The sequence below is a fragment of the Xiphophorus couchianus genome, chromosome 18 (assembly GCF_001444195.1).
Source record: "Xiphophorus couchianus chromosome 18, X_couchianus-1.0, whole genome shotgun sequence".
Taxonomy (NCBI): domain Eukaryota; kingdom Metazoa; phylum Chordata; class Actinopteri; order Cyprinodontiformes; family Poeciliidae; genus Xiphophorus; species Xiphophorus couchianus.
This window is the reverse complement of record NC_040245.1, coordinates 22,170,205-22,241,201: the sequence shown is the minus strand read 5'-3', so window position 1 is coordinate 22,241,201 and position 70,997 is coordinate 22,170,205. Positions and strand designations below refer to the sequence as shown.

The 70,997-nt window shown below is 38.7% G+C and overlaps 5 protein-coding genes across 8 annotated transcripts in view; 3 read left to right on the top strand and 2 right to left on the bottom strand.

Moving 5' to 3' along the window:
* The window catches only part of ptgir (prostaglandin I2 receptor), a 28,913-nt gene extending 7,793 nt beyond the window's left edge, over positions 1-21,120 (top strand). The window contains exon 3 of the mRNA XM_028044621.1: positions 18,965-21,120. Coding sequence (XP_027900422.1) covers positions 18,965-19,204 — 240 coding nt within the window. The 3' untranslated portion in view covers positions 19,205-21,120. The remainder of the gene's footprint in view (positions 1-18,964) is intronic.
* A 1,737-nt stretch (positions 21,121-22,857) lies between these two features.
* On the bottom strand, positions 22,858-30,518 carry LOC114161372 (4F2 cell-surface antigen heavy chain). 2 transcript variants are annotated; one of them, XM_028044615.1, is made up of 10 exons: positions 30,188-30,518; positions 28,957-29,079; positions 28,460-28,836; positions 26,483-26,647; positions 26,312-26,400; positions 26,158-26,235; positions 26,022-26,077; positions 25,747-25,939; positions 23,856-23,963; positions 22,858-23,675 (listed from the first exon to the last, which is right to left on the bottom strand). In XM_028044615.1, exons 2-10 carry the CDS (start codon positions 28,983-28,985, stop codon positions 23,280-23,282), a joined length of 1,491 nt encoding a protein of 496 aa, XP_027900416.1. In that variant the 5' UTR covers positions 28,986-29,079; positions 30,188-30,518; the 3' UTR covers positions 22,858-23,279. The 2 variants fall into 2 exon arrangements, with proteins under 2 accessions (XP_027900416.1, XP_027900417.1); XM_028044616.1 differs by lacking the exon at positions 28,957-29,079 and having other exon boundaries at positions 30,188-30,517.
* Positions 30,519-31,909: 1,391 nt separating this feature from the next.
* On the bottom strand, positions 31,910-37,365 carry ppm1na (protein phosphatase, Mg2+/Mn2+ dependent, 1Na (putative)). Its single transcript, XM_028044620.1, has 6 exons — positions 36,568-37,365; positions 35,524-36,095; positions 32,995-33,112; positions 32,787-32,901; positions 32,620-32,683; positions 31,910-32,324 (listed from the first exon to the last, which is right to left on the bottom strand). Exons 1-6 carry the CDS (start codon positions 36,971-36,973, stop codon positions 32,292-32,294), a joined length of 1,308 nt encoding a protein of 435 aa, XP_027900421.1. The 5' UTR covers positions 36,974-37,365; the 3' UTR covers positions 31,910-32,291.
* Positions 33,292-56,491, top strand: rtn2a (reticulon 2a). Of its 3 annotated transcripts, none has more exons than XM_028044617.1 (10): positions 40,155-40,361; positions 41,819-41,872; positions 42,140-42,715; positions 44,097-44,303; positions 49,630-49,837; positions 50,217-50,355; positions 52,442-52,511; positions 52,600-52,646; positions 52,732-52,790; positions 53,757-56,491. In XM_028044617.1, exons 1-10 carry the CDS (start codon positions 40,331-40,333, stop codon positions 53,830-53,832), a joined length of 1,467 nt encoding a protein of 488 aa, XP_027900418.1. In that variant the 5' UTR covers positions 40,155-40,330; the 3' UTR covers positions 53,833-56,491. The 3 variants fall into 3 exon arrangements, with proteins under 3 accessions (XP_027900420.1, XP_027900418.1, XP_027900419.1); XM_028044618.1 differs by having other exon boundaries at positions 40,182-40,361; positions 44,100-44,303; XM_028044619.1 differs by lacking the exons at positions 40,155-40,361; positions 41,819-41,872; positions 42,140-42,715; positions 44,097-44,303 and adding exons at positions 33,292-33,302; positions 34,117-34,123; positions 45,963-46,015.
* A 1,701-nt stretch (positions 56,492-58,192) lies between these two features.
* On the top strand, positions 58,193-66,376 carry rhoub (ras homolog family member Ub). Its single transcript, XM_028044623.1, has 3 exons — positions 58,193-58,655; positions 61,133-61,191; positions 64,436-66,376. Exons 1-3 carry the CDS (start codon positions 58,433-58,435, stop codon positions 64,889-64,891), a joined length of 738 nt encoding a protein of 245 aa, XP_027900424.1. The 5' UTR covers positions 58,193-58,432; the 3' UTR covers positions 64,892-66,376.
* The last annotated feature ends 4,621 nt before the right edge of the window (positions 66,377-70,997 follow it).

Genomic DNA, 70,997 nt, shown 5'->3' with positions numbered 1-70,997 from the left:
CTTCATAAAAAGTTTCCATTAGTGTATATATACTTAACTTACTTAGCAGACATACTGTATTGATCGCTGCATACGTAAGATAAAATGTCAGGAAGGCTCATATCGATCCATAAACTAAATAACTACTCCACTGGCTGGAAAGGGAAAGTATTACACAGATAAGAATAGCTTTAATGCCTCCATTATGCTGCACTGCTGTTTCAGAATGAGCATTCACTGACAGAGCAACTTCTGAAATACATTACTTCAACTATTTATAGGTTTTACTTGGATCCGAAAATGATCCGTCTTCTAAGCAAAGTCTAGACATGACATCTGCGGATCCTTCTGATCGTGAAAAGGCATCTATGGTGAAGAGATTTATGAGACCTGGAAATGGAAGAATCAATAGAGATTCTCAGGAAGCTTTTCTTATTTGTAACCTAACTAACGTAAATGCAGTTTTTAAGCACATTAGTTTGTTATTCTGTGTTCAGATAGGAAACGATGTGTAGCTTCCTGCTACAGCTCCTTTCACCATTGTTATAATCTATATACTCCAGATGTTAAATATCCTTAATGTAAGCATTGATATATGTTTGAGTTTTACCTTCTAAATAAAGATAAGAAAAAACAAAATCCAGCAAACCAAATCCAATGGCACATGGACCTCTGGGGAAATGTCAATTGAGAACAAGATAAGAAAAACCTGGAGAGTAAAGCTACCTGGGAAAAGAAAAAGCAAGAGATGCAAAGCCCTATCTGCAATTAACAACCTACTTGCTAGAGGTTCTGCTTCTACAGCCAACTTTACTTTGTTTATGCAAATTAGCGTTTGTTTCCTTGTTAACCAGAGCACATATATTCCTCATTACAAAAGGCCATGAGCCACAAAAGTCTGTTAACAGTGACGTCCCCTCCCAAACACAAGTGGGAATAAGTAGAGTCACTGGATGACGGCACCCGCAGCCAGCTGGATCCAGATCAAGTGAAAGAGCGGTGATGGCTAAGAAATCTCTCCAAATCTGCAAAGGTCAAAGATGATTCAAGTCTGAAAACAGGCTGATTCTTGCCAAAAGAGAGTGATAATGACTCAAGTTTCTTTTTATTGCCACAGATGTGGGGAAAAAAATGACTGTGACATTATCAAGTGGGTGATGCAGGGTTTTCTATAGAAAACTTACTAATCAGTGGTGAAGGTGCTGGGGGATCTACCGTGTCTTTGTGTTAAAAAATGTTAGAAGTTGAAGGAAATTTGACAATATGACTACCTCATTCATGCTACACACAATTGGTAGATATTATTGACATTACTGTAACACCAACTATAAAGTCTTCAAAAAGGCAAACACAAAAAAATGTACAACTTAAATAGATAAGAAGAAATTTCATTCACTTCAGTAAAATACTAATTAAGTAATCAACATGTAGATGTTAATACAAACTGTGCAACACTGTTCACATTTAAAAGTAATATAAAATAAATATTAGCTAAAACAGACAATGATGATAATTTTTATGTTTAGCTAAAAATTAAGGTACAAAATTCAAGTATTATTGTATGACATGTTCTTGTGTTTTCCTAAGATCTTCCATTTTGTTAATGTCTGGTAGTTATTTATTCAAGCGAATGCAGTATTTGCAAGGAATACTCTGATTGGCTGGTGGTGCGTTTTTTCTTGGCGCAGACACAGAGTAAAGTGCAACCTGTAAACTAGAGATGGGCAGATCGATCCAAAATATCGATAATATCAATACCATATCTGTTTAATTCCAAAACAAGATCATTTCTTTTTCACAAAGAAATGTGTGCTCAGGTTGGTGGAGAAACATTACATCATATGCAGTAAGTTCCTCTTATAGTCGCACTTTTAGAGTATTGATTATGTGGTTTTGTGGTGTGGCTGAACATTTGACCAGTATTATCCCACAGTGAGGCTGCATGTTGTATGACTTGGTATTTTTGTGTTTTTATGAGGTACAGCACTTTGAACCTCCTTGTGGATGAAATGTGCTATACACCGTGTTCCAAATTATTATGCAAATTGGATTTAAGTGTCATAAAGATTAAATTTTTTGTTGTGCTATTAAATTTATAGATGGTTTTGTGTGTCAGGGCTCTTTGAATCACTATAATTAATTTCAGAGAGCTGGGTTGATTAGTTTGTCTGGTTCAATTAAAGGAAATCTACTTAAGAAGGATGTTCCACATTATTAAGCAGGCCACAGGTTTCAAGCAATATGGGAAAGAGAAAGGATCTCTGCTGACGAAAATCATCAGATAGTGTAGTGCCATATGAGAAGGTATGAAAACATTAGATATTTAACGAAAACTGAAGCGTTATCATACTGTGAAGAGATTTGTGGCTGATTCAGAACAAAGATGGGTTTGTACAGATAAAGGCAAAATGAGGAAGGTTTCTGTTAGACAAATTCATCGGATTAAGAGAGCAGCTGTTAAAATGCCCTTACAAAGCAGCAAACAGTTATTTGAAGCTGCTGGAGCCTCTGGAGCCTCAAGGTGGAGGATCCTCCAGAGGCTTGCGGTGCATCAACCTACTATTGGGCCCCTAACCAGAGCTCACAAGCAGAAACGGTCGCAGTGGACCCACTGTACATGAAGATTCATTTTCAAACAGACTTGTTCACTGATGACCGCTGTGCAACCCTGGATGGTCCAGATGGATGCAGTAGTGGATTGGTGGTGGATGGTCACCACATCCCAACATGGCTGTGACGTCAGCAAGGAGGTGGTGGAGTCATGCTTTGGGCTGAAATCATGGGGAGAGAATCATTGGTCGGCCCCTTCAGAGTCCCTGATGGTGTGAAAATGACCTCAGCAAAGTATATCAAAGGTGATGTCAAGGAAGGTCTCCTATGTTAACATGTAACTTGGTCTGTTAAGATGTTTTTGATTGAAATAGCTTTTGATTTTAGTACATGTGACCACTTAATGCTGCACATTCAAAGAATGGCCGTTTGCAGTTCTTTATAATCCATAAAATGTTTAGAAAATCTGCTGTGCATAATAATTTGGAACATTTTGCATTTTGAGTTTTTTATTTTTGAACAACTACTGTTCTCATTGAGAGCTTTGTTCAGTAAAATTTGATTTATACTGTAATAGTTCATGACTTGAAAATTATACTGACCATCATTTGCATTGACCATTTAGGAAAATCTGAGAAAATGTCACTTGCATAATAATTTGGAACACGGTGTGTACAAATAAACTTGACTGATTGAATGAGCCATCTTTGAGGGATCATATAAATGCCAGTACAGCCAACCCTGCTTACACATTGTCCACTTTGATTGAAAGCTACATAAATTCAGAGATTTCCAATCAGGTGTTGAGACAGCACAATTTTTTAAAATGTCACTTATTAGTCTGTTGTCTTTTAATGCTGCCCATGATGCACATTTAAAATTTTTTAAATGAACTTACCCAGTTGCATATTCCTTTGGAAGGGAGTGTGATTTTTTTTTTTGAGTAACTGTTAACATTAATCTTGAAATTTTGCCCTTACTGTAGAGAATTTTACTCTTATTTTTCATTCTGTTTCACACAAATTACATCCTTGTGCAATTCTATTTTCTTTGATTTCTTGCCACTTTCTTTTCTATTCTATTCTATCCCATAGGATGTTGTCTTTACAGTAGTACGATTTCCTTTAATGGTCCCACAGGACCTGTGGTATATTGGAAGGACTGGAGCATCCTCATTGATGCCAAGCTAATTTTAGCTCCCAGAAAAGGAAGCACAATGGAAATCGAATCCAGTCACAGTGGTGGAGAATATCCCTTGACCATAGATATCGGATGTCTCTGCGCGCCGTGGGAGTGGTGTGGCGTAGATATAGAAAGACACACTCTGTGACTGCTTTGTGTTCCCATCTGGTTTTGTGCTCCAGGTGCTGCTGCTGCTGAGACTTAAGCGCTCCATCCGGACTTCCCAGGAAAGATGATGCTCTGCAATCAGCAGCTTGCTTTGTGAAGGGGAACAATAAGAGTTGTTTTTTTTTTTTAACGGAGAGAGGCACGGTGCCTAAATGTTTGTGTATGTGTTCCCATTCATGCTCAAATGTTTATCGAATGTTTTGGTTGTCGTCAGGTTACAGTCCTGCCAGCTTTGTTGTTCATGATCCATTTAGTTTGATTTGTCTTTTAAGTTTGTTTGTTTGAAGCCATGCATGACAAAATATTTCTTTTTAGCCTGAGTTTAAATATTTTATTTTTCTTTTATTTTTCTCTATTTCTCTCTCAAAAAAAAGTTGCAATGGCTCCTGTAATGTGACTTGATACTGGTGTCAAGTGGCGCCAAAGTTTCAAAAAGTTACAGTTCCACGTTTATTTATCTTTGCTATACCATCCCACTGACTGGGAGTCATTTCAATTAAAAGTCTAAAAGTAAGTGCCAGAGGACAGTGGTTGTGTCTTCCTTTTGACATAAGAGTAATGCAGTGCTGCCCCTCCTCCACTTGTTGCTGACTGAAACAAGGCTACCATGCTTTTTTTTCTTGTTTGCAATGAAGACAAACGAGGTGAAGTGGATGACATTCAGATAATTACGACTCATATTATTTGCTAGCAGCTACCAAGATCCTCCAGGCTGTACCTTTAAGGTCCTGAAATGATACCTTTTTCTTTTTTTTTAAGTTGCCTCTTGTACAAAATGAAAGATGTTTCACAGCAAACCCAAAACATACATAAAAACAAGTGAGGCTGAAACTTTGGAACATGGCGAGTTTAATCATACTTCGCAACTTTGGCTCATTTTCCAGTTTTTGAGTAATTTCTAGTGAAAACACTGATTAGAGTGGAGAGAGCAGGAGGTTGGTTGCTCACCATATTTTTCATTAGTATTCATAGTCCCACGAATAATCTATTTTTTCCCTCCTAAAACAGAGGTTTTCCACATATTCTACTGTTATTGCATCATAAAAGCCTTTGAAAACATATCAATGATCGCAGGAAAGAAAAGAGAGTTTCTTTCCAGAACAAGCCACAAGCCTATTTAATGATCGCACTAAATCTTTATACTCTGATGTTTCTGCTTACATGATGATTCCAAAAAGAAACTTTGTAAAGTGGTGATTTGAGCCAGGCTATTATTGTCTGGTAATAATAAACATTTGAGAAGAAAATTTTGATATTTCAACAACCGAGACAGAGTTTGAAAACTCACACACGGCATAAGTTTATCTTGGTGCTAAATTTGATCTGCGTTTTCTAAAACACCAGTATGGGTTAAGATTTAATGTGGTCCCGTTAAACTCATGTAGTATGCATCATTCTGTGAATATAATGACCATGCTGTCCACCATAAATGTTTTTTGATTATCCTAATACAAATAAGTAAAAAAAACAAACAAAAAAAACAATTTTCCCCAAGAAATACAGTCAGACATTTTGTAAAATAGCTGCTCAGTGTATCAAATTCTGTAATCACTCCTATGATGTATTTTTTGATAATTTATGACACTATTACAGTTCCTTTGGAAACTTCTGTCAAGGTATAACATGAGGATGTCATAATATTTCTGTTTTGGTGCTTATTGTGAGGAAAAGTAGTCACCACATTTTAACGAATCTCGCCTTTAAATAGTTTCTTTCAATTTTATCTCCGAGGTCTCAGATTATTTAGGAGTAGCTGCCTGCTGCTCTTCTGTACAATATTGGTTAGATTTTGGTGTAATGTGTAACAGTGTTTCTGCACAGCTCTTTGGATCAAAGCTTGCCTATTAGGTTTAGCTCTGTGCTTCAACTAGGCCATTTCAGGACCTTGGTACTTCATATTCAGCCGTTTGCTTCAGATTTGCTTCTTGTTTAAACTACAGTTGCACTGATAGCTGGACTTAAGTCAGATTTTTTTTTTTTAAGATCTGGGTAAACAGAGGGATTCATGTCTGACTATAACCTGCTGACAGACCTGTGCTAGGCAAGGCAAGTTTATTCATACAGCACCAATCATACATAAGGCAAAGCGCTTTACAGTGCATCAAAGGAAAGATGGAAAAAAACAGTAAAAACATAAAAGTGTTGCAAGAAAGATGATAGATATTAAAATCCAGACATTAAACTAATAATTAGTCGGATTCTTTGATCAAAAGCTGGTGTAAACAAAATGTTTTCCATTATGAATTAAGGGGACAAACAGTTTCTGCACACAACAAACCAACATTATTCGCTTTTTAAAGTGTATAAAATATATTTACCTCGGAGATGCTTGGTCTGAACACACCGGTGTCCTAATCGAGCAACTGGATAAGATGTAATCATTTTCAGGGTGACGGTTAAGGGGTTAAATTAACTACAGTTTGTTCTGTTACATAAGGAAGACTGCTTGTTTTGTTTGGGTGGTTTTCAAAGCTCATCCGATCTTTGAAACAGATCAGATGTGTGATCGTCCTGGTGTGAAAACACACTTTTGTCAACTTTAGCTTTCAGTTTGACAAAAATGGCTCACAGCGACTGACTGGGGAATCCCCCTAATAGCCCTTTCCAATTACATTTCTGCTTTTGCTTTTAAAATTCTCTTTTAAATTTTAAATGGCGTTATTGTCCTGCATTTCTTTCTTTCTGGTGTGTTGTAAAGCGCTTTGTGCAGCATGAGTTGTTGGAAATGGATTATGTATAAATAAACTTTCCCTTGAACGTCTTCTCCGATGTGTAGACTTTAATTACAAATAAGCACATTATCACTCCTCTGGGCAATTGCAGTGAATTATTTCTCTTAATGAAATGCAGTGCATCAGTTGAAATATAAATGCTTTTATAATTGGTGTGTGCATGTCATAAAGGTCGTTGTAAATAGCCACCCAGTTTTATACTACCTTGGTCTTTGCAGGGTTGTAGCTCATCACTAATAAACACATTCTCAGACTTGAGGGCAATTTAGAGAAACCCATTAAGTTAACAAGCCTTTTTTTTCTTTTTTTAACTGTGGGAGGAAGTCAGAGTAGAGTTGACTCTCTCCTGCATGTGGGAAACAAAGGGAATCCTGCAAAAAGGCAGGGACTCGAACACAGCACCATTTGCAACAAGACAACAGCTGCCCACTGCGTCAGGGTGCAGCTCTAAACAGTTACAGCCAAGGCAGTCAGCAGAAATACGTATATTTTTGCAGTTATCTTCTGCCTTCACCTGCAAGTTATTTGAGGCCCCCTATATCTGTATGTTTGGTTTGCCGTCATGTGTGCCAGATCTTGTTTATCCTGTCATTCAGCAGCTTCCTTGCTTGCACATCATTACATTAATTGCGCTCCACACCCAAGGATAGTGTCTCAGTCCAAGGGCTGCGACCCTTTTGTTGTGTCACTCTGCAGTGAAGGGAAGGAGATCACATTGCACATTCAAAATGCACAGGAGTAATTTAAAGAGCAGAACATTTGAACACCTATGTGTCAACATCGTATTATGTAGTTGGAGATTTTAAATCGTCTACACAATGTTTAATTAAATGTCATAGAATCCCTTCTTCACCTTGACGACATTGTTCGGAGAGTGTTACATGAAATCACAATAGAAATCACACGACAGATTAGGAACAAACAGGATAAAAAACGAGGGGGAACCACTAAATGTCAAGTAGTCCATCTCTTTGAATGTGATGATTTTAAAAAGAATCTCAAAACTGGACAAACACAATACACTGCCAAAAATTACAAAATCTTACCAAGTATTCTTGGTATAGTTTATTGTGCAGAATATCTCAGTACACTTGAAATAAGAAAAACAACTAACAAGTTGCATGAGCTCATTTCAAGCCAAATATATCTTAAAGCTGATGGAAACGTTCTGGTTCCAATAGCAGATTATGACAAAAAATTAATTTTTATAAGTGAAGTAAAATGCCAGTGGGTCTACTGTAGTTCTTTTTTAAAATCAAAAATATTTAATAACGAGGAATGGTTAATTTAAAACAAGCTCCCATAACTCACTGAAAAATTACTTGTAAGTTAGTTTTGCCTTCTTTTAATTGTACCAGAAAATATAAAAAGAAAAATATTTGGTAAGATTTTGTGTTTTTGCGGTCATATCGCTTCGCATCAATATATCCTCGTCATCCCCTGAAAATTGAAAATGAATAGAGGATAAAAATCTGAAACGGTTTTTAAACTGCTGAATGAAAATGTAAGTTTAATCCAGTTAGCCGTCAGCAGTAATTGTTACACCTTTGATATTACATTACAGCTAAATGTGTAATTTAATGCTTGTTTGATGCTCCACCTTAGCAGCAGGAGATTTATGAGCTTATATAACTTGGCTGAGAGACAGCAGTGAAATACAATACCTCACAATAAACACACCATATATGCGGCAGAAGGTGGTGATCGTCTGTCCAGGTGCTGAAGAGCAAATTAAAAGGAAATCAAATGACTCTAAAGAAATGAAACCAAGATATTAAGAGAAAAATCAAAAAGATTTCAGAGATCACACTGTGACTAATTAGGTTTTTTGTGTATGTCTTTAGAAAAAGATGAAAAAAAAGGTCATGGCGTACAGAAAAAGTGGCATCATCTTATCACCAGTTCTTCAGCTGAGGTCTAAAAATAACCGCCGTCTTCTTCTGGTTTCCCGTGAGAAAAGTTTGACTGACGGGCAGAACGGCCCACCAGATCATGTCTGCATGTTTGCCGTTATCAGTAGTCGCTCCACTGTTGCCAACTCCCCGACTTTCTTGCAATCTCTATCCATATTGCAAACAAAACAAAACAAAATCTGTGTCAGCCAAAATCGGAATCCGCAGGTCAGGCTTTTTCAATGATTGCAATCGGCCAGAAAACTGCAATCGGTGCACGCCTTAAAAAAAGATTGCGTACAAGCAGTGTGAGCACAAAGACAGTCATGAGAAACACTGAGAACTGTTATCAGGGGCTCTTTAAAAGATTACAAGAAAGTCTGGGTGTCTGGAAGAAAAAAAGGCTTTTGAAATCGCTTAAAACTTTTACCTTTTTGTTCATTTGTTGACACCAATCATCACATGCTAATGAACAGAGGAGCTTTAGAATAATGTGGAAACGTGCCAGAGTCTCATTTTAAATTGCAACTAAAAGCTATAAGAAGAAGGCAACTGTTTTCCCATTGCTTTGTTCCATAACTTTATATATATCAATGCTCTGTTAGATGAGAGCAACATTATTGCTATTTGGTCTGCTTATTGCTTTTGAGCACAGATGTGTTGCTATTAGAGTAATCCATCTTTGTTATTGTGTGCCGTTTGCTTCTGATGCTGTTTGGTGCTGCTCCCCAGCTGATGCCTCCCCAAATCACTGAGCCTGTGACACAAATCTGTGGATCAGAACATCGAGAAAAACTCAGTTAGACTCTAACCTGAAATCAAACTTCACATTATTGAGTCAAGATGAGTTAAGAAAACAAACAACAAAAAAACAATGAAACGGAACATTTTGAAAAGTTAAATATTATTAAGCTTTTTTTTTAATGTTGTTTCAAATGACATTTTTTCAACACCCAACAAAACCTTCAAATCTACAACATTGATCAGAACCACCAATGAAAGGTCTTAGAAAAGTGTTTACTCTTTCACCTATATCTGTTTTTCTGGTGTGGTGTTATCTCCTTTAAAAAAAAAACAAACAAAGCTACTGGAGCATCATCACCGGTCTGGAGACAACCCCCTTTTGAAGCCGAAAGTTTGACACTTGTTTATTTGACGGCACTTGTGAAGACTGGTGCATCTGCATGAGAGTCTGCAGACGCTACATGCACAGGTTTGTTGTCTACTCTTGGACTTCTCTGCTTGTTTTTGAAGGGAGTGTTGGATCAGAGTGGTAACAACGCTGTGTGTTAGATCACTTTTAAAGTCAATTTCACCACTTTTTGACTCCCACTCAATTTGTAATTTATGAAGTTTTTTTTTATAGTGACAAAAATAATAAATAGAAAGTTTGAAATACAAAAACAGAGCCAAACCATTAGAATAATAAAAACCCTGCACTAGTATTAGTAGAAGTGTCCACTTTTGCAACCAGATTCTTGATACTTTCCACTTCAATATTTTACTTTTGTAAGACACTTAGTTAAATTGTATGAAGGCATGCTAAAACAGAAGTTAAAAATATATTGAGAATATTCAAACACGGGTCAAAAGGCTTTTAATATGCACTGTCCTGAGCCTGGTGAACACAGTGGCATTCTGACTGAAGTCTGGACAACAGCGCAGCAAATGATGTAGAGATTATAGAGCTTTTCTGATCACATCACCCTTTGTCTTGCATGCTGAGCACAAAAATTAGCATATCACATCCTCACAACTCGCCAGCCATCGTCATCTGTGATGGAAATGCTGGATAAATGTACGAAAATAGGAGCAGTGTGCAGCATAATTGCTTCAAGCGCATGTTATTTATTGCCAGTGAAAACAAAGGACGCAGTTTATAATGTTCAAATATGTGCAGCTTTTGGCAAAGAAGAAGACAAGGTCCACACATGGCAGACGTCCAGGTGGCTTTCTGTGGGAATGTGCATCTCAACCTGAAAAGTAATTATTTTTTAGCCATTTCCAGCAGTAATATTAAACAAACAGAACATCCAGCATTAAAGACACATTCTTTTTGCTTGTCAAATAGTCTTGGTTTGTGTTCAAAAAGAAGATTTTCGTTACGCCTGTCACTAATCTTTAAGTTTGAACCCTGCATGAGGACATTTCGGCACAACCCGGGAGGAACACTAACGCTCTTTTGCAAGACATTTCACAACTCGTTCAGCCATTTCTTCTAGCTACATATTGGCTCACACCTCCATCAAAAGTTGGCCATTCGCTCCTTGACATTAGCTTCCCCTTTTTTCTTTTTGTGCAGCTTCTTGTTTTTGTTTTAATTTTCGTCAGCAGTTTTCTTTTTCAGCTGCTCAGCGAGCAGCAACTCCTACGACTTCTAACCCCGGCCGTGTTCACAGAACTAACCATGCTCTACATTCAAAATGAGAACGAAAAGCTACCAATTATAGATTCTACCCAAGAACACAACATTTCCTCTGTTGTTTTTCTTTTTCTTTTTTAGAAATTGATAAAGACTTTGTATAGGCCTGTGAACATAACCCAGAACGGGTTCACTTGTCGTTACGGGCAGTTAATCGGACTGAATGGCCACAAAACTGTAGTTCTCCCTTAAACCCATTTGGTACGTCCTTTGCAAATCGATCTAATAGCCAAAGAACAAACCCACTGCAGACTTGAGCCTGACTTAGAGGTGGAAAGTCGCTAATGGACTTTTAAATGGTGTCATTCCCTTGATGGAACTCGTCTGAAGATAACCACAGACTATCTTTAAAGCATTTGCTCTCCCCTTTTTGTATGCTGCACTCATACATGCAATGTGATAGGTGCAAATGAACAGATAAGGCAATCATGATGGGGAAAAAAAAAGCATCTCAGTAGTGTGGCGACAACACCCACTCGTTCCTCGTCTGTGCGTTTTTTCCCCTCGGCACCTTAAGTATCTCCAACTCTCTTTGTGGTTGTGAAAATTCCCCTCCAGTCATCTTTTCAGTGTTGAAGTATTATGGCTGCACCATCTGCATATAGCCACAAGAAGCTCTGGGGGTGAAAGACATGCTGCAAAAATCTAAAAAGCAAAACAAGGAAAAAAAAAACAATAACGCCTGACCTGTATGTTTTTGGATAGTTGCTTTTCAAGTAAGAATAAAATACAGGATGCCCAGTGAAGTTATTTTTCTTACAGATTTTGCTAAATTAAAATGAGAAAGAGGTGGCTGTAATTGTGCAAACGCTATAGCTATTTAGACGGAAGATCTATTATCAAAGTCTTAAAAATATAAAAAGTATATGTATAACATGCATATATATATGCAGAGTGCAGAAAAGAAAGCAAATATTTTTCCACATGACTCAGCTCGCACGCAAGTATCATCACTGCTGAACTTCCACTGGCGGCTGGTTGCTGTATCTCATGAGGTAAAGGTAACAAAACAACATGAACTTTTAGGCACACAAGCAGCCAGAGTAAAAAATGAGGTTGACCAATTTCTCCACGTTGATAGTTTGGGTTTAAATGTCATTGTTACAAATGTGTTGTTTTAAACTTAACAAATGACAACACTTATTTCCCCACACTACTGTGTGTGAGTGGCTGCAGTCCAGGTTGATATTCTGGAGAAATTTAGCCTTTGCTTTACTGTCAAATGACTTTAAAATTTTTTTTTAAAAAAGCTTCACGTTTTCTCAAAGTTCAAAGATGAATGCATGCATGAAAGTACTTCAGCTGAGGTGATGATAAACTGGTGGCGTGGCTAGTCTGTATGACGTTCAGCAGCAAAAGCTCCATGCATGATGAGCAGCTGAAAGGACGAGGGCTACCGACAGGCCGAAAGAAAAGAAAACGCCTCCGTTTTCTTTTTTTTTGAAGCTCTTAAAAGCTCTCTGTGAAGTCAGACACATTGTCTGTCTGCTACAATTTTCCCTGAACACATGTTGGAGGAAGGTTTTTGTCCCACATTTGATTAATGCAGCCTCTGTTTCAATATGCAACATGTTTCTGCTGCCCATTAGCACGAATAAGCAAACAGTAGCATTGGATTTGTTTGCCCCTACTGAATTCACAATAGTCTTAATTTTTGGCACTGAAACTGCACCATAAATCTACTTAACGAGGCTTTATCGACCCATTTATCACCTTTGTAAGAGTTTACTCCTTAATCTCACTACAAAGCGCATTAAACATGTCTGTAGAGATATGGGACTTCTTCAGATGCTGAGTATTTCTCTCCATTGTCTCTGGCGGGTCAGCTGTCTGCACCCTGCCACGTGTAATGATGTGGCACTGCAACCAAATCAGGGAATCAGTGTAAAAGAGAGAGCGAGAGAGAGAGATGGGTAGGAAGAGTCCACCAGGACTGGTGGATGGAAAATAATGAGTCGCAAAATGTTGACATCCATTATGGGGTCTGTTTCCTGAAGCATGCATGTTGTCTGCGTCTTGAGTGTCTCTGACAGGATGTGCTCATTTACACCAGGCAAAATGGTTTAGGAAGGTAGGGAAATGTTTGCCTTAATAACCAGTTTGGCTTGAAGAGTGGATTCTGCAAATAGATCAGTGATAAAGCTATGACAAATTTCCTGGTTTTCATTCTCTGTAAAGAGCCTAAACCAACTTTGTGGTCATTAACACACAGCACCTCGCAAAAGCATTCATGCTCCTTCAGCCTTTCTTTTATATTCTGTTGTGCTATGACCAACAATCAACGTATTTCATTATTTATTTTTCTGACAAAAAAAACTCAGAAAAGTATGACATGCTTTTTTTCTGCCTCATTAACCCTAACAAGTATGTAAATAAAGTGAGGGCTCAGGGATTTTTTTGAGAATATATTGAATAAACGGCAACATGAGAACCAAGGAAAACGGCGGCTGTGAAGAATTTTAAAGCAGTTATGAGAAAATATCAGTAATTAACCTGAGAAGCATCCAAGGTGGCTACTTACAGAACCATATGTGTTGTGGTAAACAAGTCCTATGAACCAGGCCTACTGTTAAAACGGTGGTGGCTGCATCATGCTGTGCGAATGTGTTTCCTCAGCAGGGACAGGGAAGCTGCTGGAAGATAAATGAAGCTAAATATGGAGTTCTGGAAAAAATTAAGAGACCACTGAAAATCATCAGCTTCTCTGATTTTACCACTCATAGGTTTATGTTTGAGTAAAATGAACTTTGCTCTTTTATTCTACAAACTACTGACAACATGTCTCTGAAATTCTAAGCAAAAATGTAGTATTTACTTGCAGAAAATAAGAAATGGTCAAAATAATAAAAAATGATGCTGTGCTTTCAGACCTCAAATAATGCAAAGAAAACAAGTTTAAATTTATTTAGATAAAACAACACTAACGTTTTAACTCAGGAAGAGTTCAGAAGTCAATATTTGGTGGAATAATCAGGAGGTTTTCAATAATCAGGAGGTTTTCAATAACCAGGAGGTTTTCAATAATCAGGAGGTTTTCAATAATCAGGAGGTTTTCAATAATCAGGAGGTTTTCAGTTAACTCAAAATAATCCGAGAACAATGTCATAATAATATAAAAATGAAGCAGTATTTTTAGGAGAAATCTGATGCGAAAAATAAAAAATTAAATTGAGGAATGTTGAGCATCTTGTGAAGTTACACTTTATATACTTTAAAAAATGAAAATGGGCAGTGGGCTCTTCATTCTTTCCAGAGCTAAAAACGAGACAATGTTGGGTGAAAAATTAATACTTTTGCATCGTGCTGTAACTGTATCATTGGTTCTGCTTCCTTTAACTCCGAGGCCTTTACATGCAAAAAGCTTGCAGAAAGTTTGCAACTATGAACTGTTTACATAGTGTGTGTATGAGCACGTTTGCTTTTGCAGGCCTAATATATCCTTAAGCATGTTCATAATAGGAACATTTAAAGTGCACCTGCATGGCCCCCCGTTTCTTTTCTGCTTCTGCTCTGCTCTCTAAGCGCCCAGTGATACATTATTATGCTCCTGTTTAAGGAGATCCTGACATGTCATCAGTCTCGGCCCCACAGCCCGCAGAAAGAGAGCGGCTCGTGATTTGTTTCCCCTCTCCGTGGGGGCTCAAAGTCCGCCGAGAGCACCATAAGAGGCAGGGTGGCATGCAGGAGCACAAGCCAGAGCCGGGTTGGTAAACGCACCGCGGGGACGAGGGGGCGGCCGCGTGTTTGAAATGTTTTTGGCAAGGCTGCGTGATGAATTAGGCGGGACGATAACTTTGTGTGGAAATAACAAATCGCTGAACCAGAGCAGCTTCTTGATCGGAAGCCAAGGCTGTTAAGGGATTGCTCGCTATTGTTCCCAAAGACGTCTAAGATATTTCATTTCTCTGATGTTATCAGAGGCGGTTTTTTTTTAAAAGTCTTAATCAAATTTTTGCCTCATGCCTTCGTCAGTAAAGGATTTATATAAAACATGTCTTTTTAACCTTTTTACTCTGCTGCTGTAAAGTATCCCATCACTTGACTTTACTCCTTCCTCTTCACTGCACAAACACAAAATCTTACCTGGTATTTTTGGTTTTTAGTGCATCTAAAATAAGACAAAACTAATTTGCAAGTAACCTTCCAGCAAGAGGTAGGAGCTTGTTTTTAAAAAGGACTAGTTCCACTGGCAGATTATTTCATTTATAACGATACATTTTTCTCTTGTTATCAGTGAAATAATCTGCCAGTGGAACTACGGGGTCCTTTTTTAAATTTTTTTTTTGTGGGAATATTAAGGAATTGTTGACTTAAAACAACCTCATATATCTTGCGGAAAAGTTTGTGTTTTTTTGGAAGTAGTTGCACACAGACACATAGCTCTCAGTCATCTTTGAAGGGAGAGCCTGTAGGATCTCATAGCAGCACTCAAAGCAAATCTGGTACAGATTAGTTCTCAGCAAGCAGCCAGAAAAACAACTTTTCTGAAAGGCTTTCATTTTGTATTTTACATAATTTACCAATCTATAGGCGCTAGATCAGTTATTCAGCCACACTTTCACAATGATTAATGATTTTAATCTGCTTGGATTATTCATGTGACAAACCACAGATGCTAACCCAGAGTGACATGATAACTAGCTGGTTGGTTAAATCGACGACTTTACTGCTGTGATAACTTTATTTAACGGGTTTTTCTTGGCCTGTTTTCTGTCTAGAAAGTAATTTACAGAATGATTATATTTTTGAGGAGTGAAACACCTCTGACCTATTGGTACATTGATTATCTTTTATAGGAAAAGGTTATTTGATTTTCAATCATTTCTTTGTGAAACAAAGTGGCATATGTAACATCCACTTCCACTTCTCGCTTCCCTTCGATGCCTCATGAATTAAAGTGAACGTTTGGATCTGATGACAATGAGGAAGTGGGATTGAAACCGTCTAAGTACAGACACCATTTATTGCACTTCTCTACGACCACAAACCAAACTATGTTCTATCTGGCCTTTATGTTAAAGAGCAACACAAATGTGTGCAACAGTCGGGGGTGGAAATGATGCAGATTTTGTTTTACAGCTTTTACTTTGTATTTCTACCAGTTTCAAGCATCGTAGGGAATATTGCCTTGCCCGTCTGGTGTGTTCCAGGAGGCTGAATGCGAAGGCACTCATGTTCATAACGTAAGAATTGGAAAGACATGTACCTTCTGCTTTCCAACTTAAAAAATATGCACCACTCAGTTTGTAATTGTACATCAAAATAACGTAAAACTGAAATTGTTGATTGTAGCAAAAATAATAATAATAATAGTAATTAATAGGAGCCAATTTGTTGAATTTTATTCTGAGTTTCTTTGTTGAGTTCTTTATCAGAATTGACTTTGGCCCTCAGGATAAATGATATTAAAAATTGAAAAAGTGAACTACTTTATTGAATGTCTCAATTTAAATGTGCTAGATTTATGCTTTCTTGCATTCAGTCTTTTATTTCACATTTTTAAGTGGTAAGTTACCTAAATTTTCTTGAAGCTGCAGGAGCTACTTTAATGTGCATGCACCTTTATCGATAACAGACAGCCCAATTTGACAGCACTTTTATGAATCTGAAACTTCCAAATGGAAGAACACACATTTGATTACAATGTAACTTCCTGGATGGCTAAAGCTCATAAAATTCATAGTGGCAAATGCAAGAGGCTTCAGGTAAAACTGGGAGATGCTAACGTGGCTTGTTTATCACAGTTTTCCTTGTACTTAATTTAAAATGGATTCTTGTTGTTTTGCTCTCACTCACACTTCATCTCTCAAGTGTGTTAGGTAATGGCTCTGATGCAATATTGGTTTTGCAACTAGAAAACTTCCAGAGTAATATGTACTAAAAGCAAATCAACAACATCTGGACATTTGGGTTGTTCCACCCTGTGAGCGAACGCTCTTGCTTTTAATCTGAGGTTGTGGCCAAGAAGACTGAATGAACCAAAGCTTTGATTCCAGATGGAGTTTTAGATGAACATACAAAAGAAATTACATCTAAACTGAACCAAGTTCTACTTGCTCTAAAGTCATTTTTGAGATTTTAAATGCTGCGTGAGCAATCCCGCTCACAAACCGACACTAAAAAGGCTTCAAGCGCCATTCCTCCTGCACGATGGTCATTTTAATTCAATCCACGCAGCTTAAATCCGGCCTGATCTCCTGAAGGTGTCTCCACGGGTCAATGCAAACGATCCCCTCTGTGTGAAACTGCGGGGCGGCGAACACAGTCAGGTCTGCGTCTCGTCCCTCCGGTAGTTTCATTTGTCCTCCGTCTGGACTCGCTCATTTGGCCCCTCGCACATTGTCCTGAGCTTATTAGATTTCAATCCAGGCCCTAGCAACAAACACAACATTTACACCAAGGCACAAGGGCTCTCAATCAGCACAGGTCATTAATTAGGCTACTGTTTGTTGGATATTTCATGAAGAAAATGGGAAATTGTTGATGGAGTAGAGAAGCAAGGTGGCGAGCTTCCTGGGCCAGCTGCTGCGTCTCTCTCTCTCTGCCCACGGTGATTCAGCAGCCAGCTGCTGCCTCTTCTGTCTGGGCCGCCTGTCTACAGTCTGTCAAACTTCAAATGTCTGTACAAAAGAAAACCTCGTAGCTAAGTCATGATTGTTCACATTCGGGTCAGTTTGTGGTTGCGAAACAGAATTCTCACAATGTGTATTTATTAGAGAGCCGCCTGCTGATATTTGATAGCGCTTTGTGGCGTCTGAGTTAGATAAACCACAGCGTGAAGCCTGCACTGTATCTCGCTACAGTGCAGGAAATGCTGCACTGTATTTGTTACAGACACATCAGCCTCTGCAAACAACATTGTTGCATTTTTTTAAATCGAAACGTGAGAAAACTGCAAAACAATCAACAGCCTAGATGCATCGTAAAAGTTTTCATACCGTGTCGAACACTCGACCGTCACGAGTTTGAGTCCCGTCCTGTTGACCTTTTGGTCGCATGTCTTCCCCTGCTCTCAAAACCCTCTTTCCTGTCGTTTCACTATCAAGTAAAGGCCAGGAAAGCCAAGATAAGTTAATCAAAAAAACAACAAAAAAAACCTTCACCAAAGCTTTCTCTATGCTTCTACTTGGTTCTCTGTGATGCTTTTTGTTCACAGAACAGCTGTGTTTTTACTTCGATTACATTACATACATAAAGCATTTACTAATTAGATTATAATCTAGATTATTTAGCCTCAGATGGTCAGGTAATCGATATTTACTGAAAAAGACAGATGTCGCCATCTCCTGCGAAACAAAAAAACGATTCCCAAACAGGCGGAAGTAAGTTCTCACACGGTCGCGCCTTTTCAATTTTACTCTCCTGATCCAAAAACACATTGATTTTTGAATTAAATGATCATTTATTCGGCGGGCAGGTCATCAGTCTCTTCAGCTGTTGTTTTGCAGATAAAATGTTTTGTCTGCTAAGAAACAACTAGCACAGTTGTGGTAAAACAAAACCTGCCTGGGGATGTTTGGCTGCAGTGTGTGAAAATGTGACAACCTTTGTTGTGGCTAAATAATCTGAGAAGCCGGCAGCGATCTTCATTGTGAGGCAGACATTAAAGGAGAGTTTTCAGTAAAGAAGTTCGACTATCAGAAGCCATTTCCTTGAGTTGACCTTTTGTACATTGGAGAAAAACACGACTGTCAGTTTCAGTTGTCCTCCCACTGATGGAAACAGTCTTTCAAAAGTGAGGGAAAGCAACACTATTCAGTAGACATGCATTAGCTGATTTTAAATAAGAGTCGTTTGCAGGGTCTTCTGCTTCATCCATTACTGATGGAAAAACCTTTAAGGAGTCATTATGTGTGCGTGAATCATCTTGATTCTTAGGTGTTTGCATATTTCTGATAGTTTAGGTTACATACAGAAGAGATCAAAGCAGCAGGTCGTCAAAAAAAAACAAAAATACATTTATGTTTTATATCTATTTTTTTATTTTTACCCATGAAAAGTAAATTCTGTGTCTAATCATAACCTTCTCTCCTCCTCAGATTGCCGGCTTTATGAATGCCGTTAAGCCGTTCTCTGGAGACAGCGAAAACTTCAGAGCGTTCCGCTTTTACTCTTTAAACGCCATCATGGATCCGTGGGTCTTCATCATTTTCCGCAAGTCGGTGTTTCGTCACCTCTGCTCCCTGCTGTCCTGCCGGTTCGGCAAAGGCGACATGAAGTCGACGGATCACTGCGCCTTGTCTTTCCCACTCGACCACTCCATACACCGCAACCCGTGAACACAGGAGCTGCACTTACTGACAAAACTGACTCTCTACCACAACCCAGAGCAAACTCGTCAGCAGGGAAGGATGAAGTAGTCCAGGCGGAGAGACTGTCTGGTCCGAAGGACGGTTTAACAGACCTCTGGAGTGAGAGGGATCTTGAATGTACAGCTTGTATTCAGAGACAGATGATTCTCTGATTGTGTCTGTCACCGTCATTCCACCTCAACACCGCAAAAGGAGCCGTGCCATAAACCGAAGCCCAACTGCTTCGATCAGAGTGACCAAATATGCACTCTGATAAACTGTTGTGGATATTTAACATGCATTACTGTATGCTATCGCTTTCCTCACAACTATTTTCTGAACACACACACACACACAGTGAAACTTTTGACCTCTACTGTTCACTTGAAGCATTTGACGTCATACTGCAGCCATCGTCAGGGACAGGTGACTTCAGATAAGCATGTCTTATTAAAATGAGTTGTGTGTAGAAACTGGTGGGGACTTATACAGTACGATTGAGAACATGTGCAACAAACTCGAGTGCAGAGAAGTCCTAATACAAAACCACAGCCCGAAGTTGCTTTTGTTCGCCTGCTTTACTTCATATCAAATTCTGCTCAATTCGGTTTGTTTTCGAGGCTCCATCTCACTACACATCAACTCGTATCCAGAAATATACGATGAAATGAATCCAGCCATTTAGGTAGATTCAAATTATGTTAAATACATACTAGTATCACCCTAGTTATGATGGAGAGCAGCCACATTCAGTTTGTAAAACATTTTCTGTCTAAAGGAATCACAACGGGCAGTTTAGAGCAAAACTACTTTATTTCATATATGCTTCTTGTTCAATATTGATATCAGTGTAGGCTGTGGTAACAATATGGAGTCAAGTGTTCATTTTATTTTTCTGGAGGTTCAGGTGGGACTTGTGCTGTTTACAGATACGTGATCAGTAGATTTACTTCTTCCAAGTTTTGATCATGACAGAGGTGACCAAACACCGACTCGCTGATCTAAATGTTTATTGAATGTCTCTGCTCCATGTATCGTAAAAGTTCTATAAAATCCTGTGTAATCATCGTTGTGTTCATCTCAAAAGGTGTGTTCATTGGGCTTCCTTCAGTGTCATTATTTGTGCTTGTGAAAGAAATCTTTATCGTTTCAAAACTTCAATTGTTTTTAAATGACTGACTAACAATGGCTAAAATAGTTATTTAATGTAAAAAAAATGTGGGTTTTTTTCCCATTAGAATTTCTGTAAATTATTCAACTTTGTCATTTTGATGGATATATGACCTGGGTGACATCGGAAGATGCTCTTCCATTCTAATTTGCTGTCAGATTTTCAGGAAACCAAGCTGGTCCAGTTGTGCCCAGTCATATTCATGGCAATATAAGTTAATCAAATATGGTCATGTTCAAGTTCAATAACATGCTAAGCAAACAATTATCAAACAATGTCAGTAAATCAAGCTCTGACTCCTACTAAAACATTGTCCATCTCAGGAAACACAGTACACTCTACATGTGTCCCCTCTTAGACACCGGCCCCTAACCAATCCTGTCCTGTTTTTAGTCATGTTAGTATTTTCACTTCCTGTTTTAATGTTTTGTAATAGCAGGTGTTGACAAGTTGACGCCTGGTAGCCATTTCCTGACAATGACCAGTACACTTTTGCCTCACTTCATCTGGCCTTTTCGATTTTACAGAGTTTCTACAGTAAAACTGTAGCCTCTCAGGCTAAATTAGTCAAATGTGCACATCCTCTTAAAGATAAGTCTGCAAGCTTGTAGAATTTCTCTTGTGAATGTTATGAGGTGTAAAGCCTTATGCCTAATTTTAGACTGGATTTTGAAAAACAAAGTCCTGAATGCCAAACTGACAAGTTTTCTTAAAGTATTGGTTAATTCTTTTTTTTAAAAAAAGTGAACATTTGTTGGTATTTTAGTAAACACTGTTCCACCTGCAGCAAATGATTGTAGTAAGAAAAGTTAAAGAAAATCCGACGTATTATGTTTGAATCTGTTGCCTGAAGGTCCTGGGTTTAAACTATGTGCAGAGTTTGCATGCTCACTTGATGGTTTGGTCAGACCTTAAGCTAACTGAATGTACTAAATTGCCCTTAAGTGTAAGTGTGTGCTTGCATAGATCCATAGTTGTGCCTCAAGTTTCTTGAGCAGGTATATTAAATAAATTATGCTGCTGCGTTTAATTTTCTAGCTTTACTGAATGTAAGATTAAAACCAAACATCGTAGTATTCCTTTAATGTAATCTACAGTCCTTTGTTTTAACAACATTCAAGTATTTCTTTAGACCCACAGTAAAGTAGAAAGATGCCCCAAGATGACATTTTATCACTGTAGTTTAACCCATATAATTATTGTATTAAATGCACATGATTTCACTTTTCCATCTCTCTGTCGCTGATTTCAAAGCTACCTAGAGTGATCTGTGTGAAAGCTTTCCACTTTTGGAAACGTCTGCTGCTTCAACGTGCACTGTGAGAGTAAACTATAGATTTATGATGACTATTTTTTATTTAAGGTCAGTCACTGTGCTCTTTGTTATAAGATCATCTATTTTTGATGGAATGCAACAGGCATGGTGAAGTGTTATGTTATTTTATTTTTTTACATTTTACTGTATGCAGTCACCTTTTGTTTATATGCATGACCAGTGCAATTTGTACACATTTCTTCCTGCACATTTTCTTTGTGAAGTGTAAGTAGTTATTTGAGCTGTAAAAAATGGAGTAATCCAATAAAATATTTCCACCATAAATAAAAATGTGTGAGATCTTCTTTAGCAAGAGGTATAAGCATGAAAATTAGAGTCGGTGGCATTTTCAGCGGAAATCATTTACATTGAGAACGTGATGCTGAGTTTGTCTTTGAGAACACTGGGAATGTCGCAGTATTGCAAGAAGCATTTTTATGTTTACAGGTTTATAAGAGCTGTAAAGCAATATACTATTTCAATCCAAGTACAACAACTTTACGCTTATTTGACAAGATGTCTTCAGGAATTCTTAGAAAGCAAAACGGCAAACACTTCATATGTTGACTGGTGCCAACTTTTCCAAAACTCCACCGAGGTGTAACAGAGAAAAAAAAAAGAAAAAAGTTGATAGCATCTCATTTAAATGTATTGAGTTGTAATGCAGCCCAGGGATCTGCGAGTAAAGCTGTAGCACCACCTAGTGGTAATCAAAAACTAAAACTGAAGAAAGTGAGAGGGTCTCATCTATAATACTGTCCACTGCAAAATGTGTTCATACTTATTGTACTTTCTACATCATAACCACAAACTGCAGTGCATTTTGTTCAATCTGTGTGTAAAAGACTAAAGCATCACATAATTATAAAATAGCTGCAAAAAACCTGTACAATATTTCAAAATCCACCCTGGGATTTTGAAATACCTGGGAACATATTCCCAGGGTGACATGGTGATGGCAGCACCATTCTTCAGCAGGGTCAGGAAGGCTGAAACAGTACAACAATTTTCAGATTAAAAAATAAAGTTCAGATTTTTTCTTTCAGTTGAACCAAGTTTATGGTTGAATCTCAAACTGAATTAAAGGAGTAGGAATATTTGTCCAAGGTACTGCATGTTGCTTTCTACAGACAAAACTGTTAGAAAGAAAAAAAGTTGGCAAATTACCACAAATTTATTTGGTGAACAAACGTCACATGAAGGGCTTGAAGCAAAAATACTTTAGCTACATAAGGAGGATGTGGCTCTTGATTTGTGCTTAAACTATCTGAGTGAAATAACCAAGAGAAATGTGTTTGTTTTATTTCCAAAACGTTCTTTTGGTCTACAGTAATGCAGACTGTGTACCGTATCTGTACAAATACCCCAAGTATCTGAACTGCAATAAATGATTAACTTCTATTTAACTCTGCAGACCATTTTCTGTGACTATATCATCATCCAACAGATTAAACTTGGAGAAGCACAGAAAGCTTGATACTTAAATGTAGCAGGTATTCACAGCACATGTGCCAGATGTTTAAAATCCTGCTACTATGACAACATATCCCGATAATTAAATCAACACAGCTGAATCTCTACGAGTAGCCTCCTGGGTTAAACAGCTTGATGACGATGGCTTCGTAAGGCTGCAGTTGGAGAGAGTACAGATACGTCGAACCCATGTGGTTCATTCCTGTGCTGGCCACAAACACGCCCTTTTCAGGCAGGCCGGGAGCCCAGGCCGGATCCAGGGACAGCGGCTTGGGCCACGTGTTGAGCAGAACGAGGAACTGCACGCAACCCCAGGAGCGCAGGAAGGCCAGGAAGGGACGAGGTGAAACGGAGGAGTTGGAAAACGAACGCGAGGAAAAGTTGTAGGTAGCGTTGAAGGGGAGGTTCGTCAAACTGCCGTAGACGAGAGCTTCTTCTCTGGACTTGGAGTGGCTGAGAGTGGAGAAGAGAGCAGCTTCCGAGTGCTTTGACTCTTTGTCCTAAAAGGTGCAGAGCACGGGAATGAAATACATTTTTAAAAAACAGTTGGCAGCAAATAGTGAGAATAATCCTTAATAAATCTAGTCACACATTTAGTCTGTGGGGAAATAGCGGTTCATTTGTTTACATGAGCCTTTTGGGTTTTAAATCCGATAACGTCTGGACTGCTAAGATTTTACCCATGTGTGGTCGATCTCTTCCCTGTATCTGAAAGCAGGTGATCCTGGCAGAGTCATCATCAGCACCAGGAATAACCTCTTCAGCTCAACAGGCACCTCACCTCCAACCTGCAGATGTTACAAAATATTACTGGAAGACAGTCAACACCACAATTAAAATGAGTTGGGAGCAATCTAAGTTTTCCAAACATAATTTACAACCAAATTTAAGGGGTTGCATTTTTTGTTCATCTCATATGGCAGGGGTCTGCAATCTTTACAAGTCCAAGAGTCAATTTTGCCAACACTCCAGCTAAAGAAACCTTATTTAAAAACCCAGAACCTTGCACAACTGCCCTTCCTCCTAACATAGAGGGCAAATTCGGCATTTAAACTCTGCACTTCTGCCACTTTTTTTTATCTGTATATCTCCATATACTTATATATAAACATATACATTCTCAGTTGTAAAACTTTTTACGCTATATGTCTAGTTATTGTACATCTATTTATTAATTGTTTAGGATAATTTTAGTTAGACTGTGACTTTTATTGTAACTCAATGTTAGTAACGCCCCGTCTTGTATCACTGTGGGATAGTGAGAAACGTAATTTCGATTCCCTTGTATGTCTGGACATGTAAGAGGAATTGACAATAAAGCTGATTGATTGATTAAAGATGAAAATGTTAGATCCCCTTCTAAAAGAAAATAAAAAGATTTTTAAAAATATCTACTATAAGAAATTTTATTTTCTAAGACACAATTTTATTTCTGTTTTCAAGTTTTAAAAAGAAGAAGAAAAACTTTTGAAAAGAGGATGAATGCATTTATTACACGGAATTCTGATACTTGTAAAAAAACAAAAGCAACCCAACGACAAGAAAAATATATAAAATATATAAATATATGACAAGTACTTTTAGAACCAGTCTTTGTGGAAATGTAATAAAAACATATGGCAACTAAATTTCTTTCCAGATTTCAGTTTTAAAGTCTTGTGTGTGAGTGCAAATAAATTTGCATTTTAAAAGGGGAGCATAGTCCTGTGAGAGACGGGAACAGAAATTAAAGGGGATGTATCTGGATCTATAAAACCAGAACAAAGTCAAAACTTGCTTCACTCAAAAAAGTGAAGCCCTTTTAAATGTCCCCAGTTTAAAAGGGGACATGTTGCATTTTTGCAGGACCTGATATAAAGTTGTTATAACATTGTCCTAGCATCCAGGCTTGAAATGAAAGGAAATACCAAAGTTGCAAGTAAATAACTCAAATCTTCCAGCATCCTTAAATATAGCAATTTTATATTTCCATGTTAAACAATTTGCCCTTCAATGAATAAGCTACATTCCAGCTCTTGCCTTAAAAAAGGCCAAACACCATCTAGGTGCTCCTCCTATTTAGTATCTACATAATAAGACTATAAACGCATAAGATTAGTTACCATAAATATGCAGATGATGCACAGCTCTATGTTACAATGTCATCAGACGACCACAAGGCCATTTAAGAACAAATCAGTTCCTGTCCCCCAGTTCTAAAGTCCTTTCACTGGTTTCCTATAGACTGAACATGCCACAAAAAAGAATCATACATCCAAGCAGATTTAAAAAGTTTTATAAAATCCCTACTGTACACTTAAGTTATTTAAAAAACACACACATTTCTAAAGTGGGGGATTAACCCTAGACCTTGAAAGACATTGTTCGGCAACTTTTCGACTCATCCTTTAATGAGTCTGGAGAATCTGTAATTCTCCAAAGTCCCGGAAGGAAGTTATTCATTTCATCCAGATATTGTGGAGGGGAATAATCTAAAAGTCATTGGACAGTAGCTTTCAAGACCTGGAGTTGGAAACCACTGACCTAGACAAACCTAGTTAGATTAAATAAGCTTGCATAAAAATATCTTACTGTCCAGCTGGTCCATACGTCTTCCTGTCGTGTTTGCAGCCGCGTCTTTACAGCTTCAGCTACTTCCTCAGCAGAGAGAGGCTGCTCCGACTTTGGTAAGATGGACCTTATGACCACATTTACCAACGTAAGGTTCTGAGTCGAGGCATTCAGCGGGCGCAGAACATCTGAGGTCTGTTCTACCAACAAAATCCTGCAGGAAAACATGGACTTGCATATTTATTTGCACATCTTACAATGCAAAAAAAAAAAAAAAAACTGACAGTAAGTTGCACCTTTCCTCCTGCTGAGTGCTAAATTCCTCAAAGACTCTCCTCCATTCCAGCAGAGTCTGATACGTTTAATACAAAAAACATGAATTCATGAGAATAGCGCTTGCACCAAGATTAAAGACATCAGTAGCGTATTTACCTCTGCTGAATATGCTGGATCAGAGTCACAGATGGCAAATCCGGCCACACCTTGCTCCAACCAGAACCTTAATGCATCCTGGGGAAAAGAAAATGCCTGTTCATAAGCACATTGGTGTGACAAGCTGTTTCATGACCGTCGTTTTCACTCGTACAGTAGCTGAACGGTTCGACGGTTTGTTTCCGGGCATCTCCTCCTGTCCCAGCAGATTCACTTCACATATGCTCAACACCACCCTTAGATCTGAAAGACCAAATTCCCAAACATGCTGGTGTTTATGCAGGAAAACTCCAATACAAATGGAGCTACAAAACCTTTTACTTACCTGCTTTCTTGCTCTCTGCAAGCAGATGTTGGATCTGAGCCTTTGTTTCCAGGGCCTCAGTGACCTCACTGAGGTTAGCTGGAGTTGCCTTTTTATGAAACACACCCTGCAGGATTAGAGCTCCAACTCCCAAAGACTTGAGGTAGGGAAGGCGCTCACACACCGCTTCAGAGAAAATATTCAAGTTTAAGCAGAGGGTGACTAATTTCTTTAAATACAACAACTTTTCTGTCTAAATGCACCATTACAATCTGAATGATGGGCCAGCATTAGCAGTTGTTGTGAATTGTTGGTAGATAAATAGCCTCAGCCAAAACAAAAACATGCTGTGCGTCATCTTTTCCATCATGTAAGATACAGTCACCTCGTGCACTGCAAAAAGAGACACTTTCTGTACCATTTAATATTTTAAATGTTATGTATCAAACCAAAGCTAAAATGCTGATGAAGAGGAAAGAAACTCCACATTTAGCAGTATCTTGAACTAATCATCTTCTTTGTGTTGACCTTATCGGCCTGCATCGTGTCACTGAACTTTGACCCACTTTTGTAAACAACAATGCTTTGGTTCTGCAAGATGTCTGAACTGTGACGTTTTGCACAGTTCTCACATGGCCCAACTAGCATTTCACTAATTTAGGATGCGATTCTTTACAGTTCTTTTTTTTTTAGCCAGTTTGTTTTAGATTTTCTTTGTTATCCAATCTGACAGCGCAGCTCTGCTGGAATTTACTTGATTTTTTAAAATTTTTTTTACAATTACATAAAACATAATTATGCTGGGTTTTTAGCTATCAAATGCCAAGTTAGGCAGAGCTTGCTAATTTTTAACATTGAGCTCATAGTAGAACAGAAAATTTAGGTAGGGTGCAATTGATATTAGGTTTACTTGGGAAAGACAGCAATTTTCTCAGTTATGTAGATTATCGATTCTGCTAATGCTAAACAGGATTTTGAAATAGATTAAATACGTTTATGTACAATCCACCCTCTATGTTGGTTTGTTATTACATCTCAAAGACAAGTTGGTGCAAAATTTCAACATGATGTCATTCACTCTGACCACTAGATGGTGGAACAAGTGCTTCAAATAAAATAATTGATTTGTTTCAAATATTGGATCAATAGGAATTTGCCTGCATTAAGACTGAACATGATTGGGTGGCATTTCCCAACAATGGACTGAAAGGGAATAATTCACAGCTCACAGTAGGTATGTAACATTTGTAGATATCATTTTAAAAGGCAGTAAAATAACCTAAAAATGACAAAGATTTTCCGTGCAAGTTAGAAATCCATGCAGCCAATTGAAATCCCAAACTATGGATCAGCTCATAGCCCTAAATTTAGATTGAAATGTGTGAAAAGTTGTGACGCAAAACAGAAAATTACTCACAAAAACAGTCATACATTTAAAAAAGAGAGAAGAAAAGACTGCCACGTGACTTTCAGCAAATATCAAACCAGATGATTATGGGGATAAGTAATTGTAAACAGGTCCTTTGGCTGACTTTTATTCATTTACGCAAATCTTGAGATCAATATTGTTTAAAGAGAAAGAAAAGCAACTCAAATGCATAAGGGGACCATGCAGTCAGTGACAGATTCACAACTGTCAAAATGGAGCTAAACCAGCCACAGCAGACCTGCTGAGAGAAAAACTACACAACTCTCCACAACCATGCTCAACAGTTAACGAGGCTTTTGTTTTCCCCCCCAAACATCTCAAGGTTTGACATTGTTCCAGAAGTAGTAGATTGGTATTTAAATTTTTATTTTTTGATTAAACAATTTTATGAAAATGCTGCTACATAAAACTGTACAAACAAATAATAAAAAAAAACCCTTCTCTTTTGACATCCAGTAAATTAGAATAAAAAAGCGTAAAATTTTTTTCTACTCTACTGAGTCATTTTTTTCAGAATTTAACATGTTTCAAAATTACATATTTGCTGTCACATTTCCTCTCATTCTTACCGCTGATGCCCCCTGACCTCTCGTCTTGCCCGTGCGGGCTCGGCTCTGGCTGGACCTGGCAGAACAGACTCCTCTGCCACCATTTCAGCGTCGTCGGAACCGGTTTCGGGCTTATGACAACGATGGCGACGGCAACAGCGAGCACAGTCAACCATGCCAGCCAGAACAGCACCACCAGGTAACGGCGTACGGCCCTCCAGCCCGGACCCCCCGCGGCGGCCTCCAGCTGCTGCCTGTTCATTGGCTGCCACTGATGCACCGGCTCCAGGGCGAGCAGAGGGGCCGTCTCCGAGGCGCCCTCGCCACCCGGCGGCCCGGCGTCCGGCACGCTGCCGTAACAGGCTTCTGCTCCCGCGTTCAGAGACATGTGGACCCGGCTGCAGGTTGGTAAAATACACAACAGCAGAAAAATCACTGAATGTGATTAAAGGTCACAGACAGTGCTGCCCGTCCTCTGGTCACATCAACCCGATGACGCTTCTTTGATCTGCTCCTACCTTTTACACAGGTGATTTAAGCAGTCCATTTACTTATTTTCGCTTGTTGCTGGTCACGTGACTCAGACCAGTCCTGCTGGCCCATTATGGCAACACTCTGTGAACGTTTTCCACGTAGGTTTCCTGCAACATTTTATGTTTCCAAGACAACAACAGAGTCTCATGTATATCACTTTTTAGGTCAGGTATTCCTCTTTTAGGCTTAAAATAGAAGAGGAATTTCCAGTACAAAAATCAATCAAACTTCATATCAAATACTTAAATATAAACAATAAAATTTATGCAATTAATGTATATTTGATAAAAATCTCCATATTAAAAAAACTATGCTATTATATAAATAATTTAAGCTTGCTAAAAGAGCTAGTAATTAAACTATAACAAAGCTTGTGAATATAGAAAGTAAATAAAGGTTGAATAGCATGGTTTTAAAATCATCCAGACTCTCTGAGAACTGTCAGAAATGTGTCACAGCCGTGTTGTGGCCCACATAGTTATGGAAAAGACTGGTAGAGTTGTCTACCTGACTGTCACTGCCAGCCTGTGGTGATATTGTACTTTTGCACATTATTCCAGTATTCCAGTCAGCTTTTCCGCCTCCTTGCTATGCATGCCGACATTCCTGTCTTAGAAAATTTCAGAAACGTTTCACCTCCCAAGGACAGTCCTGTGTTGTTAAAATGTATGCTTTTCATCTTTGTATGTTTTTATTCATTTTCCACCTTTTTGTTAAGCATTGCATCGGATTAATAATTTTTACTTCGGTGTAAATACAATATAGTAGCTTGTTTTTAAAACAGACACCAGTAAGTTATCTTTGGTTATTTTACATGAATGTGTACTGGAAATTATTCATTGACAATTTATCTTCCCTTTGAACTTAATTTCTGCTAAAATTTACCCACTTTACTGGAAAAAACTGACTGGTAGTTTAGAAATATTTGCCAGTACTAAGACAAATAATATAAATCAGAAAATACCACAAACTAGGATAATAGGATCTCTTTCTTAATAAGAAAAATACACATATTGTTATCTGCGGGCATTTCCTGAGAGCATAAGCTGGACTTATTCAGTCTTAGTCTTTAAAAACAGCATCTCAGTCCAGCAGAAGGAAAATTTTATCTCAAATGTCACACTTGCAAGACTCGGAAATATTAACAATTTTGGTGAGCTTCAACATCAACGAGGTCTATATTGTCTTACGTTGGAAAACTCAACCAATACTCACTGTTTTTCCTCCAGAAAGATCCAGTGTTTCCTTTACCTTCCTGCTTTCTGTTGTCCACCAGTGTTTCTAGTATAGCAAAATGTCGGAGTCTAATTATTTTATGATCTGACTTGTACGGATTTTGTTTGGCAAGAGGAAGGACTGTCAAATACAAACTCTGCTCAGTTAATTAATACAGAGGCGTGAATCGCCCCCACACCACTACCACACATTCTGAAAACCCCATGACTGCTAAACATGTCAGCTCCTTGAAGACCATCGTAGCCTGTAGATGGCTTTAAATGGGCACGGTATGTTTTCTAGAGGTAAAATTGGGAAAAAAGCGGATTTTTAAAATAACTTTTTTCCACCATCTGGCTTTCAGCTTTCACAATGTAGTCCAGGCAGTTATATATGTAGTTAATGTTTAGTAGTTGGCCTCGCCGTGGGCAACGACTGTTTTTGGACTTCTAATGATTGAACAGTTCTTCATCAAGGAGGGATGATTACACACCATTACTTTCAGGGAGTGTTAAAGCAAGGCTTGGCTGCACAAGTTTGCTTTTATTGTGGATGTTTTATAATCCGAATAAGGTTATTTATAAAAAAAATAATATATACAACGGTATAAAAAAGTGTTTGGTCCCTTCCTGATTTCCTATTTTCTTTGCATGCTACTCTTACACTTATGTGTTTCAGAACATGAAACCAATTTAAATATTAGTCAAGGACAAGTCCAACAACATGAATGCTACATTAAGTAGTTACTTATACTCAGGTATAAGTGTGTGTTTGTGGATGGTTGTTTATCCTGTGTGACACCCCCCCCCCCTCTCTCGCCCATTGGTTATAGATTGGGAAAAAATGATCACCGACTCAGTATAAGCTGATAAAAATGCAAGCCTAACTAAATCATTCACAGATTAGATTTGACAAACATCACTGAAGGGAGTAAAGGGGCAGCATAATTCCATACAGCATAATTTATGGTAGAACTTGTTTTGCTGAAAGTTGCTGTCTGTTATGGACTTGTTTACACTAAACAAAGAGAGTTCATTGCACATGTTGTGACCTGCTACAGAAATGCTAATTCCTGGAAAGAACCCGCTCTCTTTCTCCTCTTGTGTCTCACTTTCTTCAGTCATGTTTAATGTGTCTCCAACATTTTCTCTCTATTCATTTACGTCTGTTTCCTAAGACTCGAAGAAAACTATTTGTTTCCAGAGATCAAAAGAGTAACCTAATACACAGAAAATGTATATCTGTTTTGCAATCTGGGTTTTTATTCTGTGTGGTTTGAAATTTGACATTTCTCTCCTCATATGAAGAGTTTCTATGCCTGATGGCGGAGAAGTGTGGAGTAATGGGAAGTAGTACATATACAGTGCATTTGGAAAATATTCCCAGTGCTTCACTTTTCCCACATTTTGTAATGTTATTGCCTTATTCCAAATTGTAATATTGCATTTCATAACACTCGAGATTACTTTACAAATAAAGTAAAAACGACTAACATCAAAGAACATTATATAAAATGGTGAATCATATTGAACAGTTGGACTTTAAGTCTGTATATGGCAGCAAGTCTTTAACAATTATGTTGCTGTCAGTTACTTATATTCAGTGTTTCGGTCATGTTCTGTTTGGTGCCAACCATACCCTATGAAATGATGGCCCAAGAAAATCACACAAAAATGGTGAATGAGCAAAAGTGTAGAAAATTGTTCTTGGGCAGCTGAAGTTTATTTGTAGTTAACCAGATTATAATTGATGACAGTATGAACTCGAGATAATTCTGGTACTGAATCACAGATTACATCACAAAACCCTGTGATTTTGAGGTGCGCATAGTTTTGATTGCCGCCCTACTTATTAAGTTGAGTGTTAGCCTGAAAATTAGAAAACCTTTCTTACCATAACAAACTGTTAATACTTTGAATACAGAAAAACACAGCGTCAAAAATCAACCCAGTGAGTGTCTGATCCATGTATTCTTTTAATTGACCAGAAAATAAAAACATGAGGACAAATTCAGGTTATGCATCACAGGAAACATTGTCCTCTTGGTTAGATGCTCAACTAAAATGTAAAACTTGAAGCTAGTGTCGACCCTGTGGTTATGACGTTAGCTTGAGTCCTCCTCTGACCCGCCAATGTCCTGCAAAGTTGCAATTCAATGAGTTAGTCCAGTTGGAACGTCTAAACATTATCAATCATTTCTAAATTGTAAATTGTTCCAATCCTGTAAAACATTCCAATACCATTAGTTGATTTTAATTATTCCTCTAATTCTTGTCAAGGGCAAAAATTCTCACTTTCGATTTTTGGAATTTTTTTCACTCTGCTACTCAATATTTTTCATTTTTGACTGGACAAAAAGATGAACATATTGAAAAGCAGTAATTGTGTTCCAAATAGTAGTGATGACTGAATGAAATGCATGAATGCCTCACCATAGGTTCCTGCGTCCTGAGATTCATGATGTGTTTCTGATAAGCTCCTATGATGCAGTCTCTCCTGCAAAAACAGATGTAAAAGTGGTTCAGTCCACACATTTCTGCTTTGATCTTTTAAAGCTGACAGCGTTATGGATTATTAATCACAATGTTATTTAACTCACTTGCTGGTGATGCCTCCCCCTGGTGGGAGCCCCGGTATCTCCTCTGCAGCCAGGAATTTGATCACATACAGAAGGTCGGGGTCTTCATCTTTGGATCGCATCATCTGAATGATTTCTGCAGAGGCAACAATTTGAGATGACAAATGCATGCAAGACGAAAGCAGTCTGATAAAAGTTAGTGTAAACTTCTGCAAAGCCATCCAATCACCTTCCACTTTCATGTCAATGTGCTGCTCCAGGTCTGCCTCGCGCTGCAGTGCCTCCTGCGACACCTGGGGGGCGCCGGGGAAGCACACGATGATGATGCTGATGTTATCCAAGCTGCCCTGCAGAGGGAAGCAGAGGATTATTAATGCAGGTAAGTCCAACATTATTCATACACCTAGAGGATGTAGAATTAAATTAGCTTCCGTTCAGCAAAAACATTAGTCCCTGAGAGGAATTGAGGCAAAAGATAATAATTAAAATGATGTAAAAGGTGTTGGGATAGGTTTTGAAAAGTTAAAATTTTGAAGAGTTAAATAAACAACATAAAATAAAAATAATAATAACTTTAGCCATTGAACAAAGCATTTTAACACATAAACAAGAAAAGGTTTTTTCTATATTTGGTCTTGCTTTACTATGTTCCTGTGGGATTTGCTTTTTTTTATATATAACTGTGTACAAGTCATTTCTAGGTTTTCTATTCACATTAAGATCTTAATAGCTATATTAAATAGCATTTATATTGTGACTAAGATGCGTACAAAACTAGCTGGCACCTTAATAATAATAATCACAATAATATAAGTTATTATTATTATTATTATTATTATTATTATTATTATTATTATTATTATTAACAGTGGTAAACCTAAAAAAAACCTTAAATAAAATATATCAATAATCTAGTAGCTTTGCTACTCTCTTAATTAAATATTTCCAGCATTATATTTTAATTACATTAATTTTATCATGTGTTTCTGTTCCGTTACTAAGGGCTGAATGATTGATCAAATATTAATTAACCAAATGTGGTAAAAGAATGGATTAATAACTATTTACAAGTAGATGGTCAGATCTGAGTAATTTAGGCTATTGGCTGTAAGGTCATTTGTTGCATTTGCAGTGTTTTAAATCTACAGTAATAACACATAATATAATTGGTGATGTTAATAGGCTACGGCATGTAGCTTTTATAAAATTCAGGTTACATCATGACTGTGTTATAACTGCAGAGCTGTGAGCGCTGAGGGTCAATCTACTGGAACAGGAAGTGTTATAGATACACTAAAGCCTTTCCAGGTGAAATAAATAGCAACACACAGAGGGAAGGATTAAAACTCAGAGGGGGAGTGTCTTCCACTCTCCTGCTGAGCTCTCGCCAACACGCTCACATTCAGTGTTAATCCCAACCATGTGCAGCTTTTCTTGCTCCAACCTAATGTTTAAGGATCTCTTAGTGCATCTATATATAGGTCAGGCAAAGCGCTCATCGGTATTTTTGATCAACCAGGAGTAGAATCCACTTACGTAACAATTAGGTGCGTCACTAAAAGCCTGCTTAGCTCACCTTTTTGTCAGTGTGAGACTACTGATTCATACATCTGCCTGCTGTAGCATTTAGTGAGCCGATAAACAACCACCAGTTGAGTTCTAGTGGAGTCCGTAGAAGTTTTGGTGAGTTGCTGTAAGTTCACTTCAGATTCAGAGCAAAATACTGAAAAACACACCTGATTCTAGACTTGCCTGTTGAAATTATCTGTATTATAGTATTGGACTGAAAATAATAATAAAAGTAAAGTCTTTTATTAGTTTTGACAGTTGCTAAAGGATTGCAATAATCTAATAAAAGGCAGTAAAAGGACAAATGAGTGAAATAATCAAGTCTGTTGTCGTGTGGTTAGGTTGGATATTAGATTTGCGATCTTGAATACTTACTATTTTGCAATTTATTGCTTTGATGTTATGATTAGCATCAGGACAAAGGGAAAAAAAACTAGAATGATATGTGTTTTTAGGTGGCATAAAGTAAACCATATTCCTTTCCTTTTATGTAAAACGTACAAAAACAAATGTCAAAATCATTGGCCTTCTAATCCACAATTGAGTAGATGCGTCAGAGATGCTTACTACACGCCGGACCCATGCAGAGCGGCGATGGAGAAACAAAGTCTGTTTGTGACGAAGCTGGCGGGAGGAGCTGCAATCCTACTGGAGGAGTGAATTACATAACCGATGTTTACTTGTTTATTTTGCAAACAAATCAACTAAAACAAATGTAAACTGTAAATTTTTTTTTACATTCAGAATGTGGAATTTAGGATGTTAATCTTTTTTTTTGTAATTAACTGGCCCAATCCCAAAACACATCACAACACTCTTGCAGATAAATGTTTACATTTATGAAACTGCTAAGCATTTTATTTAGAGGTTCTCTCTGACACTGATTTCAGCTTTTCTTTTATATATGTCCTGTTAATTCTTAATAACACATGACACATGAAGGAAATAAATGTGCTACAGAATATTTGATACAAGAAGCCAGCAGGAAATGAAGGATTTGTTCAATAATTCATATTTATTTCTAGAAGTATTCTACGGTGTGATTCCTAAATTTGTTGATTTTTCTTCCTTTTATCTACTCTTTTAGAAGGTCATACTGAAATATTAAATCTGCATCTTAATCACAAATTAAATATTAATATTGACACCTCTTGGTCCTTGTGTAATTTACGTTGGTCTTACGTCTCACCTTATAGAGGCAGAGGTCAATGACTTGGGTACAGATGTCTCTCAGGTCATCGCACACCTGGAGACGGTTCCGTATGAATGCGCACAGTTCCTCGTTACCGATGGCGTCCCACACGCCGTCGCATGCCAGCACGAGGAACTCATCTTGGGGTGTCCTTTCCAGTTCGTACACTTCTGGCTCTGGTGACACCAGTTGCTCTGTTTGTGGTCTCCAGTCCACCTCCTTAAAGTCAAAGTCTCCCAGTGCTCTGGAAACGGCTAGTGAGCCGTTAATCCTCTGCAGGGTAACCGAGCCGCCGGCGTTCTGGATCCTCTCCTTCTCCCTAGGATTAAACGGCTTGTGGTCCTCTGTGTAGAAGACCACCTGGCCATTGTGGCAGAGGAAGGTGCGTGAGTCCCCGCAGTTGATGAAGTAAATATACCGTGGAGAAATCATAACAGCTGCTGCGGTAGAGCCGCTTCTGTCCCAATTGTCCTTGCGAGCCATTTTGTGCATGTGGCGATCGATGCCCAGGAATCCCTCACGGATTCCCTCCTTCACCTGGTCAGGGTCCTCGTTTGCTTTGATCCCACCTGTTGAAAACAATACTTTGGCATTCAGATAAATGTGTGCGCTGCATATGGGAGCAATGATTAAGTCTAGGGGTCAACAAGACTTTATAATATCCATTAGATTTTAGCTGTCTACATTTTAACTTTTTGCTTGGGACCCACTTGTAGGTTTTAAAATATTGTACTGTGAATCTAATGGTGGGTTTGGCATAAAACAAAGAGTTGATGGAGAAGCACTTGAGGCTCTCTGTTTGGCATAGTGGATGATCTCCTCTATAAGCCTTTTGGGTTAAGATTTATTAAGTCATGGAATTCCCAAAACATGTTTTCAAATTCTTCCAAGATGCCTCAACTCTGTTCTAAACCCTTACTAAGGTCTTGTTTACCTGTTTTGTTGTGTTTCTAGTCCGTAAAAACATGCTGTCCCAGTAAACTGTACGTTTTGCATCAGCATTCAACCATATTGAAGGTATTATCAACATTAGTTGTGTACCTGTTGTGAGGATATGATCCAGTAGGTTTCTGGAGCAGTACTGGGCCACTGTGACACCTGCATGTCCATCAAAAACAGCAAAGTACGCCCAGTCCCCCAGGTCTCCCTTCAGCTGGGTCATGCAGGTGTGGGCATCTTCCATTTGAGCCCTCCAGCCCTGCATGCTGGCCACAGCGTAGTTCAACCCCAAACTAGAACCCCCTTCTGCAACATGTTTCTCCAAGTTGGGGTGGTCCAGGTAGGGGCTTGGCATTGTGTCTTCGTCTTCTAAATTGTCCTCCTCCTCACAGCCCCTTTCTCTTGATCCCCCTTTGAAGAAAAACGTTACCATTTTTTCCGTCTCTTTAACCAGCTGCCGGAGAAAGGAGGGCACCTCCACATTGCTGGCACGCCTGGCCGTCCTCATCACGCAGCGGAGCCTTTGCTCAAGCTTCCTGCTCGACCTGCCGGTGGCCCGTCTACTCCTGGTGCTCCTCTGCCGGCCGTGTGTTTTCCTCAACAGGTCCAGGGCAACACTTAAGCTGTGCCAGCCCTACCAGATAAACTAATTGCTTTTAATACAAAAAATAAAAAACTAACAAAAAATGAGTGTTTTTAATTTATAAACAAGAGTCCCGTTTGCTCATCCTTAAGCTGACTTGTACAATTTCCAGTATCCGAGGTCCTTCGGTATGGGTCACAGTCCATCTTAATCTCACTCCTCTCTCCACCTTGTTCTGACGGTCACTCTTCTATCAGTTAATCTGTTTAGTTATCCATCTTCTCTGCTCCACCCACTCATCTCTCTTTCTTTCCTATGAGACTCTATGGGATAATCACCTGGCCAGTGAGGCACAACAGATGACCTGCGTATGCACACATCCCCTGGATTATTAAGAGTACATTTTACGCAATGAGTCTGATAAAGGAATCCCATTATCAGACTAAGCAGAGGGATTGCATGAGTGATTTGTTTTGTATTTTACTCATTAAGCACCTTGCTGCTCTGTTTAGGGACAGTTTGTTACTTTAAACACGATTCATTTGAAGACGCTTAGGACATTATTGGACGTGTGAAGGTTTTACGGTTTAGCAGATGCAGTAGTTTTGCTTCTACTGTAAACAATAATATCTGAACTCCACAAAAAAATATAAAATATTAAAATATAACATGTTCAACATGAATATGTTTTTGATTTATGATGTCTCTTCCACAATATAAATGATTTGTTGTAGATCTAAAACACAAATGTCTTCCATTTTCCCACTGGCTGTAGTTTAAATACAGACTCTATGCCTCCCGAGGGACTTTGGCCTGCTCTGCTTTTTAGAAACTGTTAACCAAACCCAGGTTTCTTGGCTGCTACTTCACAACTCAGAGTTTTAGCTTCCTTAACAGACTTCTGCAGAATTGAGATCTTGAGTTTGCTGCATCCACTCCTTGACCTTTTTGTGCTCTTTCTTTAGCCACTTACTTGTTGCTCTGCTGATATGTTTGTGGAGTTCATTGTCATGCTATTGTCACAACCCATCTTTAGTGTTCTGACTGAGTGACAAAGGATATTCTTTAAGGTCAGATATGACCCGGTTCTTTGGCTTCTTAATGTAGTGAAGTTATCATTTATCCCACGCAGAAAAACTGCCCCAAAGCATCTTATTTCCACCCCCATGCTAGACCATAAAGAACGTTTTCTTTGGGTCATAATTAGCATTTATCTTCCTCTAAACACAGTGGATCAAGCTGATTCCAAAGATCTTGATTTTGATCATATTTGACCACCACAATTTCTCATGACGTTTTCTGTATAATTTAGATATTATTTTAGGAATTGAAGAAAGGTATGCAGATAAGCCCTGATCTGGTCATTAACAAACTACTGTCATGTACTATAAGCTGATCTGCAATCCCCTTTCCATGATTAGCTTGACCCTATGAGGCAACATGTTGACAGGATAGTTGATGACCATCCTGTATTTCATTCTTATTGAATTAGTCTCAACAACAGTGTCTCCTTCTCCCCAGGTTCTTGTTGTCTATTCCAGCTCTGAGCAGATTTGGTCTGGTCTCTGATGTTCTTTAACAACTGTCTGGCCTTTCCTGTGGTAGGGAAGATGCTATTAAGGAAGAAATTGACATACAGTACACATGAATTGAGCTTGTGGATGGATGGTTGGATGTAGAGGAAATCATTGCTCTGCCATGTTAACAGTAGAAGCATAGCAGTAATAATGCCCCTACTAATTTTGTTTAAAAAATCTTAACCTTAGAAACAAGTTGGTTTTTTTTCGTACCAAATAAATGTACTTCAATAAAAGGTTGGATGTTTCTGAATTGTCATTGTGACTACTGCAGACCTTTTACTCATCTTTACCAGGGCTGTCAAGAAATGTGGAAGGTTCTATGATTAAACGTAATTAAAAAAACAAAACATACATCACAGTCAAATGCTATAAAATGTCATATTTGAAAGCACCTGAATCCAGGAAAGTTTTGTTAAACGACAGTTCTTCATGATATGAATATCACAAACTTTGATATTGTGACAAGAATAAATTTGCATTATAATTTGTAAATCCTTATGGAAGAGTATATTGTAAATTAATTTAAGTTAAAAAGAAAAAAGATTCTGTGAGGTTTAATTGACTTATCTCCTTTCTATGTTTTCTTTTGTGTATTTTCAGCTCCTGATCTGGATAAGGGCTGCTTAAGGGCTGCTACTTTATGTGACACTCTACTCATCCAGGTATAAATACAACTAAACCTTTTATTAACTTACCCTGATCTCTGACTGGAGGTCATCACTTTATTTGTGTTTGTTTGCCTCGAGTAAACACGCACACAGTGATCGCATTTGCACTCTGCTACTATAATCTCAGTCAGATGTTAAATGACCTCTCAGTATCTGTGAAAAAAATAACGCTAGTTTGGTGCTTGATTGCTGTGTGTGGTGATGACAGCAAACCATTAATATAAAGTAAAATAGCCACAAATAGTTATTTGTGAAGAAAATGTAACATAAAATGGTCAATTACATAAAATATAAACAAAGTAAAGTTTGTGGTTGTCTATGAACAGTTCTTTCTTTTAAGTTTTAAAATTCCATTTCACCGTTTAAACTTTCATCTTTGTATAACATAAATATAAAAAAGAAACAAAAGAATTATGAACACTTTTCCCTTTATGGGTTTTTCCTTCCCAACTCTTAAACGTTTCTATCAGGATCAGGTTTATTCTGGTACTTCACTGCCCCATAATTGACATCTTTTTCATAGCTATGCTTTAATTTCTTTAATCATTGCATATCACAGTCTTTAAGATGAATACGTAACTCATTGAAGCAAACTTCCCATGCATGTTTATTTTTGCATTATGATGAAGCCTGCATCATTATCTGTGTGTGTGCTGCATTATTAATGACTTATCCCTCCCTGTCTCCTGCTCCTAAAGCTGGAGCCACGTGATTAGAAACAGATACACATAGACTGGCTGTGAATGAAAATTTGACAACAGGCGTTCACGCTCCTCTCCCTTTCCTGTAGCGTACGTTCCTACGGCTGCAGTCACGCCGACGCAAAATTAGATGACGAGTGGAGGCGGCAGAGGGGAGGATGTTGGAGTGGAGTGAGGCAGGGCGGGGTTGCTGAGTAACAGAGGCAGGGGAGGGAAGAGGCTGCTTTCACAGGAGACGGATGAAGAGCGTGAATCCACACAACGTGAGTGCCGGCAGTGGATGAGGGAGGGGGGCTTCCAGACTGGATGGGCCCAGCAATGCCTTGATGGAGTATGGGCCAGGTTTTAGGATTCTCCCACTGCCGTAAGTCTTGTTTGTGTTTGTTTCTGTGTGTGCTTGCAGAGCGGCGATCTCGTAGATGTGCACAACCCACCTCAGCATCTTTTTCTCACATCATCGTATGTGTTAGCTCATCCCGTCGCCCTCTCTCCTGCTTTTACCTTGAATAAACAATAAATGGATCGCTGCAGTGCAGAGGCACGCTCTTATTGTTTTCATGTCTCAGTTTGCAGGTTGTGTGCAGAAAGCCTTTGCATGGAGTCATGTTCAGATCGTAAATTATTCCTTCCTGAATGCTTCTGTTGTGCTTTGAATTTTTGTCCCCCCCCCCCCAATCTAATCTAAAGCTATGTTACAGTAGCTGAGTATTTTCCTATGCTCACACTACTGCTGCACAGAATATGCTGCATTCAGTGCAATGGCTGCCTGCTTGATTTATACACTGGTGTCATGCTGGCAATCTAATGCAGTGAAAGCCTTTTACTTCTGCCAGAACCACTCAATATTCAATGACCTACAGTATGCATATAGGAGTGATGAACACACTGTGTTCCCTTAGTCTGATATTTTCTATCAGTATTAATATTTGTTAGCCTTAGCAGCATCTTTTCACATGAAATGCAGGCAAGGAAAGAATTATAGTGCATTTACAGTTAGTTCTTGTGTGGTACTGCAGTTTTTATGGGGTTTGTGTGTTTCTGCTCATCTGCAGTACATCTGTGCTGAGCTATATAATGGAACAGTTTATCTTGAGATATTTTTTTATATTTCTCAAGACAAGTTTATTTGTGTAGCACATTTCAGTGGCCAGGCAGTTCAAACTGCTTCACACCAAAAAAAAAACATACTACAGCAACCAATAACGGAACAGCAATTGGTTACATTACAGTTTGTTAATGCTAAATGCTAAAATAAAAATCATCAAGCAAATATATATAAAATGTTGTGATTACAGTGGTAGCGTTATTATGAATCAAAGGCAACTCTATTTTAGGATTTAAAGGCACTCAGTGTTTCGGATGTTTTGTAGCTTGCTGCAAGTTTGTTCCAGGTGAAACTGAATGCTGCTTCTCCATGTTTGGTTCTGGTTCTGGTGATGCAGAGCAGAACCAGAACCAGAAGACCTGAGTGGTCTGGAAGCTTGATACAACAACAGCAGATCTTTAATGCATTTTGGTGCTAAGCTTTCTCAATTTATAAACTAGCAACAGTATTTTAAAGTCTATTCTCTGAGCTACGGGGAGTCAGTGTAGACTTTAGAACTGGGATCATGTTGGTATCTTCCTAGTTTTAGTGAGAACAGGATTTTGCTAGAAATGTTCTTTAAGTGAGAGAAGGCTGACTTTGTAACTGTTTTTATATGTCTCTGGATGTTCAGGTCTGAGTCCACCACTACTCCCAGATTTTGGGTCTGCTATCGAGTTACTAGCTGTAATAACTGAAGCTGCTTGTTGATGTAACATGTAACTGCTTTCTTCCAGAGGAATATGGCTCTGTGGCGTCCACCCCAGACTCAACACCTCCATGCACCGATGGTAAAAAGCTCTCACCTCTCCTCTGTATTTCATTTAGTTTTTATTTACATGTCACAATAACAATGTCGCAATTACCAATTACTTTGATAGCAACATCAAAACAAGTTTCATCTGAAAACCTCATCTATTTCTACCTTTCTTCTGTCAGAAAAAAACCCAGAAATGGCTCTTGCTGATCAAATAAACTGCTTGGTGTTAGGACTAGTGGAAGACATTTTCATCATTGTCTTTGTAAATCAGTGACTGCCTGTCTTGATTTGTATCCAGGCGGCAACGAGGAGTCAGAGATGTGCGATCTGCAAACAGCCAGAGAGTGGTCCGACGATGACGATGAAGAAGTGGAGACAGGAGATCCGGACGACGACGAAGGACAAGCTTCCTCCCCGTCCATCTGGGGGACTCCTCGCCAGCACTCCTTCGAGCTGACCTTCTCTTACATCGCCATCGCAGAGGCCGAAGCGGTTGGGAGCTCACGCCACCATCGTGAGCGACGCAGGGGCGTCCCCCGGCTGGGACGCGCTCCTTTGATTCGAACTGACACGCTGGAAATGCTGTTAGACTCCCCTGATGTGGACTGGGAGCCACAGGGGTTTCTCAATCAAGATGAAGAAGAGACAACATCAGAGGCTAGAGCGCGGGAGTCAGAGGAACCAAGGACAGCAAGCCCTGTGGGAAGAAGGGAAGGGGAACAAAGGGAAACTCTTACAGTGCAGCCCGCTCCTGAAACTCTGGACTCAAAAAGTGAAAGGACAAATGTGGGAGATGGACCAGAAGAGAGCGCAAGTCAGATTGGTCAACGAACTTCTGAGATCCAGCAACACAGTTTCTCACAGATAGCTCGGGGTAAGAAGTAGAAGCCACAAAGACTTGGATGTTTCTTTGATCATCAGATGCATAAATTATTTCCCCAATTCATCTTTCAACCTTTTAAAAATTATTAGATGAAAGATTTTTTTTTGTTTTGTTTTTGTTGTAGTTTTGAGAAACTACAACAAAACATATACAAACATATACAAATGCTGTATATGTTTACTCCTGGCGCTGTCAGTGTTCAGCTCATCCCTCCTGTCTGCAGCCATTAGTATCAAACGTTCATGAACTCCGAGCTAATTATAAAGTCTGACACTCAATGACCTTTTTCTTCAAGGGGTTCTTCATTTCATGTGGCACAGACAAGCAGGGTATGACATCAAGCCAGATGTCAGAAAGCCCTCACATGAATTGAATGCTTGTTATTTTTTACATACCAACACACTCACTGGCCACTTTATTAGGCACACCTTACAAGTACGAGGTTGGACCCCCTGTTTACCTTAAGAACCGTCTTAATGTTTTATGGTATAGATTCAAAAAAGTGTTAGATACCTTAGAGATTTTGGTCCACATTGACATCAACTTCTATCCTGCAAATCTCTTGCTCTGTCTCATCCCAGAGATGCTCTTTTGCATAGAAATTAGTTGACTGAAGAGGCCATTGGTTTTCAGTGACCTTTAAAACATCATGTTTAAAACCATTTAATACCTGCGCTTTATGCCATGAAGCGTTATCCTATTGGAAATAGCCAGGAGAAGATGGGTAGACTGTGGTCGTAAATCGTTAAGTATGTTCAGAAACAACATTCAAGCAGGCTGCTGCATCACGATGAAGTTGAATTGCTACAGAGGAGCCAAAAGTATGCATACACCATTACACTTCCACCTCTACGCTGCACCATTGATACAAGGCAAGGATCAGTGCTTTAGAGTTGCTTACCCCAAATGCGAGAGACCACACCGTCTGATTGTTACACATGAAATCAAAACTCCAATTGTTCAAACAGTTGTTGTCCAATTTTGATAAGCTTGTGTGTATTGTAGCCAAAGTTTCATTCCTCCTTCATAGTCATTCAAATCTCCTTTCTTCCCCGTTCTGGTGCTCGGTTTGAACACAGAGTCGTTTTCACCATGTCTAGATGTCTCAATACATTGAGCCTCTGTCATGTGATATAAGTGTTTAGAATAATTTGAAGACGTGTACCTAATAAAGTGCCCGGTGAGTACATATTGTAAGGCATTACATCATCAGATTTGTGAGATTTTCTCGTTACTGGAGCTGATGTCACACAACAGAAAAAATGATTCTGCAGAGTTTAGGAGACGCAAAGAAAGAGCTGCATTTTTGTAACGGTGCCTGTAATTTATTTACTTTATCACCATGGTGACATCAGCTTCTGTTTCCCGGCAGCAGAGGATTCACCAACCTCAGAGCCTGAGTCTCCCGTCACCTTGGAAACCATTTCTGTCAAGCTGCTCACCTCTGTGCGACCCACAGACCCAGCGCGCTCGTCTGCGGCTTCCATAGGCCACAACTCTCAGGAACAGCTGCTCAGAGATCACTGGTTTTCAGCACCGGACCTAGCAGAGGATCTGACCGTATGCATCCACATAGCAGGTACAGGATTACATCACTACGTTTTACTAACTTTTTTTTTTTCATATCTGCCTCCACAGATCTTCTGTGTTTTACGTTATTTTTGCTCAGATTCTTCCTCGCAGCTCATAAGTCAACGCTTTAGTCAAAGATACGCTCAGATTTCCCTCTCAGCATGTACCTTCAGGGGCAGGCGGGCAAGAGACCCTGGCTGTCCACTGTCTCCATAGTAACCAACTCTCTCGAGGTTTCAGGAATGATGAGCTAATTGCAGAGGAAACATTCCAGGCTTTGGCTGACTTTTTCAGGCAGGCACACCAATGAAACCGCTATCGGTGTGTGTCGTCTGTCTCAGAAACTAGGGCGAGTGTGTGTGTGCAGTTTCTTTGTATGCAGATTCGTTGGCGCAAGTTGGAAGTTCTTGAGTGAGTGAGGCAGAGAAGGGGATCATTAGAGATAAGATTCAGTCATCATGCTTGGTGGGTTTTCAAGTGGACTATTGCAGTGGTCAGACAAAGGCTCTGTCTCATTTAGGTGAGGGAGGGATTTAAAGCCTGCTGATAATTTGGTGGTCAGACAGATAGTGTAGATAGTCTTAAATAAATAGGTCACATGCAGAGTGTCCACATGAGAATTGTCCTTCTTTTTATTCTGTTACTTCAAGTACCAAATATCACATCTGAATATATGTTTGCAACAATTAAAATTTGACACTGCTGAGTGGAAAAAAACAAAATTCTTGAATAATTTAAAAAAATGTTTTGCTAGTTTAAAACTTTATTTTGGTCATAAAGGGTTTTTAATTCTGGTTTGCTAAATATACCATGTATATAAATTTAATTAAGTTAATTTAATTGAGCTTTATTGAGTTGAGTATTAAATAGCATATATGTAAAAATGTAGGTGTTTAGAGCTAATTCCTTATACATCTGCCTTATTTGAATGGGCTTCTGTGTAATTTTAATGCTATATACCAGGAAATTAGGATGTTATGAATTGTTAATTAAAAGCTCATGCTATCAGTATACATGTAATATGCATTCCTAATTACTTCTTCGGGGTCCCTATTCTGAACAATTAAACAAAGTTCAAGTGAAATTTTCTTATTTAACATTTTTTACAGAAAAAAGTCCCAAAGCAATGTACATGAAATGATTCATTCTAAAATTGAGAATAAAAGTAATAAAATAAAATAACTCAAAATAAAAAAACAGCTTGTTAGAAATGTAAGAAGCATCACTACTATTTGCAGCAATCCAGATTCAAAACTGTCTGATTATGAGACTTTCAACAACATATTTTGGAAGATTTCTTTAAAAAAAAGAACAACATGCAAATATGGTGGAAGTCTTTTCAGCTTCTCTTGGATGGGAAGAGAAGCAAACTTTGGCTTTAAAAAAATAACAGAATTAACTCTTCTCTGGTAAATGACAGCTAAATTGCAATTATTATTTCTTCTCATTGGACTTTGCTTTAAAAGCTGATCAATTTCAAAACAGTGACAAAAAAACAACTCTATGTTCTCTGGCAGGGAGGCTTGAATAGTGGAGGGTGATTCTGTGGAGCAGCAGATTATTTTGGGCTGTTAGGCCTTTGCAGGGGTGAGTGAGCATTGGACGGCCAAAAACAGCTCAGGGAGGAGAAGGGAGTTCATTCAGTGGGGGAGACAGAAAGAGGCAGGGGGAGTTAGGAGAGGGAGAGACTGGAACAGCGACCAAACATGGCCAGTAAAGGTGAGACATTTTAAAGAAATTCTAATTTTTTATACCTGTATAGTTAAAGTGCAGGGTTTGAAGTGTTAAGCCAAAATCAGGAGAACAAAATATATTTGATTTAAGTTAATATAAAACAAAAGAAAAGGTAGTTGAAAGAAGCAGAGATCTCTCATCTCCCTTAGATCAGTTTACGGGCCAGTTCCTTTGAAACCGAATAAGACAAGCTACAGGTGTGTTTGACTTTAGGCTGATGAGCTGCTCAGGATAACTAGCTGGAATCTGTATCAGTGGTTTCAATTCAAAATAAATGTTTGCCATTCAAATGAGTTAAAACGGTGCTGTTATGGTGTTAGACAGCTGTTTCCTGGCTGGCTTGATTTTACTGCTTTAGGCTGAACAGCTGGGACATGCGCAGACATTTCAGTGGACTAGTGAACAGGCGGACATGACCTGAGTGAGAATTAGAAAATGAATGGATGGTTGCTTTGAATAGACATTGCCTTGAAGTTTATTTTATTTTCACTCAGAGTTAAAAATAAACCCATTCTTTGTTCTCATTCTTATACTGACTATTCCTTTATTGATTGTTGGTTACAATTATTTTTCCTTATATTTGCTTCCTTCAGGCAAGCAGATACAATTGTATATTTACAGTCATATTAAATAAATTCAAATATTTGTTCCACCGAGGCTTGTATGATCAGATTAAACATTCATTTTAAAATAATAACCTTTAAATAGATTTTAAACATAAGTTTCATTAAGCTCACATTTCTGTGTAAAATGTTATTTTTAATTGGTCTGATGTGATATACTAAATCACATTTGTCATGTTTTCAAATAACCTACATGTCCCTGCTAATCTACTCTCACACTTGTTTTAAAGGACCTACTGCCATAAAATTGCATCTTCCCCTATTACAGATCTCTTCTGATTTCTGTTACGCTTTAGGCCAAACCAAAATTTTCTCTCTTTTTGGGAGTCGTTCAGAGGTGGACTTACCTGCTGGTGTCGCAGATTATTGTCAATCTGCATTATCCAAGTGAACCTGAGCTCTTAGGTCACAAATTGATTGCAGGACATTCTTCTACAGGATTCTCTGGTTCCATCCATTACTCAAGATGTTTTTTAGCCAATGAGATACAAACCTTTGAGTTATTTTTGGTCAGCTTTGTTTTTGTTACTGGGACTTTCCAATCCTGCATCCTTCTTAGGATCATAAATGTTACAGAAGCAAGCAAAGCCTACGGTACCTTAAATATTGTTCTGGGATTTTTGGGATGAGCTGGTAACATGCTTTTTAAATTTTTTGTAGGCTGGCTACCGTTCCATGTTTTCTACGTTTGTGGGTAATGGTTGCCATTGTGGTTCACTGGAGTCCCAAAACCTTAGAAATGACTTGATGTCAGTTACTTTGTCACACATTCATAAGACTGGGGTATAATGTAGTGATTTTTATATCTTTTGGCCTACTTCATGGTGTTGGGCAGGTGCTATTTCAGTTGCCAGATTCAGCAGTAAACCACTGTAAAAGTGAAATAAAAAATTGTGGTTGATCACTGTTATGTCATGCGGATAATTTTTTACATTACATTCGAATAGTCCAGAAAGCACGTATCCCTTTATTGCATGAAAACATATGTAGAAAAGTTCATTTTGTGTTTAGTAAAGTTGTTTCATCTGATGTTAAATATTATCACGTTTGAGCGATAAAAGCAAAAGCATGTAGAAATCTGTGAGGGAGATGCAAACTCAAGCAAGAGTACTTTTGAAAATGGGTGAATATAATGATGAAAACAACCTCTAAAGTTTATAAAAGAGTTTGCACTGAATGTGATGAAGGATTTATAATGTTTCTCTTAATACTACTTCACACCCATGGTTCTCCAGTTTATTCCATCCTCAACTCTCACCTGCAAACAAATCATTTACCCATGTAATTGCTGATATTATTGTCCAGATATTAAAGTGTAGCCTGATGCAACTGATTCTGTCAGGATTTGTTATTAACTGTGGTCATATAACCACATTTCCTTAAAGTAGACTAGCAGTAAATTGTAGAAAAATGCTTTAATTTATTGTCTGTCAATGTAGGTACAAAACATCTCCAAAGTGGTTCCTACTTGGTGTATTATAACAATGAACCATACCTGAGCAAGTGGCTCCCCTTCTTATCTGAGAAAGCTGGGCACAAAATGATCAAAAACTGCCAAAGTATGAAGTTATGAAAGCAAAAAGGGACAAAGAGCCAATAACATGTGATGGTTGGTTGACGGTGGTTCACGATGTATTTTTTAATTATTGTTCTATTGTGCTACTTTGTGATCTTATGGAAAACTTGTTTGCCACAGATATGCTTATTTTTAATTGTGCTGCTTCTTCATTAGTATATGAGATTAGAGATTAAATAGTTCTGCTCGTCGGTGTGTTGAGCATCGCTCAGAATGACAGCTAGCAGGACTATTGCAGGGAAGTTGTGGGAATGAATTGAGGCGTTATAAATAACCCACCCACTGACAATGCTCTCTCTTCAAAGAGGCTTCCATGAGTACTTAGCTTTTCATCCTGTCTGTTTGACAGAGACCCAGAAGTCTGTCTACACAACACACTATCTCATAAAATCCCTGTTATAATTGGTTTTGTGTGTATATGCATATGGAAAAACCCTCAGTATGTAAATTTAAATAGTATGTTTACTAAGTTGCTTAATATTCATGAGTGCATAATCCCTAAACTGCAAGAAAATATTTTAAATTATTTAGTTCAGAGATTGAACAAAAAATCCCCCCTATGGGACAGGAGAAGCAGCTACAGTTCAATGAAAAACTGCAGCAGGTTTTCAGAAAGCCTGAGGAATCATTGATCAAGGTCACTATTAATTGTTAAATTAAAATTTGCCTTACTGGAAGCAAATTATAAAGAAATGAGGCCTGGCTCAAGGCTTTTGCACAGAACATGGATATAATTGTCTCTAGCAGTGTGAGCAGTCCTGGGGGTTCAAATCTCAAACAGGACCCAGTTTGTTATATTTAGCCTCCAAGACTAAAACAAGGCGAAATTGCTTTAATATGAAATAAACAGAGACCAAAAGGTTAACATTAAAACTGTATATACCGTTGGATGTCTGATCCAACGGTTCCTGAAAGACAGTGAAACCATCAGGGTTCAGATTGTCGGGTGCAGACGGCCTGACATCTGACAACAGGTGGTGGGAATTTAAATTCCCTTCAACTGCTGGCTTTTTTTCCCTCTGAAGGCTAAATTCAGCCAAGGCTTGAGCCTGTAGCTGCTGGGTGCTATCTCAAGCTTCATGACAAAAATACCTTTTTTTTCCCCTTAGTGTTTTTCCCTCCTTATTCTTTCTTCTCAATAATATTCCTTTTCCTCCTCCTCTGTCTAAGTACACCCATTTTAAGACAGAGAAATGAAACACTACATAATATTTTGTCATAATTTATAGACAACGTTGGATATTAGAAGTTCTTGGCAATTTATCGAGTACCTGTATTCCTCATAAATAATTTCAAAATGTAATTACACTAAAATGTTTGATTACATTTAGAGCACAGAACCACTTTTGTCTGTCAACTATCATTTCTCTGACCATTGTTTTCATTTACCTGTCTATCAGTGATGGACCTCATCTACTGGAAGGACACAGAGAGAAGTGGCCTGGTGCTCACAGCCTTGGTGGTGGGCTTACTTTCCCTGTTTCAGCTCAGCATCATCTCTGTGGTCTCCACCGTCTCCCTGGCAGTCATGTGCTTCACCATCTCTGTACGCATTTACTACCAGTTTCTCCACATCCTCAGCTGGGGGGACGGAGAACATCCTTTCAAGTAAGATGATTTCCTTGAAACGTTCGTGCAGTTTTAATACTCAGATTATTTCCCTGAGTCCTCCACTGGATCAAATATTGAGACACACAGGAAATACAGATTCCCTGGAGTTGGACACCTTCATGTTTTAAATGTGCCGCTGTATGTAAAACGATGTGCAGAAACTTATTAATGATTTTTTTATTGCATCTAAAACAGGTTGGATATTGCATAATGAATATTTACTGTCTATATTACAACTGAGCTTTGTTAATGAATTATTTTTACAATAATATTGAGTTGACTGAGGACTCTTGAGGCCTATACTGCCTCCTTAACAATTAGCTCAACATATCAGTATTTTAATTATATTTGAGTTAATTTATTGTGTTTGTATCAGGTCATACTTGGATCTTGACATCAGTTTAAGTGGAGAGCAGGCTGACATCTACATGAAAAAAGCCATTTCTCTGGCTCTGTCTGCTGTTGATACCCTGAGGAGGCTGTTTTTTGTAGAAAATCTTTTTGAATCCCTCAAGGTAAGCTAAGCATGCTGATTTAATTACATTCACTCTATTTGTCTACGTAGTTTTGTTTGTATCGGCCGTTGTTTGTGCATGGCTGTTTAGTCTTTTAGTACGAGGAACTATTTTAATGAACCCGTGTTGTTTTGCTTTGCTTAGAACCTCTAGGACTCATTAACCTAAACATCTACATTTTGCTCTTGTTATCAGTCATATTCCATCATTCCAGCTCCGTGGTTCCCTGGTCACAGCATCGTTACTCATACTCAAACAAACACAGCTGCTGTCACCTTTTATGATATAATCATTTTAGAGAACGATCCGGCACAATCAAATTAAACAGTATTAGAAGCACATTATCCGCTACCAATGCTAAGTTATTATTTTTCTGCCAGCGTCATATATTTACTGGGATAGTAAAGTATGGTCTCTTAATCTGACTGCCTCTTATTTAAGCTACTTCAATATGATAAGCTTTGATTATTCTTTTTAGAATAATTTTGAATGACTAGAGTTAATTTTGTTAGCCATTAATATATACTGATTCACGCCTGTTGACTGCATAACAACTAAAAAATGTAAATTATGAACTTGTTTAGGTTCTCATGTTATTCCTAAAGCTTAGTAGTGACTCATGTGTTCCCGTCCCCCTATAAATACTAAATATTTTTAGTGTTTATTTTTTGATTGGTATTGTTTTGCAACAATACCAATCAAATGGATTCAGGTCGCTTGTTTACTGAATCCATTTGTTTCAGCAAGGGAAGCGTGTTGGCGTAACTTCCTTCCTAGTTACTACCTCGTATCTCACCACCTATCCCATACCTGTCAGAATGACAGGTAGCTGAGGTAGCTGGTAGCTGAACTTGTAGCCAAACTTGATTGACAACTTCACTTAAGGACCAGCTAACTACTATTAACAACACAACACTGGAGCAGGAATGATGTAGTGTAGTTACAAACTCACGTCAGGGCTGAGTTTGTAATGTAACGATTTAATAAGACAGGAGAAGTGTTGTCTGAGAGAGACAAGTTGGAAACCTCACTAACCTGCACCCTAAAGTGCTGTAGCCAGGTCCAACTACGCGTGGCCATCGTTATAGATAACCATTTTTGACAAAACGATGCACAATGTCACCATTCTTATTTTTGCTAACTACTTTAGAACGCAAATACCTTATTCTATTGCAGCGAGCTGTACAGTGACTGTAAAACTAAAATCTGATAACATTCTCCATGTAACGTGTTCATGTTTTACACGTACAAAGACACCGCCATTTCACAAAAAGCACGGCAATAAAATGTGTTTTTTTTGTGTGAGAATAGTGTTTTTTATTCACACGTACAGCTTAAAAAAAATTTATATTGTAGAAAAATGTTTTAAAAATGGGTTTTTTTTGCCACATTTCAATAAACTAAAGATCTTTAATATATAGATTTATTTCACAAAGGATGAAGTATTTCAAGCTTTTATTTAATGTAATCTTGATAACTACTTTTTTTAATTTCTGGAAAAAAACAAACAGTTTTTATCTGTACTTGCGTGTTGAGATGTTTTATTGTCCATACATTTTCAGGCATTTTAAGAGTTCTGGCTCTAAAATATGACAAAAATGGTCCCTTTTACATTCACCTTTATTGTGGTAGAAAGTGAACACCTCATTTTCTAATTTTAGTCATTAATTTTGGACAGAATGGAAATATTTATAGCAAATGACAATCCATGAGAGTTGGTTGAGTCCAGAACCTCCTGGCCAACTGTGACCCTGCTGGTATGCTAAATGACACACAGCAGTCAGCACACAGAGACCCCCGGGATAAGATGGAGCCATTTTCCATGTGAGACGGGGGTGTCCCGTATCCGATGAACTGGATCCTGTAACCAAGACTGAGAAACCGACAGCCATTAGATACTGTGAACGTAGCATTATGGAAGATACTGACACAGACTAACCTGGAGAAAGTTGGATGACGTTCTAAAACTAGAAGTCAGTTTAAAAGAATGTTAGCTAAACCTATTTGCATGTCTTTGATGAAAGTACAATAAAATATCTTTATTTTTATTTTTTTTAATTCTGTTTTATCTTTCTTAAATCTCTAGTTCCTGTTTCTGATGTACCTTGTCACATATCTGGGAGGCCTTTGCAATGGCCTTACCATCCTCATCATCAGTAAGAAACTGAAATCCTCACTAGAGACATAAAATGTCTCAGTAAACCCTGTGGCTCACACTTGAACCGTTTCTTCCTTTCCTCTCAGGTGTGATTGCTCTCTTTTCTTTGCCCCTTTTCTATGAAAAACGGCAGGTAATGCATTTTTCATACAACAACATAAATATCAGTTTCAACACAACAGATTCATATTTTTTTTGTGCAAACTGTGATGTTATAGGAGCAAGTGGATGGCTTTATTGGAAAAATTCAGGCCCAAATTGACAGCGTGAAGGACTTGTGAGTATGGCGCCATCTTTTGACACTTAATTGCTTCTAGCACAGCCACACAACTGTTTTCATATGACTGTAGTTCACAGTAAAGCTTAAATGCACACTTGTTTTTCAAATTGGGGAGAGAGGGCAGGATTTCCCACAAAAATACTTAAACTTTAGTTGTTTTGCTTTATTTTATTGAATGTTCGTAAATAAACCATTAAATAGACTTGGTGATATTGTCCATATTTACACAATGTTTGTCATCAGTCCATAGAATACCTTTCCAGAAGTCTGGGTGAATAACAAGGGTTTTTGAGGGAAATGTGAAGACATCTGCGTGCATCTTGATCAGCTGTGCGTCTCATTTGTGGAAATCATTGGATATCATTTTTAAATAGTCTCTAGCTCTAAGCCATGTTTTCTCTGTACCTGTATAATTGCTCTGATCATGTTCACTGGAGTCCCAAACAGCTAGAAACGGCTTTGTAACAATTTCAAAATTGATAGAAATGAATTACGTTATTTCTAATCTTCTTGAATGTCTCCAGATCAGAGGAATGTGTTTCTTTCTTTTTTTTTACGTCCTTTACCCTACTTCATGTTGTCAGACAGGTTCTAGTTAAGTAGTTTCTTGATTCTGGTATTATCCAGACATGTTAGTAAATAACTGAGGTTTTTTTCTCCCCCAAATAGAATTAGGTTAATCACAGCAAATTAATGATTTAACAAATGAAGGATAACTTTTTCTAATATTACCTAATTAAAATTTACCTAATATTCTTGTTTTAAAGCTGTGATTTGTCTTTGCATAGATTATCTTTATCAGATATCACATTTACTTTGATGCTCTTGTAAAGGTAAATGTGACCAGAACAAAGCTATGTAGGGGAACCATTTTTACGTCAGTCTCTAGAGCTAAAGTTGCAGTATTGTGTTTTTTAAGCAGGCTGTAATTGCAGGAGCACTAACCCCTCCTCTCTCTCTCAGTCTGCGAAGACTTGTCCAAGGCGGCGGCCCTCCTCCTGATACAACTCCTGGTGGTGCCAAGCCTAAATCCCAGTAAAATCTCATGGATAACAACTTTAGGAGACGCTACCAGAGTTGCAGATTGCCACTCAATGTCTTACTCAGCAGTCTGTCCCTTAGACCTCCAGCAGATGGCGCTGCAGAAACTGGGAACCTGAAGAAAAGAGCAATGACGTTCTGTGTATTAAGACTGTGTCTCATTTCTAGAGGTTAGAGGATGGCTCTCAGATGCTCTTAAGGTGAAGTAAGAGTTAATGGATTCTGGATGAAAACAATCTGGTAACATCATTTTTGGAAACATAATTTTAGCGTTATAAAGGAGATTCGATGAGCATCTTAGTTAGAGCTGTTGTACTAATGTGCTAAAGAATGTGAGTGGAAATTTCTCACCCCGACTCGGTCAGTCAGGTGATTTAACGTATATGAGAGGACAAAAACAGGGATCATCATTGCAGCATAAAATTACCACATCTACTTCTTCTTCTTTCAGATACATTTTCATCCTCACGACTGTTAATCTGCATGAATGCCAGCGTATTGTTTTGAATGTGTGCGTCTGCTCTGGCAAATTTTACTGAATATGAATCTGTTGGCCCCAATTAAAACAAATTTCTTCTTTATTTTCTAAAATATTATTTTTGTTGTCACCCCAGCTGTCATTCACTTTCCTATACACTCCTTCTGTGACTTTGGTTTTTGCTTCGCCCTTTATAGGTGCAGCGAGAAAGCAGAAGGATAGATGAGATTTGCAATAATTTTGCTTAATGCGATGCACCTGAAGTGGAAGCAAAATCATGTGCTCATAAGTTCTGACGTGATGTTTTAGTTGCTGTGTGTTTAGTGAAAGGTTTAAGATTTTAAACAGTCCTCCTAGTGCTCTTATTGTGCTCTTCTCCAGCTGTTGATGAACTCTGAAAAACCGAGCAAGCAACATACAGCAGGTGCCTTTCTGACTGCAGGTGCATGATATCATCACAGTACTTACAGCGGCCATGTCTCTGACCATCACCTCACACAGAATGCTGTTTTGTGCGATTACCTTATTATACATACCCGTGTACGCGGGATCCTAAACGGAATTGTAACAAAATCAGTTTCAGGAATCTCAAAAGTATTCAGGATGTTCAGCTATATAAATTCACACTTTCTTTCAGCTAATGCTTCAAAGCGCAACATTATTCCTATGCCTTACTGTTACCCAGCTCTTGCATCCTAAAGAGAAACAAAGACGTGTTAGGAGATGTAAACTCCAGTATGATGGCCTGTAAGTCTCAGACATGCTGATGCCTATAAATGACCCTCAGTAGTTGAAAACATATCTCTTCTTTTGTGTTTTTGGCTTAGAGTTAGGATTATTACAGCATTATTCCAAAATGTGCTCAATGTGTTACTCAGCAATGGCGTCTAGATGTATGGTGCCTTGCAAAATCATATATATCCACTGGACCTATTCACATTTTTGCCATGCTGCAATCAGAAACTTCAATGTTTGATTGGGATTTTATGAAATAGACCAACTCAAGCTCAGTTTGATTGGATAGAGTATCTGTGAACATCGGTTTGCTACCGATTCTCCACTGGATTTAGGTTTGAACGTTTTCTGAGCCATCCTAACACATGGCTATTTTTTGATCTGAAACATTTTATTGTGGCTCTAGCTGTATGTTTGGAGTCAGAAGGCGAACATTTTCCCCAGCAGCACAGTGTTTTGCAGTCTAACCTGACATTTACTGAGATTCTTCTGTATTTATCACTGTTATCAACTCTCAGCAACTTCCGTCTTAAGGGGGAAGGTAGCAAGGATAACTTTTCCGTTAACAGATTTTCCCACCAGAGCTGAGGTCCGAAGTTATCACGGCTGCTTCTGATTAATTTTCTCCTTGTCTGACCTGGCAGTGTACCTCCATGTTTTGGTGGCTTTGCAGTCATGCCATTCTCTTTACATTTTTTAGTATTTGAGCTAAATAGTGCATCGTAAGAGAAAAGTGCAAAGCTTATTTTGTAAGCTAAACCTGATTAAAGCTCCTCCTCACCTTTGTCCCTGACCGGCCTTCTGTGCTCCTTGGTCTTTATGATGCTGTTTGTTTTCTTTCACAAATTATAGACTGCTTTGCATTGGTCTGTCACATAAAATCTCAACAAATTACATAAAAAAGTGTAGTTACAATATGATCAAATTCAGCCTATACCATATTGCCCCACTATATGCCTCTTTTGCTAGCTTTTTAGATATTAGCATTAAACATGAAGAATAATTAAGAATTGGTTTTCCACTTTGCCTCAGCATCTTTCCTAACATTTTTCTCTGGACGAATTAATATCAGCTCCTGCGCATAAAATGAGTACAAGCCAAGTTTACTGACAATGACTTTCCTGCGATTATGCCTATAAACATGTTTGTGTTTCTGGAATTAAAATGAGCGTTTCTCCCAAAACAACTCTAATACATCCTGGTTCAGTCACTTGATCTATTCCTACAATTAAAACATTAAAATATTGTCTTCATCTTGTGCTCTGTTATTTACGTTTCACCCAGCGTCTCAACCCCTCTGGATACAGGGTTATAAATCCAAACCTGACAAGACATTTAGTCCTTTTAAAACCAATGACGGTATGCATTGTAGTTGTACACCAATTATTTTGTATTCTGGATCACCAGACTTTTATCCTTTGAAGAATAAACACGTAAAACTCTCTCTTTGTCTGACTTTTTCAGATGTTGCATAAGGGGAAATCCTCAGAAACTGTTAGATGTGTCACATAATTGAACAAACCTGCACTTCAATCAGACCCGTTTTAGCCTAAATACAACAATCTCTCATCACAGTGACAGTTTAAGGTAGATTAAATTTGCTGGTGTAGCACTTTTCTTGGACCTCCCAGCTTTTTTATGTGCAGATACAGAATTCCTGAGGACAAAGGACCAGTGGCAAAGACCACCCAGAACAGAACCACATATCTGATGTTTGCTGTGTATGCTGCATTTTGTACATTTTAGAAAAATCCCAAATACAGATATTTTGATATGCAAGCATCATCTAAACACTGAGCCCTATAATATATGCTCATCCTTACATCCTCCTCCTCTTTATATGTGGGTGCAAAATAAACCCAATCAACCTTGTTCGTCTCCAGTTCTAGTTGAACTTCTCGGATTACAAATTGAGACCGATCGATTTTAAAACCGGCTTTATTTTTGTGAAGTCCCAATTATGTTACAAATGATTTTACTTAAACAAGTTCACACAACACTCCTCAGTCTCTAGAGTCTCACAAGCATTTTGGAGTGATGAATGGGAGGATGCAATGTTTGATTCAGAGCTCTATAACTTTTAATCTGAATGGGAAACTAAAGGATTAGCAGAGGCCTTGATGGTTATTCGACACCACACTGCAGTTTTGTGGCAAATAATCTGACAGAAGAGCTGTAAGCTTTTAAAACAAAAACTGAACAAACGTTTACGTTTGTACTCATTATGAATAAAGACTTAACCATAAGTAGGTTAATCAGTGGCCCGAAAATATTAAATGTGAATTTGAAAACTTCTAAAAGGGCAATGTACACGTTGTACCCACCAGGTGGCAGCAAAGGTCCAAACGTTTCTAAACTCAACCTTGTCTGTTGAGATCTGAGGAGGTGAAATATGATCACCTGAGCTACATGACAGCGTTTGAAACGACCCAATCAGAAGGCCAGTCCGTTTAGATCCGTCTATCAGTCGATAGGCAGTTCTTTTTTATACAGTCTCGGATGCTTTTAAATAGGCCAGGGAGTCTGAGTCAGGATGAGGTTTCAGTTCATATGACATGTTGAAAATTAACATCCAGGTGGTTTGTAGCATGTCGCTGAAGACGAGTCTGGACATGCCCGCTCCAGATAAAACAGTGACCTCACATCAGTTGTGTTGCTAGCTTGTATTTTAACTACTTGAGACAAACTACTCAGGTAAGTTAGGAAAAGTTTTAAAGTGTAAAAGAAGGTAAGGTGGGTAGCAGAGCCTGCCTGTGGTATAAGCAAACTAAACTGCTACTTAGAGCCACCAAGATGACAGGGGGGCTCAAAGCCTACTACATTTTTAAACAGTAATAAGATATAATCATCAGACTGTGTGGGCATAAAATAGTTTCCGGAAACTGTTCCTTTTTTAATTTAATAAATAAAGCCAATATGATTGTCAAACAGTGATGTAGACACTTGTTAGAGGAACTCCAACACAAGTTGTTCATATTGTGCAAAAGGAAAAAAAACAAAAACAAACAGAAACTGGTGACTTGTGGTTAAAAGTGCTAACTGCAGGTGGGCTCCCAAATGAACTTGTGCTTCGGGGCCCCTCTCGCCCTGGGCCCGGCCCTAGTGGGTGGGATTAGTCAAATTACTCGCCACATAAAGAGCACGCGACCCGCCCTGCTGCTGAGAGCTGCGGAGCGTGAGATTGTCGCGGTGATGGTTCGGCGTCCTGCCGTCTCAGTGGCTCATCTGACAGCGCGCTGGAAGACTGGAGAGCTTCTTTTGACGCCCTGAGTCCCGATCAGAAGCGACTCCCGGCTCTGTTATTATTGCGAGGACAGAAATCGGCTCCCATGCTGGGTGTTTTTTGTCTCGAGCTGTGGATGAGATCGCGGTGAATCGACATTGAATGTCACCTGCAGACGCAATGGATTACGGACGGACTATGGCCCCTCCGGTGCCGCCGCACAATCCCCAACCCGCCCGGCCGGGACAGGGGTCGGGACAGGAGCGGCTGCTGAAGTGCGTCCTCCTCGGAGACGGAGCGGTGGGGAAGACCAGCCTGGTGGTCAGCTACACGACCAATGGATACCCGACCAAATACGTCCCGACTGCTTTTGATAACTTTTCGGGTAAGAGAAAGCTTTATGTTCATATTTTTTTTGTCCTGGCTCGACTGAAACAGCAATATACGGCAATATAGAACTGAACTGATGAAACACTTTTAAAATATTTAATTTTACACCTTAGAATAAAGTCTCAGTTTCATTGGCTGCTCTTGTTTGAGTGCACAGATCCTCCCCAACCCCACCCAAGTCCTCCTGTTTCCTCATATTCTTCCTTGGCATGATGGATGTATTTGCTCTTCCTGTTATCTGTCCTCCATCGGAGGTAAAAACTCAAGAGGTATCCTCCCTGATGCGGCCAGGTTTCCATTTGGCACGCCTCCATGTTCCAGGCTGACTGAACTAGCCCCTGCAGGGATTGTTTGTGCTTGGAAACATTTGTCCTACACCTGAAATCAGCGCTGTCATGGAAACAAACTCTTTTTTTTTTTTCCTTATCCTTTTTCTTTCTGACAATCACATCATCAATGTGTGGGACTTGGAAACGTTTTTTATTATTATTATTATAATAAAATGTAACCTTAAAACACTGCAAATTGCAGAGAACACACCGTCTCTGCAGTGAAACATGGTGGTGGCAGTACCATGCTGTGGAGATGCTTTTCTAGTGCTGGGACAGATAGTCTGTGTCGTTGAGATGTATGGAACTAACAGGGCAGTAGTGGAAGGTGGCCTAAAGACGGAGGTTAATTTTCCAGCTGGGTAATGATGACCCTAAACATACAGCCTAGTCAAAGTCCACATTTAAATTCACTTGTATATTCCCAGAAGTTTTCAATTAATCCTGATTTACCTACATGCAAAAGAGACTGTGGGAATTGCTACAGTCTAGATGTGCAAAGCTGGTTGATGCGTACCCCAAAAATATTTGCTGCTGCAGTTGCATTAAAGTAGTACTTAAATTATACACACTGGAATTTGTGTATATAAACTTCATGATATACAGTATATATAGCCTATATATATATATATATATTCTTTTTATTTTTTTGCAGAAATCAGTGACGTTTCTGCAAAACAACTATTCCGAGTACTTTTTTTATTATAATTTTTTTCCTCCCTCCAAACCCAGTTTATTCTCAGAGCGAGGAGATAAATTAACAACTTGGCTCTAGCCAAGCCCATTCAATCACTGAGTGAGAACACACACCGCCCTTAGACAAGTGCTGGCTCAATCCCGCCTCAGAGAACAGAAAGTGTCTCTGGTTCAGGGGTTTCGAATTGCACAACTCTGCCTATTGTTGTCGGCCTTGACCCGTGAGCCCTCTTCTCTACACTGGAATGGGCACATCTGTTGCAATGGCTCTGAGGCAGAGATTGTCTTTCGCCTTTTAACAGACAGAGAGCGATTGTGCTGTCGGAGGGGGGCCTTAGCAGTGATGTCACTCCCCCAGCGCCCGGAATCAGCACGCACGCCGCCTTGGAAAACTGACTTTCTGAGCAGTAACGCAACGCCGCAGGTGGGAGAGACGCAGCGCAAGAGGCTGACGAGGGGGAGTTTTTTTTTGTTTTGTTTTTTTTCTCCAGAAAATAAAGAGTATCATATGTTGGATATTAGAAAATGATTACCCAGTGGGACTCCCTCCCTCGTTTTCCTTCTTTCATGTCCGCCAACTGTTTTCTCTTCACTTCTGTGAAAGCTGCAATAGCTGCCCCGGTGCATTAAATGTTTCAGCAAAACGTTTTTTGATCAAGTGGCATGACCGACCACACATACTGCAGGCGTGCTGGAAACGTTTCCATGTGCCCGCTGCTTTGCTTTGTGTTCAGTCGGCGGAAAAGAACAAAAAGATCCTGTAAGGAAACTGGCTGCGAGGTGACTCATCCACTTCTTTTTTTTTCTTCCAAATCTGAAAATTAGGCCTATTTAAACGGAGAGTTACTAGATAAGCAAAATCTACTTTGTTGTTTTTTGTGCTCAGTCTAAGTTAGTGTACCGTAGAGAGGCTACTGCAAAGAACAAGGCTCACTGGGATTGTTCGCTCTGTTGTGCAAATAATTTCCCCTACTTTTGGCTTTCATTGGACTATCCCCATATAAATCTATTTGAAAATATGATCAAGTGCATGTGTTGTACTGTTAAGGAGTACAGTTCTGCTTCCCAAGTGCCCTGAAGGCTATAATCAGGTATATGTTTGCATTAAGGAGCTCTAACAGTACGGGTTACCAAATATATTGCCAAAAAGACTGATTACATTTTAAATACCGCTACTTTCATCAATCTCCCAATAAGTATCACCAGATATTGTCAAGAAATTTGAACTCCATATTATTGACCCCAGAACAAACTCTTTGTGCATTTAAGGTTGTAATTCTATATGCACTGTGCGTCTTTAGCGTTACGTTTTGTAAACGTAACGCTAAAGACTTTACGTTTTTAGCTTTACGTTAAAAACGTACTTTACGTTAAAAGCTTGACGTTTAGACGTAAAGCTAAACGCCTTTAGCTTTACGTTTTGACATTTGTGTCTTTCCGTCTACAGCTGTGGTTCAGGTGGACGGGAGCCCAGTGAGACTACAGCTGTGTGACACTGCAGGACAGGTGAGAACCCACAGATGCATATGGCATCATCTTTGATGAGGCATAAGTCCACAAGCATTTAAGTGCTACAAATGAAGAGCATATTGTACTAATATTAGTTCTGGAACACTGAAACCACTTATTATGAGCCCAAAACAAAGGACTCGTTATTATTTTTTGTACATGACAAAAAAAAAAAATGCTTAAATTGCTTCCAATTTCCAGCCAATTCCCATTAGGGCCAATCATTCCCAGAGAACATTTCTTGCTTGGAATATTTCCAAAATAATGCGTTTTAAATTCCAATAGGCTCAAGTTTCTTTGGAAAATGGATGTTTTCCTCAAACTCTGATATCGTGAACTTTCATTTGAAGTTTACTACTTTTGATTTTGAACGAGATGTAATGAAGTGCAGTCTAGATTTCTTAGGAAACCGCAATAGCGAGGTGTGTAACCCATACAAACTTCTGCCACTTCCGTATTCTGATATTACGTACTAACCGTTATGATTTTGTCTCTTATTCTGTCGATGTTTCACTTCTCTTCCCAAATCGCAGTTTCGTGGACGTGAAGCATTTTTCAATGCTGACGTAAGAAAGTGTCGTCAGCCAGAATGACGAAAAGTCAGCTAACTGGGTCAATGAAACAACTCAAACAAGAAATGCTTCCTTTCATACTTCAAAATAAAAGCTGCTTACTTCGCTACATGGTGTCAAGTGCCACATCTAAAGTTAATAATAATAGCGTAAGTGGTTGGAGCAACCCGGGGATGATTTGCAAGACAAACTGTTGTCTTTTAGGTGATAAAACTTTCATTTGATTCAACCAAGGGAGACGAAGATACATCAAATGGACAAACAGCTAACTATATCTAGAATTTCTGTTGATGAACAATGTTGACATATTTAATTCCTTTCTCCCTTTAATTAGCTTCAAATTTTATAATTTTTAAAATAAATTTTAAATAAGTTTCCCAGATTTCTGAGCCTTAGTCAAACATGGATTTTAGAGATTCTTTAATGTCTGTGAAACCTACATTGAACCACAAATGGAGAATTTTAGCCTCCAAAAGAGTACTGTGAAATTTTAATCCCGCTTTGGTTTAATCTCCTGAGCTAGGTGTGTATATTAGAATGCATTTTTATTCTCCAAATTTCAAAGCTTCACCTCAAATCTTTGTGATATTTTGACTCCGCACACAAGTGTTCACCGCGGTCTGACACTGATCAAACGGGTCAAAGCTTTGGCATGCAAACAGAGCATCTGGTCTGACAGTGTACGCTGCATTTAGTCTTAATGGATTAAGCTCAATCTGAGAGAAGAGTTTTTGCCTTTTTCAGCTTTCACGTGTCAGGATTTGCTGTTTTAAATCAGACATATTCACGTGTAGCAAAGATGTCATCTTCGTGGATTTCCAGTGGTACTGGAAATTTAACTTTCGCTATTTTCTGTAAACAAAAGCAGCTTTTGTCATATATTTATTGCTGTTGTCCAAATCTCTAACGGACACCATAGGGAAACAATTTGCCAGGCAAATGAATTTATTATGTATGTATTAATCCAGTATTATTTTCATGGTGGATGCTAGGGGGTTACTTTGTAATCCAGCTCAGGAGTGTAGCACCCTGCTGTGGAAGCAGCATGTTTGACATTCAAAAATAGCAACAAAAAAAAAGGCGCCCCCTGGTTCTATCCCGCATCATAAAGGGTTTTGACTTTTGGAACGGCACCTTTCGACAAACCCTAAATATGTGTAAAACCTCACGGCTCGCTGCAAGCTGTACTCCATGTTACCACGTCACACCCATGCGGACAAGCTTGGGCAAACATAGCTAGATAAAAATCGTCTCAACAGTTGCTGAACTGATGCAATAGGGGAGAATGTGCCAGAAAGAACAGAGATGAAAGGGGGAGCCAGGGTGGTGATCATAGCCGCTCCACAGTCTGGGATGTAGATGTTTGAGCAGACTGACCCACATCTTTACCACGTCTTGCTTGTTTGCTGCTTCACTCTGTTCAGCTTTGAAAAGTTGAGATTTTTTTAGATCAGAGAGAGTGCGTTTTTAGACTTTAGAGGTCCAGGAGTTGGTCCAGGGAAGGCGAGGGTTAAACCCCGAAGAAGGAAGCAGTTTTGCTGCAGGTTTCTGCCAACTTTAATCCGCGAGCTCATGGCTGTGGGAGGGCCGTGTCTGTCAAAGCGCCGTGGCTCCAATGTGTTAATGTAAGGGATTTACTGCAGATGAGTTAAATGAATGGGTACGACTTGTCTATACTGTAAATTACCACATTATAAACAGTGTTCAGACAGTCTGTTTTAGCACAGCCTTTGGCACAATTCCTCACTCTCTGTACTGTGTGTTTTAATCACAGCTGTGTGTGGTCAGAATAGGGGAGGCAAAAAAACTTCAGTCATAGGTATTTTAATTCTCTCTGTAAAACTTTTATCTAACCCTTTCAAATATATTTTTTATACAAAATCCTTAAAGAAAATTGGTACTTGTAGTAACAAAACAAACTGTGAAATTCTGTCTGTTTGCAGGCGAGAGGGTTTGATGTAGTGTCACTGTGGATTTAGTTGCATTTTAACCACAGCGTATGCAGTACAAGCGAGTTTGAAACCGGAAATAGGCCTTTAGTCCGACCACAATTGGAAGGTGCAAAGCAAATGCTAGCTTTAGACCCGGTAGCGGCTGGTGACCGCTTTCTAACACCCTTTTCCCTCGCTTTGTCACAGTGAGAACCCAAAATGCTGTCGGACAAATAATATAAAAGTGGTGAATCTTTTTAGTTTCACAAATGAAGGTGTTATAAATATGTAATCAGTTTAGTCAGTCTATGTCTGACTGGTCCGTAAATTAGTTTTGTTGATCTAAGGTGGTGGTTTTTATTTGTACAAATGGAGTGAATGTTTCATGAGTTTCTGTTTTTAACAAATCCAAAACAGTGCTTTTTTTTTTTTTTTTTTAATTATGAAAGCAAATGCTAACATTAGCTTCATTAGCGGTTCACGATTAGCTAGTTACACTAGCAAGAACTACTTCCTTTCTTTCTTAAAATGAGAGCAAATAAAGCGTGTGACACTTTAAGCACTCACCTTCATAATCTGGGTCCTGCAGTGTAGCTTAGATTCATTTCACCAGACTAAGTTGCATGTTTATTGCACATGTGGACCTTTTGCTCTGACAAGAAATATTTTTATTTCACCTTGAGATCTCGTTACTCATTACTCATTTCCTCTTTCTCTCTCTCTCTGTGTGTCCAACAGGATGAGTTTGACAAACTCCGCCACTTCTGTTACAGTCGCACCGACGCCCTGCTCCTCTGCTTCAGCGTGGTCAGCCCTGCTTCCTTCCAGAACGTCTGGGAGAAGTGGGTCCCCGAAATCCGCCGCCGTTGCCCCCTGACCCCGATCCTCCTCGTAGGCACGCAGTGTGACCTGCGGCAGGACGTCAAGGTGCTGATCGAGCTGGCGCGGCGGAGAGAGAGGCCCGTGGCGGAAGAGGACGCCAGAGCGCTCGCAGAAAAAATGGGCGCCGTCACGTACGTGGAGTGCTCGGCGCTGACTCAGAAGAACCTAAAGGAGGTGTTCGACGCGGCGATCTCCGTGGGGCTGCGGCACTCCGACAGGAGGGCACGCCGGGAGAGGAAGGTCCGCAGCACCGCCGATAAAATGAAGATGCTGTCCAAGTCGTGGTGGAAGAAGTACGTGTGCGTCCAGTAGGAAGGGCGAGTGATGGAGTTTATTTTTTTTTTTTTATATATTTTTTGACACAAAACTGGATCTGCTGTGGTTCCTAGAGAGAGACTGTTGAATGTAAGGACGATCCGGACGCATTCGAGTGGTCCGAAGGACAGGAGGAGACGGTGCTGAGCTGAACTCTGTAGGTTGCGGATGGTTTCATTTCGCCCAGAACAAAAACCAAACTAAAAATTACCAGCAGTCAACCAAAAGTAACAGTGCCAACATCACATGGAGTTTGTATACTGGACTTATTCAAAGAAATGTGACTTGGAGGGAAGCTAATGATAAGGTGACGATGATAATTATGCTCCTCGTTTTCTTCTTTTTTGTTTTTCTTTAATTTGGTTCCTTTTTTTGTGAGATTATTTGTGTTTTTACGTGTTGTCCACCCTGTTTCAGACACTGTGGCTTTTTATGGGATGATTTCCAAATGACCATAAAACAAGAAGTTAAATGGGTCAATGTGAACTGTTCAGCTAATGGAACCAAGTTTAAAATGCAATTATTTAGTCTGGTAAATCACAAACAAGTCGGTTTGTTGTTTTCCTTCAAATATACAGAGAGCTAATGTGTATCAGATTACAATCGAACTTATTATTAGTCTACATTTTATAAAAATTGACAGATTTTTTAAAATTCATTTTATACTATGAAATTTAACATAGACAGTCATAGTTTAAGATGTTGATGCAGACATCATGCCTTTTTTTTTAAGAGATCTGTAGCGTAAACTTTGTACCTTAATGCCTCAAGAACTCAAAATTACAACTTTATTTAAAATCTAACCAATGACGGTTATCCAGGCAACGTGCAACAGATGAGACTCATTTTAGATCTTTGAAAGCTTCAGTTCTGTAATCTGACTGAAAAAGTTTATTGACCTTTTTTTTAATGTACTTCGTTCCTGTTACACGGCCGCAGAAATGTATTGGTAATTTGCACTTGTATGCAATTCACAAAGATGACCGGCATCTGGCCACGCAGTGGTCTGGAGACCAGCCGTTGGATGCAATTTCAAGAACGGAGTCATGTCCACTGCAAAGCAAGCCTGATTTAGAAGATCACTGCGTGTTTTCATTGTAAGCTAAATCTCAGAAAGATCAGTGTGAAGCTGTTTCCTCTTTCGAAACCGAATAAATGAGGTAAAATGACCAAAGAGACTGATTCTTGGTTTGCTTCTTATTTTTCAGAAGCCCATCCGATCTGTTGTGTCTATTTATCCGTTCCCTCCAGGCTTATACAACAACTGAACAACCTCTACACACGAAAAACGTACATCCTTGAGAATGCTGCGTAGAAAGTATTTGCCATGTGTGTAACGCCATCGTGATAAATCTGTGTGGATGTAGACAGTAAGTGACTCGTTCGCAGGCTGTGCTGTACGACTCTAAATGGAACGAGTTCCTGTCTGATACTAGAGAGGTTAAAGCTGAATGAGTGGAACTAAATAAAATGTGAAATATATCACCTTGTTGTTTTTTTTTCCTTAATTTCTTTTTGCTTCCTTATTGGAAGTGTCATTGCGGGAGTTGATGGGTGGGCGTATGCTCGCTGCTAAAGTAAATGTTTGTAGAAGGTTAAATGAATAGATGTTTATGCCGATGTTTTAAGGTCGCCGTGGCAACTTGCGGTGCAGAACCTGCTCAAGGTCACGTTATGTTTGAAACGTGTGTGTAAAGGTAAACTAATAAATTATTTAGAAATGAGACTACAAACCTCGGTGGGTAAGTATTGACATCTTGTCTCTGACAAACATGAGTAAGATGAACTGCGTGTGCTAATCAGAAAAACACTAGTGCGTGTTCTTTTGCTAGAAAAGGTGACCGAATACACACTCTATTTTATTTTTGTATAGATTAATGGTAATGCTTCAGACACCACCAGCATACGCCTGAAACGTGTGTTTATCACAACGCTCTGCTGTACTCCCAAAAGAGGAAGACATCCTCCATTGTTCACTGGATAGTGTTATTGAATGTTTTGCCAGAAGAAATTCTCGATCTCAATGGTGACTTCCTGGTGAAATAAAATAAAAATAAAAAGACATGAGGTGTAAGAGCCTTACTTCTCATTAAGCTGGGGCATTTGTGCTGCTTTTATATTGTGTTCCTTGCATTTTACTGGATTACAGTCCCCCCGCCCCATTGGACAACAAACAAAAAAACTTTAAATCCAGCCAGTGCAAACGCTGACCCATTTCCATAGACAGTCTCACAGGCTTCAACTTTAACTTCAGAAGCCTCGCTGCATTCCTGCCTGACCTGGATTTAATGTGTTTGTAAAGCCATGTAGCACAAAGACATCTGGATTATTTTGGTCTTGCCGATTTACATCCATGCTGGAAATGTGGTTTATTAGTAACCAGATAACTTGCAGAAACAGGCAGGAACGCATCAAAAACAAAGAAATTGTCTTCTGCACTAAGTTATGACAAACCTATTTAGCACACAGTGCAGTTTTACTACACAAGAGAAAAACAATGAGATCAGCTCCTACCTTGGGCAGAAAACACAACCATTAAAATGGGCAGCACAACTCAAAGTAGCATTCATCCTCAACTCCCTCACCATGATGTAAAGTAGTAACAATAATGTGTTCTTTCTTTGTGTTTGGGAATAGCTTTGGGTCAAAGGTCGTTGTACAATCTGAAAGTGCAAGTTTGCAGAGTTTTCCTGGACGTCAGCTGCTAGTCGGGGCGGAGTCTGCCAGGAATGTGGGAACTGTGGCGGCAACAAGGTCCTAATATTATCCTCCAGTGGCTGTCATGACAGCTCCTGTAGTCAATGATTACCTCTGATGTGTTTTTAATGAACGACCGAGTCCCATTTGTCTTTAACCGATGGATCAGCACTGGAGTGGGACTCATTTTCAGGAAACAAGAGTTTCGATTCAAATTAGATACTGGCCTATTATTATTCAATTATGTAATTATAATCTTTCAGGTTGAGTCTAAAGTAACTCGCTTTCTGTAAAGGCTTTTTAATTTGCCGTATTTTTCTGAAATATCTCCAATTCAGAGCAGGTATGGGTTGCTTCACAGTGTTGATGTAGTTCATGTTGAGAGCACGTCTATAACAATAATCTCTACAACGCAACCTTTTCAACAATATCAGGATATGTGTTTCATTCAATTAAGTGTTCAGAGATATCCAGACCATGCAAATGAAATAAAAGAGTGAATGACAGTATCAAATATGAAATAAATAGCAAATAAATTAAAAATGCTGCATTTTCTTATAACGGCATGATCTCTTTTTCCTCTCCAAGGAAACGGTTCCAACACAACTTCGTTTTCACAAATATGAGAACATGAATTAAAGGGCAAATCTTCTGTGCAGCATCAACTTTTTAGACATCATGAACACATTTAGCCAAAATAAAGCCTCAAAACAATAAATTAATCTCTCAAAGTAATGAAAGTTCATGGTCATTGAGGAGAACGGAGGGGTACACCATGGACACTTTAGAGAACACCTTTTAAAATTTGCATGATTTAATTTGGCATCATTTTGATTTTTTTGGCATCGTCTGGTTTTGTCTGGGGCGTAGCATGAGCTCTGCTTGCTTTGATAGTATTTGGTTATAACTTATTTCCAAATTGACCTTTTCACAGCAGTGGAAAGCTGTACTTCTAATCTCAGATAAGTGTTGAGAACTGATTTGTGACTCCTTCCCGATAAGTCTTTGGTAATTTGGTCGAGATTACACATTTTAACACAGACATTAAAAAGCTGTAAAAGCGGACATATCCATAATTCGCAATCACTGGTCAATGAAATGATCTGAGGCACAAAAAGAGTAATGCTGTTCACTATTGCTGCTAAGTTCACAATAGTGTAGGGTGTAAGTGAAATGTTTTCTCTTAAGAACTGTATACATTTACATTTGATCAAACTTATCTGACTTCAAAGATTTAACCTCAGGTATTTCGGTGGCATCAAGACCTCTAACTATGCCAATTCAGATGATTATAACTCCCTAAAATAGACATTTTCTTCTTTTCATAGCTGTGTGTCTCCACCACAATATACAACAATTTCCAGAGAATGACAGTCGGCTCTTGCTCCTGTTTATAAGTCCAAATCATAGGTTAGACAACCAAAGGAGAGCTTTCGTCTGGCGGGCTGCAGATGAGTACTTTGTCCAGCTTCAAAGTAGATAAAACTAAGGTAGGAGTATTGCCAAGTGGTTTAATTATTATAGTCTGGATGGCTCCACTTTCCAGCAATATTTTAGCAAGAAGCCCCCATTGTTGTGTCTTGACGAAGCTGCCATCTGTGAAGCATCCTGCGGTTTAACATTACGGCTTCTGTGATCGACTGTAATTCCTGCCTGTCTGCTGGAAGGTTATTGTCTGTTAAAAAAAAAATCTCTATCAGTCAGCCATAGAGGCAACAAACAGGAAACCTGTGAAAAAGAAACATTAAGAAAATGTTTCATATTTTTACACAACATTATTTATTTGACTTCTCTCTGTTTCTCGGCTTTGTCTGAACACCTAAACTTATTCCTGAGACATAAAAGTTTGTTTTTTAGTCTGTCGTACAAAGTAAAATACGTAAAACTAAGATGGCACCACAAAGCAAAGCTGGAAGGATTATTTTCTTAATAAAATATTATCCAAGTCTAAGTTGACTTTGTTTTGGAGCTGTTAGGATTACTTGTTAACCAAAAAGGCATTCAAATCACCTCAGAGCTTTGATCTGATAGTTATATGTGTGTTTAGTCCAGAAGGTTCTGCCTCAAGTTGTTTCCTTCTCATTGGCTTAATCTCTTGTCACCCCAAAGAGTATTACTGCAACTGTGAAAGTGATCTGAACCATATTTGTGCAGAGATCAGGGGTCCAAATGGCAAAACAAAATGTTTTTTCCGCTCCCAATCAGTAAAATAGCCTCCAAAGAGTGACAGAGCAAACAAAATGTTTTTTATATTTGCAATTGTCATTTTGGAAGAATATGCTGTGATATTCCTCTGAGATGCAACAAGATTCAAAACTGTATAAAGCACGGAAAAATGCCCATTTAACATAAAAAAAACATTTGTATTTTCCATCATCAGACATTGTGAATTTGCGATTCAACCAAAGCAGGTCTAGGAAAAATAGAAACACAACATATTGAATCAAAACAACATGTTAAATGTATGATTGTGAAGAGTCCTTGAAAGAAATTTGAACCCAATGTTGACTCAGATCCCTGATTTGACTTTGGTACATAATTAACAGGTTGCACAGACCTGCTGAATAGGTAATATGAGAGTAAAATATGTTCAAAAAGTTTACTGTAAGAGTGATCAGATTCAGTTCTGTTTAAAGACAGACTCAAATATATTATGTCCCGTTGGATATACTGGCAAAAGTGTACTAAACTGGTGTATATTTGGGGTTTATATCAATCCAAGCTACATTTTCTGTTGCATTACAATAGAAAAGGCCAAAAAACCTTAACATTTATTTTTGGTGAAGACATTCAATTGGAGATTTTGGTGGGGGGGTTGGTGACTTGTTTGACTTGTGATGTCTTTCCTACTCTTTTGACACTGTATATAAAACACAAATTAGAGACCATGAAATCTTATTCATTTTGTTTAAAATCTGTAAGATTTGCAACATATGGTTAAAAGGGGTACTTATATTCTGGATAGTAACCATTTCCCCATTTGGGCCATTGGGTTGATTCAAATGCAGGCAAATCACTGTTCATAAGATTTGTAACTCTTCCTTCAGTGAGTAGCAAACATTAAAAATAGCCCAAGGTAAAATTTGTTTAACAGACGTTCAATTATACTCAAAATAATGGTGCAGGACTTAAACAGAAAGAGCTATCACAGAACGTTGCTCTGTCTTTCCAAAGAATGCCACCAAGTCGGGTGTAAACGTCGTCAGCTGCAAAATTGAAAAACGTTGAACCTTTCAGGCCTACAAACACTCAGTTGCATAACTTCTGGGAAACATTTAGGTAACAAGTGAACTTTGACTCCACATGAAAGAGCCCTGCTGCAGTCAGTTTTGATGTCTCAAAGCTGATGACAGATCTTTCTGGTACACCTTGGGTAATTACCAGAGCAATGACTTGAGCTCAGCCC

Bases quoted from the DNA above. Each gene is read 5' to 3' on its own strand.
- LOC114161372 (XM_028044615.1), bottom strand. From the start codon at position 28,985: ATGGACTGCTTAAATCACCTGTGTAAAAG. The intron at 28,837-28,956 runs GTAGGAGCAGAT...ACCAACCTGCAG, and splicing joins TTAAATCACCTGTGTAAAAG to CCGGGTCCACATGTCTCTGA. The intron at 23,964-25,746 runs GTAAGATATTTT...TAACATCTGCAG, and splicing joins ACGTATGGACCAGCTGGACA to GTTGGAGGTGAGGTGCCTGT.
- ppm1na (XM_028044620.1), bottom strand. From the start codon at position 36,973: ATGAGGACGGCCAGGCGTGCCAGCAATGTGGAGGTGCCCTCCTTTCTC. The intron at 32,902-32,994 runs GTGATTGGATGG...TTGCCTCTGCAG, and splicing joins CATTGACATGAAAGTGGAAG to AAATCATTCAGATGATGCGA. The intron at 32,684-32,786 runs GTGAGTTAAATA...CTGTTTTTGCAG, and splicing joins GGGGGAGGCATCACCAGCAA to GAGAGACTGCATCATAGGAG.
- rtn2a (XM_028044617.1), top strand. From the start codon at position 40,331: ATGGGCCAGGTTTTAGGATTCTCCCACTGCC. The intron at 42,716-44,096 runs GTAAGAAGTAGA...GTTTCCCGGCAG, and splicing joins TTTCTCACAGATAGCTCGGG to CAGAGGATTCACCAACCTCA. The intron at 44,304-49,629 runs GTACAGGATTAC...CCTGTCTATCAG, and splicing joins CGTATGCATCCACATAGCAG to TGATGGACCTCATCTACTGG.
- rhoub (XM_028044623.1), top strand. From the start codon at position 58,433: ATGTCACCTGCAGACGCAATGGATTACGGACGGACTATGGCCCCTCCG. The intron at 58,656-61,132 runs GTAAGAGAAAGC...TTCCGTCTACAG, and splicing joins TGCTTTTGATAACTTTTCGG to CTGTGGTTCAGGTGGACGGG. The intron at 61,192-64,435 runs GTGAGAACCCAC...TGTGTCCAACAG, and splicing joins TGTGTGACACTGCAGGACAG to GATGAGTTTGACAAACTCCG.